This window comes from Lactuca saligna, chromosome 9, assembly GCF_052625555.1.
Source record: "Lactuca saligna cultivar CGN05327 chromosome 9, ASM5262555v1, whole genome shotgun sequence".
NCBI classification, from domain to species: Eukaryota; Viridiplantae; Streptophyta; class Magnoliopsida; order Asterales; family Asteraceae; genus Lactuca; species Lactuca saligna.
In genome coordinates this window covers 131,951,626-132,023,714 of record NC_136425.1, presented here as the reverse complement: position 1 = coordinate 132,023,714, position 72,089 = coordinate 131,951,626, and the positions used below count along the sequence as shown (strand labels likewise).

The 72,089-nt window shown below is 37.1% G+C and overlaps 1 non-coding gene across 1 annotated transcript; it reads left to right on the top strand.

Moving 5' to 3' along the window:
* The first annotated feature begins 66,516 nt into the window (after positions 1–66,516).
* Positions 66,517–66,623, top strand: LOC145019020 (small nucleolar RNA R71). The gene has a single exon (XR_013667340.1). It is a non-coding gene; the product is annotated as a small nucleolar RNA R71 (small nucleolar RNA).
* The last annotated feature ends 5,466 nt before the right edge of the window (positions 66,624–72,089 follow it).

Here is a 72,089-nt window from a genome sequence, read left to right as displayed (position 1 = left end):
TGAAGATGGATTCACCTTTTATTTATAAAGGGCTGGAGGAAGATTCACATCTTGAATTTCTTGATGTTCATGTCGTGAGTTATCTTGGGCTACAAGTTTGAGCTAGGTGTTGATACGTGGCAATCACACATTGGGTGGAAATCAACCTATTTTAAAAAATTCATAACATTCTTATATGACCTCCATTTTCGACGTTCTTTATTCCCACGCATAGGTAAAAATAAGATCTACAACTTTCATTTTGACTCCATCGGCTAATTCTCGACTGATCTTAAATTTAATAGTAAGCGGAGATTATACTGTTAAATGTCCGCGTAATTTTCATAACATCTACATCCGGACTCTGTTTTTGTCTCTCTTTTTGCCATTGAGTTCCTATTAATGATATGTTCAACTCTCATTTAGGTCGCATAGGCCAAAAATTGCTCAATCTAAAATTCGAGTTTCGGGTCGTGCACTTCTATGCCAAATCTTAGAAAATTCATAACTTCCTCATACGAAGTCAGATTTGGGCGTTCTTTTTTTGTATGTTCTCAGTTTAACGTATTATACAAATTTTGTTTAGATTTATAAGGCTGAAAAATCCCCCATCGTAAATTCACTATTTACGTCTCCTGGTGTCGTGCCGGTTTTGCCAAAAAACTTCGACGGGTCATAACTTCTTCGTTATAACTCGGATTTTGGCATTCTTTATATGTAAGGAACCCTTGTTACATATACTACCACTTGGAAAATATTAATACTTCTAAATAATCTTCCATAAAAAACTCATTTTTGATGCTTATTGTCTCTGAATTGACTAGCCCGGATCTACGGACGTTACAGTAGGCCTCATTCACGAAGCTGGTCTATAATGGGGGGGTATAAGGTTACTGCCTATAAAATGGCAGTTTAATGGGTGTCAACTCTCACCCACCACTTCCTTGACTGGTGGAGGGTCGTTAGCCGAACGAGTTTGACAGGACATTTAAATTCTCATTAAAAGTATAATGAAATACTAAGTAACTAAACACTTATAAATTCCCAATCTTAGTTACTTTGGAAAATATGAATTTGGTGCTAATCCATGAAATTGAACTTTGCACCTTGTTAAGTCGTTAGTGGAGTGTGTGTGGTTAATCGGCACACACTAATGTGGGACTAAAAGTGCATGGAAAAGGGTAGTTTGATGTTAATTATAAGTTAATGAAGCGTGTGTGGTTAACCGGCACATTAATTAGGTGGTTGTAACATTGAGTGTGCCAAGTTAATTTGCATGGTTATTCACGCCTTGTTTGTGATCCTCGACATCCCAATCACAAACTTGAAAGGCACAATCGAGATTTAAACATGCCATTGAAAAGTTCAATGAATCTCAAAGGATCTAGGAATTTCAATCCATTTAAAACTTAATAATCAATTTCGTTTTTCATGGTGGAAATTGGTAAATCGTCATTTACCTACCTTCAAATATTTTACATTCGGATTATGACATCACTCTTCCGAATTATAAATATTGTGTTGGGTCCTAGCCTTAGTATCTCATTTGGGTGTTATATTAAGGACTTAAATAAACTAACTTGAATTTCTCCCATTGTAGATGTCTAGTTTCAAGCAACTGTGGTCTTCCTAAATCTTTTTGAATAAGCTTTCTACTTGAAGATGATATTCCATAATTGGATCATGGAAGTAGAAATCATACTTCACTTCCTCCACCTCCTCCAATTATTCTCTTTAACCCACAATTTCGAAGACTTGAAAAGTTCAAGATCACTCAAGCCTTATTGGATAGCAAACACTAGGATGGAAAGTCTGTGTATGCACATGTCTTGGATATGAAGGCACACATTGACATGCTGAGAATGTTGGGTGACGTGTTCCCAAGGAAGCTGGCTATTGATTGGGTTCTTCAGTCACTTACCAAGTCATATAGTGAGTTTGTTATAGACTACTATGTGACAAATCACGACATGAACCTTATTGATCTTAATTATTTGCTGATTGTTGATGAATCAACAATGATTTGGCGCAATGGTCAAGCAAATTTGACTGGAAGATCTACCTCTCAAGTTAACATGGGAAATGACATGGATATCCCAGAAATGATTCCTTCTCCTAAAGGAAATGAAATGGCCATGATCAAAAGTTTTAATCATAAGGAAAAAGCCAAATCTAAGATTGTTCCATATGTCGTTCCCAATGAGCCTATTTGTTTCTATTTTCAAGGAAAAGGACATTGGAATCGAAATTGCCCTGACTACCTGAGAACTTTAGTCAGATTGTATGGTTTTGCTTCAGCTAAGTCCACTATCTAACTCTATTAAGTTCCTAATTGTTAATTCTTAATACATGATGCGACACGGTTGCATTTTGATGTTTTGTAGGATCATGCTAAAGGAAGGAAGATTAAAGGAAGAGTATGCTGAATCTGATTGCAAAGATGGATTTCAATCACATGGTTCGACGATCGGATTTTTGAGCTGCTGCTTAAGAGTTATGATAGATTGCTTAGAAATTTGTAATAACATAGTTTTAAATGTAATTGCATTATAAGGAAAAGTTTTTCCGCATTTTATAAATAAATAAAATTTTGTTTTTATTTTATTATATCTCCTTGCAATGGAATTTTTGAAATATTGATGTTTGTATGTTTCTATGTTAGTAATATGAATTTGATTCTTTCATTTGTGATAGTGTCGAGAATTTGCCAAATAAGGAATGATTTTCATCACCTGATGTGACAACCGTCAAATTTCGATCAAGTCAAAGTCAACTAAAGTCAGCAAGTCAAACCGTTTGACTCAATTAGCCCATGAGTACTAAAATTCACACTATGAAACTTCTACATAACTTCTATTCTAATGAGAGGTCATAAAGCAAAAAGTGCGAACATCTAGATCTCCTTAACCTAAAACGGTAGTACGTGGCGAGCCAAACCGATAAAACAATGTTGCATACTCATCGGGAGTGTGTAAGATCCTTAAACAAGGCTTAACAGAGTTTACAAACCATGCATTACGATGCCGGACACTCACAACTATCCCACATGGAACCTCTCTCAATCGTTTTCACTCTATCTCTCTCTATGTCAAACCTCTCCCAAATCTCTCCAAGTATGTGAAATCTCTCTCAAATATCTCTCTGTATTAGAAATCTCTCCAAGAATGTCAAATCTCTTCCAAATCTCTCCAAGTATGTGAAATCTTTCTCAAATATCTCTCTGTATGAGAAATATCTCCAAGAATGTCAAATCTCTCCCAAATCTCTCCAAGTATGTGAAAACTCTCGCAAATATCTCTTTGTATGAGAAATCTCTCCAAGAATGTCAAATCTCTCCCAAATCTCTCCAAGTGTGAGAAATCTCTCCCAAATCTCTCTCAAAAGTTTCCCGTAACTTTTTGGAATCATTCGGGTCATTCCGACCTTTAACCGGGTCAAAAACGGCTCAAAACGGGGCGAAAACGAGAAAAATAAGCTTTAGGAACCAAACCCAAGAAGAGAGGCCTCTTAGGCGAGGACCGAGCCTCTGTTGGCTAAGACACCAAGGACCGAGCCTCTGTTGGCTCAGACGTGAGGACCGAGCCTCTGTTGGCTAAGACACGCGAGGACCGAGCCTCTGTTGGCTAAGACACACGAGGACCGAACCTCTGTTGGCTAAGACACCGAAGACCGAGCCTCTGTTGGCTAAGACATGAGGACCGAGCCTCTGTTGGCTAAAACACGTGAGGACCGAGCCTCTGTTGGCTAATGCACGCGAGGACCGAGCCTCGGTCTCTGTCGCTTCTCACTCTCTGTTCGCTTCCTCTATTCGCTTTTCACTCTGCTTCTTCTCTCCTCTCTGTCTCTTCGCTCCCCTCTGTTCTCTCCTCCCCCCCTCTCGGTTCCTTCCCTCTCTCTTCTCTCCTCTCGGTTTCTACCCTCCCTCCTCTCGGTTTCAGCATCAGAAGGCCGAACCTCGGCCAGAACTCGGAAATTTGTTACTTTTAGCCCATTTTTGATATTTTTAACATTTTAAGCCCGTTTTTCGTGATTTTAAAGCGGGATTTTCTCCAGAAATTGTATTTTAACATAATAAACTCTAAATATTCATAATTTAAACATATTTTGATGAAAATCATTACCTAAATAATAAAAATCAAGTGGGTGAATTATTAAAGGTGGAGTGTTGACTTTGCCTTATCCAATGTCACAAGCAACCACCCCACACCCACTCTTTGACCAACCATTCCTCCCCACCTTACCTAGGTACTTCAATGTCCCTCACACTCAATTTACACTCATTCCCACGTTTTTAGAGCTGGAACAAACATCCTCTCTCCTCATTTCTCTCATTTGCCCTCATTTCACTAAGTATCAAACACCACTTTTCTCTCAAACTTTGCCCACTCCAATTTCGAGATTCAAGGCTGATTTTCAAGTGTTCTTCCACTCTTAGTAAGTATAATTCATCCTCCTTATGATTATTTCACTTCATTCTACTCAAATCATGAATATCTTACACAAACTCCATCATATTAGCGTTAGAGCTTCAAATCTTCAAGTGATTCTTCAAGTGTTCTTGGGTTGAACACTTCTCTTCTTCAACACTTATCTACTGAAATCACTCAAGGTGAGTTCATACCCCTACATTTTAATGTTTTCTCAAGTTTTCAGGGGGGGGGGGGGGGGAATACAAGTTAAAACACTAAGAACATGACTAAAATTTTCTAACAGCCTTCATCAGAAAAGTTCAACTCCATTCACGGACTGTTTTGGGCATCTTAAACATTTTTGTTTTCAAAACTGTACAAGGTGCAAATAGTTCAAGTTTTAACTTTAAAATGACTACTTGCACATCTCCATACGATTTTTCTACAATTTATGGTGATTTTTACAAAACTGCCTATCATTTCAAACAACAATCCGGACCAGTCTGTGATTATGGACTTTTTCACCCAAGTTGGAGGTCATTAAAAATCGTGATAAAAATTATGAGTAAACTAGACACATTTTGTGAACTCTCAGAGTTTACGGATCTAGTTTTCGACTTCGTTTGATTTTTCTATGATTTTTCCAAAACAGGGCAGAATGGCTAAATTTAGCCAACAGCATGTAAATATCATAACACTTTGTAATATGTTCAGCAAAGTGTATAATCATAAGTTCTAATTATTGAATGTGTTTCTTTGTTAGTTTTTCATCATGAACTGAAACTAAGTCATTCATAATAAATATTATTCATTCATTTTAGAACACGTATATTAAACTATAAAAAGGATAGTTTGATAAATTCATAACACTAATACATTTTCATAAAAGAGTTCATACATATTACATACATTTTAGATAAACTATAATAGGTATAGTTTATGATACATCACTCAAGACACTCGTACAAGAAGGGTACATTCATACAAGAAATATTTATATTCACACACATTTCACGTAAACTTGTTAACCTATATTGTGAGACTCTCTCTCTCTCTCTCTCTCTCTCTCTCCCCGTACGTCCGAGTGCGGGATATAATTCCTGGTAGTTATAATCAGAATCTCCTTGAGGGAGAACGTGATACTTGTATATAGATCTATATTGGGTTTGACACCCCACACCTTGCTGCTAGCTACAGTTGGACCTGCAGGTCTACGGGTGACAAATGTCATTTTATTTTTCGCGACACCTGAGAACGTCGTGGCAGGTTCACATAGTCATAGTATGATTATAGCGACTCACATAGGGATATAACAATCCATAAGTTTACGGGATTTTATTTTTAAAAACCTAAATGAGTTTTATGTCGATTTAAAATCACTTTTTATCTCTATGAGTACAGATATTACTGTACACTTTTGGTTTGGTAGTTACGACTACACATCATTTGAAACCACATTTATACTTTTAAGTATGGTCAATACTTGTATTCTCGGTCCTCTAATTTAGGACTACATATATATAAAGTATTAACGAACATGAGAACATACAGAAATTTCATTTAATTCAAACGCGTCCATGTCCATTTAAGTACATAACATTTTCTATTAATAAGAAAGGTTACTTATACATTTTGGTCTTCAGTCATAAGACTACATTACGCAGATTTTAAAGAAAATATCGGATTTTCTGGTTACATATTCTAACGCTTTTACAAGGAAAACGATTTACTTTTCCAACGAAATCTCTTATGAACTCACCAACCTTTGTGTTGACACTTTTCAAAACTACTTGTATTCTCAGGAATTCAGTGAAAACAGGAAATCAACAACGTTTTGAGGATGGGACGATAAATCGTCAAACAGTTCATTTTGTATTATAATGTAATTGATGTGAATCATTTAAACATGTGCTTTGATGTAACGTTTTCAATTATATTGGTGTTGGTTGTATTTACTTTGAGCACTATTATACTCATTGTTGTGATACTCTACATGAAGTCCTCCACCCCCGGACGTTTCCGCCATCCTTGGTTTGGGGGTGTGACAGATTGGTATCAGAGCATTGTTTATAGTGAACTCAGTATGTCAAACCACATAAGATATACAAACTATAAATGCATTGGGACTAAGTCTCTGATTTAAAGTTTCAAAACAACTATACTTTTAGAAATAAATAGTTTCTTATTAAAGGTATACATGCATACATACATATTAAGGTCAGCACCACTCTAGAATAAAAGAAAAGTAATGATTGTTGAATATCACAGGTAAGCTCGGGGATGTATGGTCAGTCTTGGGAGTGGCATAGCCTGATCAACTATGTTGGTCCGAGGAGTGATTAGCACATGCCCAAGAATAGTTGTGATATGGCAACAAGTCTAAAAACTTACCAACACTACCACAATGAGAACATAAGAATAGAACATGAGTTTAAAATACTATAGGAGTATTTTGTAATATCATAACTTATATGAAAACTAAATAGATCCTTAATAATAGGTCTATAGTCCCTAAGTGGATACTTAAGGTTATATATAACTTAGAAATTATAGACTTAGAATTTGTGGTCATTACTTTACTTCCTTTTCCTTGTTTGGATGTGGACCTAGAGTGGGATCACTTATTCAAAGGTCTATCGTATCTTGTTATATGTAATTAGTATGCACTATGTCATTATAGAAGTAACTAATAAGGATTACCCCCTAGAAGTAATTGAGAATAGGGTTAGACGCATAGTACTTATCTCCTCCACTTCTATTCTCGCAAATACGGCGTAACAAAATCCTACTTACCGGACGACCCTTACTTTCCTAATCCGAACTCGAGGAATGGTGAATGATTATGAGAAGAATCATAAGCAGGACCGGAGGTAATCAATCCTCCATGCATAGCAAGGGTTCCGCGAACCGTTTCGACTATATCGAACCTGTACCCCTTTGGACAATCGTGATCGAGGGTTGAATGTCGACAACAATGAAAACAACTGCCATATGGAGACCAACGAGGGTGCTATGACCTCAACCACGGGGGACTGAAGGACAGAGCCCTCCCGACAAAGACCCGGCGGATCGCGATCATCGTGGATCAAAACAGGAAGACTACAATCTGAGTTCAGAAAACTGCGCGCTACTATAGACCCCACCATCTCATGTACCAGTGACTCAGAATTATACTACTATTCCCGAGACCAACTCTCTTTTTAGGACCTTATCGCCACTCGTGAAGAGGAAAGAGAGTAACAGGGTAGGACACACAACATTCAAAGAAAGGATGATTGTAGCCAAGCGTTGATTGGCAAAGCTACAAAAATTGCATTGACCTTGCCTCAGGCATCACAAGGGATGGATCATCGTAAGTAGAGTTCATGCCGCTCACCAGACCTCGTAAATTAGCTTCATAAGTATGCGCTGATGCTACTCTACTGTAAGTAAAGTCACGACACTACAAATTAAGTGGTCATACTAATCGAGAAATCTATCTACTATCAGAGCCCGCCCATGCACAAATGTGAAGTAGACCTGCATCGAGGTCAAAATTTTCACTGAAACCATGATTTCTAGAGTCATATTAACAAGATGGGCTTAGGATGTACCTAACAGACTCGAAGGACTATCTAGCCTTAATTATATAACTAAGCATACATCAATAGGTCGTGATAAGGACTTAGCTTGGGTCAAGTATAAGGTTTCACTTGGATACAGAGCTACTAAAATACATGAGTTTATTATACAAAGAATCTCGTTATAAATTGTTTCCAGAACACCCTAAACGACCGAACTTTGATACAAATCGATATGAGATAAACTTAGTTAGAAAACTCGCGACATATATCCATCCTAGAAACTCATTATCGTCTCACCTTTAAGCATTTGTTGAGAAGTTTCTTCTTCATAGACCTATGGGTGCGATCATACCAGCACTAATGCACCGGATCCCATCAAAATTCCTCAGCCAAGTGTGTTCGGACAAACATGATTCTAAGAGGAGTAAAGCTTAACGTCCGTATGAAACCCACTCCTACCTACTGCCATAACTCCATCTCGGGAGCGTTAGCAGAAACACTAAGGATAGTACAGTAATGTGCAAAAATTTATATGCGTAAATATAAATTGTAAGGATGCACTTAATACAATCATTTCCACTAACGAAGTCGTTTTTCGTCATGAAACAGAGCTATGTCTTCACCAAGAGGCAACAAACCAACTAGCAAGGCGCCAACACTTCAGATAGACGCTGCTACTTTTCAAGTTGCAGTCACGGCAGTCGTGGCAGCCGTCATGGTGCATTTCAATACTAACAACATCAACAAGGGTGGAAGCGATACTAACAATACAAATTGTGGTAACAATTAGGGACACCAATGGGTACCTACCAACAAAAATACCTCGGGCCACGAACCTACGAACAAGAAGAGAAAGTTTTGGGACATGAAAGAGCGCCACCAATCTAAGGGATACACTAAAAGACAACAACCTAGGGCCGCCCCTACCATTACAACAGCAGCCATGAAAAATGCCTCGACACTAGCCTTGGGGTCTGCCACCCAAATGCCTGCCAGACCATAAGAGGGATCACTCCCAAAGTGCAACAAATGTGGCTTTCATCACCATGGGGCTTGCCGGGAGATGCACTGTAAAAACTGCAACAGGAAAGGGCATACCGTTCGTTTCTGTAGGGCCCCGACCCATCACCTCCCTTCAATCACCTGCACCAAGGTAGGCCCAGTATGCTACCTATGCGGTGAAACGAGACACTTCAAGAGAGAATGTCCAACTGAGAAGAATGACGAAGGAACAGGAGGAATGTGATGAACACACCAACAAGAGCAGCAAGGGAACCATGTTAGGACTTTTGTAATGTTCCCAACGACAATACGTTTAAGTACTATATGTTTGTAATGAATTTGGTACGCTTACTAAAGTAACCTCCCTTCTAAAAAGTAGCTAAAATAATTTCTCTCTCATACAAATCAAACCAAAGACAGTCATATGTGACCTTAGGAGCATTACTTGTAAGTTGTGATGACTTTGTCCATACATCGGGGTTAATTTAAAAATCAAAATACTTAAGTCTTGAAATAGATAATTCCATCCTGACTCCGATTCCATATCTAGTATTAGGGGTTGAATGGGGTCACCCACTCGACAAATTTCACGATGTCAATTTACATACGACAAATCATATGCCGCTCGATCGTAAGGAGACCTGTCAGGAATCATGATATCAAGCATCATTACTGGCTATCGAAAACACACCCACTACCAGTGTTAGACACTGTGGTATGAATCATCTACAATAATCATAACATCAAACAAAACAGAACACACAGAAAAGAAATACAGGACACTCTATCACTCTATTGATCTCTTCCTTTGAATACAACTTATCTCATGTTATCTAAAAAGATAGTGTTGTCGTATTCCAATTTTGATTGATATTGCCCTCGTCTTCCTGATTAAACGACTACAAAAGGGCCTTTCGCCTAACCCCTGAATATCGAAGCTATCGTCTCTCATAAACACCCAACACGGACCTTTGGGTCATCTCTCGCTGTGGAACTCCAAAACACGAACTAGAGGAGTGTCATACTTCTCGAAGCCTTATCACATGTATATACGGGAGACCTTCGGGAATGTCGCGCATGTAGCAGACAAAATTCAAGCATAGAAGCTTGGGACAGATAGAGTACGAGTCCTGCCATGAGCTTCAGGCTATGGTTGCCCAGAAGGACGAGTAAATGTCCTACCATTCAAAAAGTCATAGACGCGTGAACCAAACCCACATACTTCCTACCCAGCTACAAGAGTTTTCAGGGAAAACCTGTCGAACTACTCAACAATGAAATTGAAGAACCAAGTTTCTCACCCTGAAAAGCCCTCGTCTTATTCTTCAAATTAGAAAGACAAATTGCTCACAATTCCATCGATTTCAGAGGCCCCGACAACATCTCTAATAGAAACCTTTACTATCTGCCTCGCATTGACGAATAGGCCGACCAACCTCAAGAAACGAGGTACCCTTCAGGAATTGGACCTAAGATCTGAATATCACCAATCACGAGTATTGAAGAAGGATATCCGAGAACAATCCTCCAATTTCGATGCAGACGCTGAAAGTTCGTAGTGATAACCCTCGGATAGGACCAAACCACTCGTTGGAGTCATGAACGTAATAAATAGGATATACCCTTCTTGCTAGGATCAGTTCATCATCGTCATTACAAATGACTTACTTATCTACCCTCGTAGTAAGAAGGAAACCAAGGAGAACAGCTACAACAAACCACGAAAGCATTACGATCAGAGAAGTATTACCCGAAGTTCTCTAGATACGAGTTTTGGAATTGAGGAGTTCAATTCGCAAGACACATTGTTACCAAGGTGGAAATTCATAATGACCCTTTCAATTGATCAAAACCGTTGAGAAACAGTCAGCACCGAAGGCGTTAGCAGAAATACGCCAAAATTTTGGGTCTCGCTGATCTACCGTCTTAGTTCCTTTGGAACTTCTCGAAAAATACGGACCCCCTCCCAACTTTGACCCTAAAGGGAGCAACCCTTGACAGGAAGAGAAGCAAGAGGAAGAAACCTTTAGAACGCCGGTATAACCGACCAAATTCCTCTAGAAACACTCACTCTGGGAAGGCTTAGTACGCTTCGGAAAGCATGGAAAGCCAATATCCCAAATAATTGTGTCTTCCGAAATTCTTGTCAGAATCAGCCATGTAACTCACTACTTCAATCTACTCCTGCGAGCTTGGTAAAGTACACCCTACCCAACACATCCCTAAATTTACAGGAAGTATCTATCCAACGAGACTCTTAAAATTCCCCTCGACGAGATCAAGTTCCACAAGAGCCTCACCTTCTTAGAAGAACCATGGTGACCATGGACCGAGGTCAAGCGGATGAAACAACGCCACTTCCCATTAGTGAAAGTTCGTTGGAATACTAACCAAGGACCTAGAGTCACATGGGAGCGCGTGAGTCAGTCGATTAGGAAGTATCCTCACTTCTCGGCTTGACTATTCATGCCTACTCCTTGCCTAAATTCAAATTTCGGGACGAAATTCCCTCTAACGGGGGGATGATTTGACAACCGTCAAATTTCGATCAAGTCAAAGTCAACTAAAGTCAGCAAGTCAAACCGTTTGACTCAATTTGCCCATGAGTACTAAAATTCACACTATGAAACTTCTACATAACTTCTATTCTAATGAGAGGTCATAAAGCAAAAAGTGCGAACATCTAGATCTCCTTAACCTAAAACGGTAGTACATGGCGAGCCAAACCGATAAAACAATGTTGCATACTCATCGGGAGTGTGTAAGATCCTTAAACAAGGCTTAACAGAGTTTACAAACCATGCATTGCAATGCCGGACACTCACAACTATCCCACATGGAAGCTCTCTCAATCGTTTTCACTCTATCTCTCTCTATGTCAAACCTCTCCCAAATCTCTCCAAGTATGCGAAATCTCTCTCAAATATCTCTCTGTATTAGAAATCTCTCCAAGAATGTCAAATCTCTTCCAAATCTCTCCAAGTATGTGAAATCTCTCTCAAATATCTCTCTGTATGAGAAATCTCTCCAAGAATGTCAAATCTCTCCCAAATCTCTCCAAGTATGTGAAAACTCTCGCAAATATCTCTTTGTATGAGAAATCTCTCCAAGAATGTCAAATCTCTCCCAAATCTCTCCAAGTGTGAGAAATCTCTCCCAAATCTCTCTCAAAAGTTTCCCGTAACTTTTTGGAATCATTCGGGTCATTCCGACCCTTAACCGGGTCAAAAACGGCTCAAAACGGGGCGAAAACGAGAAAAATAGGCTTTAGGAACCGAACCCAAGAAGAGAGGCCTCTTAGGCGAGGACCGAGCCTCTGTTGGCTAAGACACCGAGGACCGAGCCTCTGTTGGCTAAGACGTGAGGACCGAGCCTCTGTTGGCTAAGACACGCGAGGACCGAGCCTCTGTTGGCTAAGACACCGAGGACCGAGCCTCTATTGGCTAAGACGCGAGGACCGAGCCTCTGTTGGCTAAAACACGCAAGGACCGAGCCTCTGTTGGCTAATGCACGCGAGGACCGAGCCTCGGTCTCTGTCGCTTCTCACTCTCTGTTCGCTTTCTCTGTTCGCTTCTCACTCTGCTTCTTCTCTCCTCTCTGTCTCTTCGCGCCCCTCTGTTCTCTCCTCCCCCCTCTCGGTTCCTTCCCTCTCTCTTCTCTCCTCTCGGTTTCTACCCTCCCTCCTCTCGGTTTCAGCATCAGAAGGCCGAACCTCGGCCAGAACTCGGAAATTTGTCACTTTTAGCCCATTTTTGATATTTTTAACATTTTAAGCCCGTTTTTCGTGATTTTAAAGCGGGATTTTCTCCAGAAATTATATTTTAACATAATAAACTCTAAATATTCATAATTTAAACATATTTTGATGAAAATCATTACCTAAATAATAAAAATCAAGTGGGTGAATTATTAAAGGTGGAGTGTTGACTTTGCCTTATCCAATGTCACAAGCAACCACCCCACACCCACTCTTTGACTAACCACACCTCCCCACCTTACCTAGGTACTTCAATGTCCCTCACACTCAATTTACACTCATTCCCACGTTTTTAGAGCTGGAACAAACATCCTCTCTCCTCATTTCTCTCATTTACCCTCATTTCACTAAGTATCAAACACCACTTTTCTCTCAAACTTTGCCCACTCCAATTTCGAGATTCAAGGCTGATTTTCAAGTGTTCTTCCACTCTTAGTAAGTATAATTCATCCTCCTTATGATTATTTCACTTAATTCTACTCAAATCATGAATATCTTACACAAACTCCATCATATTAGCGTTAGAGCTTCAAATCTTCAAGTGATTCTTCAAGTGTTCTTGGGTTGAACACTTATCTACTGAAATCACTCAAGGTGAGTTCATACCCCTACATTTTCATGTTTTCTCAAGTTTTCAGGGGGGGGGGGGGAATACAAGTTAAAACACTAAGAACATGACTAAATTTTTCTAACAGCCTTCATCAGAAAAGTTCAACTCCATTCACGGACTGTTTTGGGCATCTTAAACATTTTTGTTTTCAAAACTGTACAAGGTGCAAATAGTTCAAGTTTTTAGCTTTAAAATTACTACTTGCACATCTCCATACGATTTTTCTACAATTTATGGTGATTTTTACAAAACTGCCTATCATTTCAAACAACAATCCGGATCAGTCTGTGATTATGGACTTTTTCACCCAAGTTGGATGTCATTAAAAATCGTGATAAAAATTATGAGTAAATTAGACACATTTTTTGAACTCTCAGAATTTACGGATCTAGTTTTCGATTTCGTATGATTTTTCTATGATTTTTCCAAAACAGGGCAGAATGGCTAAATTTAGCCAACAGCATGTAAATATCATAACACTTTGTAATATGTTCAGCAAAGTGTATAATCATAAGTTCTAATTATTGAATGTGTTTCTTTGTTAGTTTTTCATCATGAACTGAAACTAAGTCATTCATAATAAATATTATTCATTCATTTTAGAACACGTATATTAAACTATAAAAAGGATAGTTTGATAAATTCATAACACTAATACATTTTCATAAAAGAGTTCATACATATTACATACATTTTAGGTAAACTATAATAAATATAGTTTATGATACATCACTCAAGACACTCGTACAAGAAGGGTACATTCATACAAGAAATATTTATATTCACACACATTTCACGTAAACTTGTTAACCTATATTGTGAGACTCTCTCTCTCTCTCTCTCTCTCTCTCTCTCTCTCTCTCTCTCCCCGTACGTCCGAGTGCGGGATATAATTCCTGGTAGTTATAATCAGAATCTCCTTGAGGGAGAACGTGATACTTGTATATAGATCTATATTGGGTTTGACACCCCACACCTTGCTGCTAGCTACAGTTGGACCTGCAGGTCTACGGGTGACAAATGTCATTTTATTTTTCGCGACACCTGAGAACGTCGTGGCAGGTTCACATAGTCATAGTATGATTATAGCGACTCACATAGGGATATAACAATCCATAAGTTTACGGGATTTTATTTTTAAAAACCTAAATGAGTTTTATGTCGATTTAAAATCACTTTTTATCTCTATGAGTACAGATATTACTGTACACTTTTGGTTTGGTAGTTACGACTACACATCATTTGAAACCACATTTATACTTTTAAGTATGGTCAATACTTGTTATTCTCGGTCCTCTAATTTAGGACTACATATATATAAAGTATTAATGAACATCAGAACATACAAAAATTTCGTTTAATTCAAACGCGTCCATGTCCATTTAAGTACATAACATTTCCTATTAATAAGAAAGGTTACTTATACATTTTGGTCTTCAGTCATAAGACTACATTACGCAGATTTTAAAGAAAATATCGGATTTTCTGGTTACATATTCTAACGCTTTTACAAGGAAAACGATTTACTTTTCCAACGAAATCTCTTATGAACTCACCAACCTTTGTGTTGACACTTTTCAAAACTACTTGTATTCTCAGGAATTCAGTGAAAACAGGAAATCAACAACGTTTTGAGGATGGGACGATAAATCGTCAAACAGTTCATTTTGTATTATAATGTAATTGATGTGAATCATGTAAACATGTGCTTTGATGTAACGTTTTCAATTATATTGGTGTTGGTTGTATTTACTTTGAGCACTATTATACTCATTGTTGTGATACTCTACATGAAGTCCTCCACCCCCGGACGTTTCCGCCATCCTTGGTTTGGGGGTGTGACACCTAAGTTTCAGTTGGATAAAAACTTGGAATCATGCAAACTGTATTGTATGATGAATGAGAATTTTCATATCTGGTAAATTAAGACTAATTCCTTGTTCACATGTATATGTGATTCAAGTGAAGGACTAGGGGATTGGGTACACTGGGTGTGCGCTGGTCAGGTCCACCACAAAGAATGATAAGACTATTCGTCATGATTTCCTAAAGTTTAGTAAATATGGTTATGCTTACAAGTTTAAGTATAATTCTGAACATTAGAAAAGTATCAATGTATGGTAGAACGAATGAGAAGAATCAAATTAGGTAGAAAGATAAAAGTTTCTCCAATCTGAAACGATGGGAGAGTAGTATCGTGTTTTATGATGATCTTAATGATTATGGAAAACCATATCACAATTGATCGTCCAAGGATATCTTAGTGCATTTTTATGGCTAAGAAGAGGAATCATGAATTGTTGAAAGGGTTAAATCAAGAAGATGAGTCATACTTCGTTCCAAAAACAAGTCTTAGAGTCGTACTCCAAGATTGTGCCTTGAGTGACAATAATTAAGAAGGTTTGTAACACTCATCAAATGTAGAGTAAAATGTTTCTTACTCTAGTATATCTAAAATTGATAAGTTGTGTTGTTTTGGATAAAACAAAGACCAACTAAGACCAATTGTGTGAAGTGTTTATCTTGATAAGAAACCACACTAACTCTTGAATATTTGTTTCTAAAGGATGGTTCTTGACAAAGTGAATCTTATAGGTCAAGAGGTTAGTGGGAGCCTTAAAGATCTTGGAAAGTTTCAAGAACTAATCAAGAGTAAACCTATTGTTAAACACTAGCACATGACTTGAGGTTTGTAACCTACTGTGTTAACATATTCTTGTTTCTGTACCCATTCCAGTTAAAGTTGACTATCCATATGAGTTCTATTAGTTCTCAGCTGTTTGCATAATAACCTGGCAATAAATGGTAGGCCCTTGTGCTGCCAGGTGGCAAGAAATTAATATTGAACAAGTTTAGTCCATATGAGTTTGGATTTGTCACTAACCTTGTCTTGTGATCATGATTATGACAAATTCACATGGATAGGAACACATACACCATAAAAATATAAGTGTCATAAGGTTTCTCTCCAATTCATGAAAATTATTGTGAGGAAACACTTTCTCTAAGTAGAATTTAAGGAGATAGCAATTGTGTTATTTGCATTATCAAATTCGATTATGATTATGACATCCCTCTTCATAATTTGAATTGTGAGAAACAGAAAAGGTCTAAACATTTGAGACTTATTTCTATAAGTTCTAAAATTGTTTAGACACACATGTGAGTTATCTAAGGAAAGGTGTATGATTTTGAGAAACCTAGATAAAGTCTTATCAAAGCATCTCTTATCGGAAATATGAACTTTGGTAAGACAGTCAATAAGTATTGATTTGTAGAAGTCCATTTGATTTCTGGGTACATGTTAGAGCTTGTGGGAGCATAAGTATGCTAATAAGAATATAATTATTATGCTAGTGGGAGCATAATTATTATAAGTATTTTGAGTTAGCAATGTTAATTATAGAAAACAAAAATTTCAATATGCAAAGATGCAGGGTTTGAAAATTTGTTTTGCTATAATTAAAGGAGAGGAATTCATACTTCATTTCAAAATCTAAAAGCTTAGATTGAGTTTTTAATCAAATTTAATCAAATATATATATGAATGTTTTTGTTGGAATGGTTCAACATACGAAAATTCTATATATGGAAGTGTTAATTGCGTTCTCAAATTTGGATTTTGATTACGGCATCCATCTTCATAATTCGAATTTTGAGAACATGGAAAATAGACACATTATAGCAAAAGACTGATCAAGTATCATGTCTTTATGTTAGACATTATGAATCATGTCCCATATGCTTTGAGTATATGATCGATTGCATATGCTATAATATTATCATGTTCTAATTTTCGAAATGCCTAGGACATTAAGAGGGAAAAAGGAATAGAACTGGATATGGACAAAGTGGTTAAGCAACTGTTAATGACAATTTAAGGTTCGCCAAGGATTGGTCACATAAGGACAGTTGGAAGTATAGTATTGGATGAACTATATTGACATCATTATGAATAGACATGAATCTATTAATAATGAGTTGTCATATGGCAAATATGGAATATTTCCATATTGGGAGTTGAAGAATAGATGAGAAAGTTAGAAACTTTTATGCAAAAAGGATGTTCAAAGGAATGTACTTTGAATTTGAGACTTCATTTCCATGGAATTGTCTTGTAACAATCTCCATAGGAATATTTGAGACTTCATTTCCATGGAATTGTCTTGTAACAATGTACCTAGACATTACAAAAGAATCATTGCATGACAGTTTAGAATCTATCACTTTCTAGTAGTGACAAGAATTTTGAAATCTTACACGTGCAATAAGGATGTGGAATTGTGAATTGGGCATCATTGAAATGTTTTCAATCGATCTATTTCACAAAGTTAGGACCATAGAAAAACATATTGTGCATGCTTGGAGCATGGGACAACTATTGTTTAAATTCAAGTATTAAGTTGATTATTCGAAGCATTATAGAATGAATAATGAGTAATAAATATGGGACTTTAAAGTTTTGGGGCCATATAGGATTAGTATTATTCTTGCGTTTCACTTTGCATGTTTTGGCTTACCGAATAACTAGGTTATTCAAACCATCTATAGTCGATCATACTTTGGATGTAGGTATTAAGGCAAGACGAATGGGTCTGTAGAGGTGTTTTAGTCATAGCACAAATTTGCTACAGTGTTCATGAGTGCTCCTGGAATAAGATTCGAGTATTTGATTTAACCCACACTCATTTGAATCACTTCATGGATTTTATCACGAGTAATTGTGAGATGATAATATCTTATATTCTTTAAACGGAGACATGTGAGTTGTAGTTGCGAGTCGGTTGCACATTGACATATGTAAACGCACCCATAACTTGGTGTTATAAAACATATTGTTGTGTGTAATTTGATGAGTAAGTACAAGCAAGCATTTGGGTCGAAATTTATCCATTCTTTTTACCCCATGTGGATAAAAGCGATATCTGTGGGTCCCTCAATGATTTAGTGATGACACCCTAAGGGCTTGGCCAAGCGTGTACAGATTCGATTTGTTCAATTAGTCGGTCGTCATAAATAGGAAATCGGGAAACAATGGATGGATAGAGAGAATGATTATAATTTGTGTCTCATCCCATATGATATATAGAATGGAGGTATATACGATCCCTTATCAAATGGACGCGTCATTGACTAGGTCAAAGTTCGATAGCGGCTTTTAAGAGCTACGATTGCTAGTCGGGTTGTGGAGTCGTACTTGCAATAATAGTTATTAGACTTATCCAAGTTGGAGACTGTTGGATTAGGTGTGTAAGGTCGTAACTATCATTGGTATATACTTGACCTGAGAGTAGCATGGTTTATTTGGGTTGCATGACACCAGAAAAATTTGTAAGGATGGACTTTTGAGAAGAGGATATTCATGATTTATTAATATAATATAAGTTCTAATATATTAATATGAAATCATATTATTTAATTAGTACTGATTAAGAACTAATTTGGAATTAATTTTGTGATCAAAAGAGACTAATTAAATATAAGGGGTTGATTTGGTAAAATCATTGATTTTTATGGTGTGGGCCAATGATCCATGATTCCTTAGGTTAGGCTAAACCCATGTGACAACCCATGGATGATCCATGGAGGTTTAAACCCGTGGAGCCTAAGGTATATGGAAGGTCATGCACATTAGGGTTTACTGTTGGATAAGGTGTTTAAGTCCATAACTATTTCTGGTATGTACTTAACCCGACCCGACATGGTCCATTTGGGTCGCATGGCACCATGCAATTGGATAGACTAAATGAGAGAAATAACACCTGTGGTTATTAATATATTATAAGTTCTAATATATTAATAATATTATTTAATTAGTTTGATCATGAATTAATTTAGAATTAATTAAGTGATCAAAAGATAACTAATTAAGCATATGGGTTGATTATGTAAATCATCCATATCTTGTATAGTGGGCTAAGAGGCTCCATGGATAATCAAGTTGGCTTGAACCCATTGGATGCTCTATGGAGGCTCCATGGGAGTTACAAATCCATGGGTCATAAAAATGAAGAGTCTTCATTTTTAATACTCTATTAACTCATAAGTTACAAGAAATAAAAAGTTTTGATAGTTTACAAAACTTGCCCTCAAGTTTTGGAACAAGTAAAGTCTTGGTTAAAACTTTAGTTCCAACCCTTAGAATTTTAAAAAGTTAAAATTCAACCATTATACTTATAATATTATAAGTTAATAATAATATATATATGTATAAGATCAAAGTCGTCTTACCTCTAGTACGCCTCATTCACGAAGCCAGTCTATAAGGTGGGTATAAGGTTGTTGCCTATAAAATGGCAACTTAGTGGGCGTCCACTCTCACCCACCGCTTGCTTGATTGGTGGAGGGTCGTTTAGTCGAACCGGTAGGACAATGACTTAAAAATTCTCATTAAAAGTATAATGATTATTATAAAGTAACTAAATATTTTATAAATTCCCAATCTTAGTTACTTTTGGAAAAATGTGAATAAGGTTCTAATCCATGAAATTACACTTTGCACCTTGTTTAAGTCATTGGTGGAGCGTGTGTGGTTTACCGGCACAATAACTTGGACTTAACAAGGAAGGAAAAGGGTGACTTAAGGTTTTTCATTAGGTCGGAAGGAGCGCGTGTGGTTTACCGACACTACGATTAAGTGAAAAACATTAAGGGTACCAAGTAATTTGCATGGTTACTTCACACCTTGTTTGGTGATCCTCGGTATCCCAGTCACAAAACATGAAGGGCACACTCGAGATTGAAACATGGCATTGAAGAGTTCAATGAATCTCAAAGAATCTAGGAATTTCTAAAAGCCAAATAAAACCTAATAATTTATGTTTCGTTTTCATGGTGGAAATTGGTGAATCGTCATTCACATACCTTTCAAATATGTTATCACTTGGATTACGGAATCCATCTTCTAGGTTATAATATATTGTGATTGGATCCTAGCCTTAATATTACATTTGGGCATTTTATTAAGGACTATCCTTATATCTAAACTAAACTTACTTTCTTCCTTTCAGATGTATTCCAGCAATGCTACTCCTGGCTCAAACCCTACTGGCTCCTCTCTCATGAACCTTTGTAGGCGAGTCATCTTTGATGGATCCAACTTTACTGACTGGATCAGAAACATCAGGATGGTCACTCGTTACGAGAACAAGGAATATGTTCTTGACAAGGAGCTCAAGGTGCCTAAGCCAACTGCTACTCCTGAGGAGCTCGCTGAATATGAGGTTCATGAAAGATATGCTACCAAAGTGGCATGCATCATGATGGCCACCATAACAACCGAGCTCCAAAAGTCATATGAGGACTACTATCCTTTTGAGATGCACCAGGATTTGATGGACCGCTACCATCAGAGTGCTCGTCAAGACCGATATGAAATCATTTCCTCTATGATCATAACCCGAATAAAAGATGGTGAACCCAACACGAGCCACATGAAGAAAATGCAAAGGTATGTGGATCGATTGATGAAGTTGAATGTGAACTTCCTTGAGGAGTTAGCAATAGATATTATTTTGCAATCCTTACCTTCGTGTTATGATCAATTCTGCATGATATACCACATGAATAAGGAGAAAGTTACACTTAGCAAACTTCAGGGACTCCTAAAGACCACATAATCAGGTCTTAAATGTAAGTAAGTTGTGACCACTCCTACTTCTACTCCAAACTCAGCACTTGTCCTGGTAATCAGGAAAGGTAGAGGGAAGAAGAGAAAGAACCCTTCAAAGGGTACCAAGGGTAAGACCCTTGATGGCTCCTATTGTAGTGGAACCAAGAAAGGTTCCGTTACACCTTCTTTTGATCGCAAAGAGGCTGAATGCTTCTATTGCCACGAAAAGGCGCACTGGAAGCGTAACTGTCCAAAGTACCAACAAGATTTGAAGGATGGGAAAGTTAAACCCAACCATGCAGGTATTTACACTATCTCATCTAATAATTCACTCTATTCTAACTCTTGGGTCCTTGATACCGGTTGCGGTATTCATATTTGTTCTGAATTGCAGGGACTAAGAAGAAGTGAGAATGTGGAGCATGGAAAGATGAACTTGATTATGGGGAATAGGAAAGATTCACCTGTCACCAATATTGGAGTTTATACTTTGTTGCTTAGTAGTGGATTTACTTTAGATTTGAATAAATGTTGTTATTCGCCAGAAATGGCAAGAAATGTTATTTCCTTTCATGCTTTGTATAGATAAGGTTTTACATTTTCTTTTGATAATGAAATTGGTGGAATAAATGCTTTCTTTAATAATGTGTTTTATTTTAAAGCATTAGCTTGTGATGGTGTGTATGAAGCTGTGTCTGTTCTAGATAATTTAGGAAATAATGTGTTGTGTATTGATTCTACTAACGATAATAACTTGGATAAAGCATCATTATGGCATTGTCATCTTGGACATATAATCAAGAAACGCATAGGCCAACTCCAAAAGGATGGAGTTTTGGAATCATTTGACCTAAAGTCAGATGATAGTTGTGAATCATGCTTACTTGGAAAAATGACAAAGTCACCCTTCACTGGTTCTTGTGAGAGGGGCTAAGGTTTGTTGGATCTTGTACACATAGATGTATGTGGACCCTTCAGAACTGCCATAAGGGATACTAATCGTTATTATGTGACTTTTACAGATGATTATAGTAGATATGGATATGTCTACTTAATCAAGCATAAGTCAGAGACTTTTGAAAGGTTTAAAGAGTTAAAGCTGGAAGTCGAGAATCAATTGGGCAGGAATGTTAAGATGCTTCGAACCGATTGTGGTGGTGAGTATCTTAGTACTAAGTTCCTCGACTATCTAAGGGAATGTGGGGTTGTCTCACAATTGACACCTCCTAGGACACCACCGTTGAATGGTGGAGCCGAGAGGCATAATCGAACCTTGTTGGACATGGTTCGTTCCATGATGATTCGAGCTATGCTACCAATCTCATTTTGGGGGTATGCCTTAGAGACTGCCACCCATATCCTTAATCCGGTCCCTACAAAGAAGGTTGCCAAAACACCTCACAAGATGTGGACTGTAAAAGTTCCTAGTCTAGCCCACATCAAGGTTTGTGGTTGCGAGCCTTTCGTGAGACGCGAGACTCATGACAAGCTCGAACCTCGATGTGAAAGGTGTATTTTCATCGGCTACCCACAAAAATCCTTTGGCTACCTCTTCTACAGACCTAGTGAGAATGTGGTCTTTGTATCAAGGAGGTATGTCTTTCGAGAGAGAAAGAGTTCATAAGCCAAGGAGACAGTGGGAGGCTAATTGACCTTGAAGAACTTCAAGAGTCAAGTGGTGAAGGAACTTCAAACCCTAGCAGTCAACTTGAGGAGGAACCTCCTGTTGATCCAATTATACCTCCAGTTGTACCTCTGAGGCATTCCACAAGGTTTAGGAATGAACCTGAGCATTACTATGGTTTCCATATTACTGCGGAAGGTGAGACACTTATCAATTATGGGACACTGGTAAGTCTGGATGAACCTAACAGCTATGCGGAAGCCATGGCAGGCCCCGAGTCTGCTAAATGTAAAGAGGCAATGGATAGCAAGATACAATCCATGTATGACAATTAGGTCTAGGACTCAGTTGACAATGTGCCAGGTTGTAAGATAGTTTGGTGCAAATGGATCTTCAAGAAGAAGACTGACATGGATGGTAATGTACACACTTATAAGGCACGACTGGTTGCAAAGGGCTTTTCTCAGACTCCAGGAGTTGATTATGATGAGACCTTTTCACCAGTATCCAAGATTAAGTCTATTAGGGTGTTGTTAGCCATAACTGCATTTCATGACTATGAAATATGGCAAATGGATGTCAAAACCTCTTTTATTAATGGAAAGGTGGCTGAGGATGTTTACATGAATCAGCGAGAGGGTTTTGTCAGCACAGAGTACCCTAATAGAATGTGCAAGCTTGAGAAATCCAACTATGGATTAAAGAAAGCACCTCGCAGATGGAATCTTTGCTTTGATGAGAAGGTTAAAGAGTTTGGTTTTTCTAGGAGTGAAGATGAATCTTGTGTATATGTCAAGGCTAGTGGGAGTATAGTTAGCTTTTTGGTGTTGTATGTGGATGACATACTACTTATAGGAAATGACATCCCAACTCTGCAGGAAGTTAAGTACTGGCTTGGGAAGTGTTTTGCTATGAATGAACTAGGAGAAGCTGCCAATATTCTAAAAATAAGGATCTTGAGAGACCGGAGTAAAAGACTAATTGGACTTAGTCAGAGTACCTACTTGGGTAAGGTGCTGAAGTGATTCAGCATGCAAGATTCCATGAAAGGAGAGTTACCCATCCAGAGTAACACTAGACTGAGTAAGACTCAGAGCCCGAGTACTGAGGATGAGATAGCAGAAATGAGTTGGGTGCCTTATGCTTCGGCAGTAGGCTCGATCATGTATGCTATGACGTGTAGTCGTCCTGATGTAGCCTTTTCTTTAAGCATGGTTAGCAGGTATCTTGGGAATCCTGGTAAGGCTCACTGGACAGCGGTAAAGAACATTCTCAAGTACCTGCAGAGGACTAAGGACTGGGTCCTTACCCTTGGTGGGAGTGATGACTTGAGAGTTGTGGGGTATAGTGATGCTAGCTTCCAGACTGATAAGGATAATCTCCGCTCTCAGTCGGGCTGGGTCTTTACCTTAAACGGAGGAGCAATCTCTTGGAAAATTTCCAAGCAGGAGATAATGGTTGATTCAACTTGCAAATCAGAGTATATAGTGGCAAGCGAGGCAACAAAAGAGGCTATGTGGCTAAAGAATTTCATTGGAGACCTTGGAGTTGTACCTGCTATATCGAAGCCCATAGAGATTTTCTGTGATAGTGAAAGTGCAGTTGCCTTACCAAAGGAACCAAGGGATCATGGGAGATCCAGACAGATTGACAGAAAATATCATTTCATCAGACATCGAATAGAAGAAGGACTCCTCGTGTCAAAGAGGGTATCATCGGATGAGAACCCGACAGATCCCCTCACAAAGGGACTAGGTAGGGTTAAGCATCTTCAGCATGATAGGAGCATAGGGTTGAAGGATGATATTAGTCTTAGTAGTTAGATAATTTTGAAATTTGTAAAATGTAATTGACATTTGATGATGAATAAAAGGTGTGTTTATTTATGAGTAAAGTGTTGCTATCCCTTGTCAATCGTTTACTATAATTTTTTTTTGCATGTTTTGACTTCCAGAATATTTATGTTTTTTTACATATTATTCAAATTATCCACAGTCAGTCATATGTTGGAAGTAGATATGAAGTAAGATTGTCATGAGTTGGTTGTAGAGCTCTAAGATGTTGGACATGGCCTCAACACTCATGAGTGCTCATAAGTTATGAGTATTGGATTCAACCCACACTCGCTGGTATAACTTTATGGAATTTATCTCGAGTGATTGCGAGACGAAAATATCATATAAGTCTTCAAACCTAGAGATATGACTTGTTAACTATGAGTTAGTTATGCATTGATCATGCAAAAATGCATTGGTAACTCGATGTTATAAAATGTGCGTTTGTGTGTAATTTAACAAGTAGTAGAACAAGCATATGAGTCGAAGTTTATCTGTTCCTTCTGGATTAGAAGCTGATATCTGGGCCCCTCGATGACTTTGTTTTGACATGTGTACCGGGCTCGGTCAGAATTGAGTTGATGTGTTCAATTAAGTTCTTTGTCAAACAAATCGGAAATCGGGAAACAAACTGCTAGACAATAAGTAAGACATTGTTCCATGTATTTGTCCGGCTGATATCTAGAACAAAGGATTATATGATCCCTTATCTAAAATGGTGTACCATCATCTTCTCAGCTCCGAGAAACCTTGAAAAGAGCTACGATTGTTGATCTGTTCCTGTAGTATTATAGTTATAGTTATTAGACTTATCCAAGTGGGAGACTGCTGGATAAGGTGTCTAAGTCCATAACTATTTCTGGTATGTGCTTGACCCGACCCGGCATGGTCTATTTTGGTTTCATGGCACCATGCAATTGGATAGACTAAATGAGAGAAATAACACCTGTGGTTATTAATATATTATAAGTTCTAATATATTAATAATATTATTTAATTAGTTTGATCATGAATTATTTTAAAATTAATTAAGTGATCAAAAGATAACTAATTAAACATATGGGTTGATTATGTAAATCATCCATATGTTGTATAGTGGGCTAAGAGGCTCCATGGATAATCAAGTTGGGTTGAATCCATTGGATGCTCCATGGAGGCTCCATGGGAGTTAGAAACCCATGGGTCATGGAAAGGAAGAGTCATGACACATTAGGGTTTACATGGTATAACCCTAGATGTGTCAACACTATATAAAATTCATGTTGCTCCCAAAATCAGCTATGCATGCATACTTGAGGGCTAGAGCCGATTTTTAGAGTGTTATACTTTCTCTCCAAGTTTACTCCATAGCATTTGGTGTTGTGTGAAGCATTTGAGGCATCACACTTGGGGTGCTAGGCTCACAAGGTTTCAAGGATCAAAATCAACAACAAGGTATGTAGTTCTATCTTTTATTCAAGTTAAAATTGTTCCCCATGTATGCTAGATAGGATCATAACCTTGGAAATCAACTTTGCATGATAATTAGACAAACATAGATCCAAGGTTATTAGGGTTGCATGTACCCTTAGGAAGTGTTTGAATGCTTAAAACCCATCATATACATGGTGTAACCCTAGTTTTGCCACACTATATAAGAAACCCATTAACACCTAAAATTGGCACCCTAGTGTTCTTGGAAGAGCCATAGCCATTTTTCTGAGTGCAAGTATTGTTTTTAAACTCCTTCCATTGTTGGTGGTGTTGAGTGATTCCATTTGAGGTGCAACACTTGGGGCACTAAGTTCTTAAAGGCCAAACTCAAGAAAACTACAAGCTACACCAAAGAGGTAATTCTATAACTCATTTCTATGTTGTTATGTCAATTGCATGCTAGTTGTAGGCTTAATGCTTTGGAGACAATATTGCATGTATAATTAGAGAAAACATAGATCCAAACCATTTAGGGTTGTATGTGTACCATAGGATGTTATAGTATACTAAAACCCATCACATTTAACCAGAGGAAGTAATTCCGGTTGAACCAGTTGACAATACATTACCTCTTCGTCATTCTAGTAGAGTTATCATGCCACCTCAGTTTTATGGTTTCCATATAACTGCAGAAGGTGATACGAGATCAAGTCCATGTATGAAAATCAAATTTGGAATTTGCTTGATTAAGAACATGGTCGAAATATAGTAGGTTGTAAATGGATCTTCAAGAAGAAGATCGACATGGATGGGAATGTCATACACTTAAGGCACGACTGACTGCGAATCAGAGTACATAACAGCAAGTGAAGCATCAAAGGAAGCAGCTTGGTTGAGGAACTTTATCGAAGATCTTGGAGTAGTTCCAGCCGTTCAAGAACCAACGGAACTTTTTTGTAATAATGAAGGAGCGGTTGCTTTGACTAAAGAACTGAGAGACCATGAAAAGTCAAGAAATATTGATAAAAAGTACCATAATATTAGACATAGAGTTAAAGAAGGTCATCTCATAGTGAAGAGAGTTTCATCGGAACATAATCCTACAAATCCAATCACAAAGGCTCTGAGTAGGATTAAGCATAATCAGCATGCTTGGAGCATTGGTTTAAGAGATGATATTAGTTTTAGTACTTAGATGATTAGTTTGAAACATGTAACATACTAAATGTAATTGACATTGGTGATTAAATAATAGAGATTTTTTCTACGTTTGTTTACTGCCTTATTAATTATTTATTCTTGTTTTTTGTTTAGCATGTTTTACATCCTGAATAATTTAATTATTCAAATTTCACAATCGCTCATACTTGGGGAATTAAGTAGTGAATTAAGACTATCTTGAATTTGATTGTAGATTCTCTAAGGGAGTTAGACATGGCAATTGTATGGCTATAACGTTCATGAGTAGTAAGAAATGGAGATTTAAGTATTGGATAAACCTACACTCGGGGAATTACTTCATGGATTATATCATGAGTAATTATGAGATGATAATATCCTATATTCTTGAAACGGAGATATATGAGATGTAATTTACAAGTCGGCTGTGCATTGATGTTGAAAAATGCATCAGTAACATGATGTTATAAAACGCAATGTCATGTATGATTTGGTGATTAAAACATACATGCATATAAGTCAAAGTTTATCTGTTCTTTTTTTTTTCCTAACAAGAATAGCGATATCTTTTGGCCACTCAGTGATTTGGTGTTGACTTATAGTGTTGGGTCAGTCATGACTCAACTGATGTGTTCAATTTGAAGTCTTATGTCATCATCAAAAATCAGAAATCGGGACATAAAACTTGGACATTGAGATTGATTACAACCTATGTCTCATGTTCGGACGATATGCAAAAGAACGGAGGAATATTGGATCACTTATCCAAGGAGCAATATCTATTTAGTTTAGAGTTCGGCAGTAGCTATGGAAGCACTCTTTGCTATCTAATTACAAGTTATACTGATAATTGAAGTTATAGACTTATCCAGGTGGTGGACTGTTGGATTAAATGTATAAACCAATAACTAAATTAGTGTATACTTGAATTATTAACATAGTCCTTTTGGATTTCCCTCAAACCTAGTAATTGATTAGGATGACTTTTAGAGAGAGAGAGACTAATTTATTGATTTATTATATGATTAATAAATAGTAATAAATGAATTTATTATTATATTATGAAAATAATGTATTAATTAGAAATAGTAAAACTTAATTAAGAATTAATTCGAAATTAATTAGAATTTATTTTGGGATTAATTTGATTAATTAAAAGTGCAAGGGTTAAAGTGCAATTGTTCAATAGTTGAACAAGAGAGGTTCCAAAACCTCCCAAGAAAGGGGTGGACGGTTTTTAAGGTATTCCAGGTATCTGGAATATTCCTTGCAAATAAATAGTAAACTGGATAATTACTAATTTGAATTAATATTATTTATTCATTTAACGGTTATCTAGGGTTTGGTATGAAACATCCCTCTCTTATCTTTCAAGTCTCCTAGTTGCTAGGGTTTGGTATGAAACATCAAAGGCACGAGATTTTTGGTGCTTGCTTCTAAAATCTTTGAAGAAGGGTTTCTGATTTGTTTGCTATAACAAATCAAAAGGTATGTAATCTTCCTTTATGAATTTTGATTTCATTAGGGTCTTTTTGTAGTTTAATAGTTCATAGTATAGCCTTTATGTGAAAGACATAGATACCTTTAGGTTGCATGTGCCCTAATCATTCAATTGTTAAATGTTTTTCCACTTACAACAATGTTGTTGTAACCTGCGTTTTCATCAGTTCATAGCATCAGACTTCAAGGACAAAGTCTGATTCAAGTGGGGGAGAATTCTAATAGCATAAATTCCAAGTCTTAACATTTTGACCCTTATCATGAGAATTATTTTCAAAGCTAGTTACATGTGGCATTTAAGTGAAAACCAGAACTCAATCACGTACATTGGGTGTATGCTTGGTATGCTAGGAATACATGGAAGAGACTCCAACCCTAGTTTTTAGGGTGTGGACCCAGTATGTAGTACGTAGTGCAATCCAACCAGGAAGTTGTGGGACAAAGTAATCCAACCGGGAGGTTTTGGACCCAATATGTAGTATGTAGGGCAATCCAACCGGGAGGCTGTGAGCCAAGTATTCCATCTGAGAGGTTGTGGGTCAGGGTAATTCAATTGGGAGGTTGCGGACCCAAGTATTTAGTATGTAGGGAAATCTAACCAGAAGGTTGTGGGCCAAGGTAATCCAACCGAGAGGTTGTAGACCCAAGGGTATTCCATTTTGATGATTGATTGGACCCAACATGCGTGATTGTATATGTTATATGTTGTGAGGTGGTACTTTGGGAAAACTCACTAAGCTTGGACTTAAAGTTTCAGGTTACTGTTTTAGGTACTTCAGATGATTGTGGCAAGGTGGAAGCGTGATCATGCACATCATCTTGGATTTTCATGAGATTATGATTTTGGGCTACTCTTATTCATGTTTATGACTTGTGGAAACTATGTTTTGTAAACACTTATGGTTTTGGATTGGTTTTAAAAATGAAAATTTTTACCCAGACTTTTGGAATGTTACATTGTTAAAAGGAAAAATAGGACTTTGAAAGAAACGGTTAACTTCATGTTGTCCTATTCAGGTTTGAGTGAAGGTTTATGGGTGAGGCTATGTTTACAACATGTTATATTTTGAATAGAACTACAAACTAAAGGAGTAGAATACTCCTTATTACCTTTGGTGTAAAAAGGTACCAAATTTGAGTTACCTCAAAGGTTGGAGTTATAAAGAAGTTATAAGGATCACTGAACCCAAAAAGATAATATTGGGTGAACATTCTAAAGCTTATAGATTCTATGTTTTAGAATCTAATGACCATGTGTCTGTGAACACTATTATAAAGTATCGAGATGATATCTTTGATGAAGAGAAATTTACATATATTCTGAGATAAAGGGACATGATTCAACAATCTTTCAGCAATAGTACAACTCATGCTAAAGATGTTTCTGGTGGTACAAGTTTTGTGCCAGAACATAGAAGAAGTACTAGAGCTAGAAAAGCTAAATCTTTTGGATTTGGTTTTCAACAATATTTGATTGAAGGAGTAAGGGATGAGACTATGTCTTTACATCGATATTGTCTTAATATTAAGGAGGATCCAAAGACTTTCAGTGAAGCTATGGCTTCTACGGATGTTCATTTCTGGAAAGAAGCAATTCAGGATGAGATTTATTTTATTATGCATAACAATACATAGGTATTGTTTGATTTACCTCTTGGTTGCAAGGGATTAGGATGTAAGTGGATCCTAAAATGAAAGATGAAGGTAGATGGCCCAACTGATAAGTATATAGCCATATTGGTTATCCAAGGCTCTAGGGAAAATGAAGGCATTGATTTATTTGATACTTATGCTCCTGTTGCCAACATTTCCATTGTCAGCTTAATGTTTGCTCTTACAACTATACATAATCTTGTGATTCACCAAGTGAATGTGAAAAATACATTCTTGAATGGGGAATTTGATGAGGAAATTTATATAAAACAACCTGAAGGGTATTTGATGCCAGAAAATAAACACAAAGTGTGCAAGTTAGAGAAATAATTATATGGTTTGAAACAAGCACCAAAACAATGGCATAAAATTTTTGATAATGTTGTTTTGTCTAATGGTTATATATTAAACCAAGCTGCCAGGTGTGTATATAGCAAATTTAATACTTCTGGTAAAGGAGTTAAGATTTGTTTATATATGAAAGATATGGGATTTCAATTTCTCAATCTTATTACATTGACAAGGTTTTGAAAAATTGAACTTTGACAATTGTTCACATGTTAGCATTCATATAGATCCTAGTCTTAAGCTTCATCAAAATAAAGGATATCTGGTGTCTCAACTTGAATACTCAAGGGCTATTAGTTGTCTGATGTATGTCATGATTAGTACTAGGCCTAACATAGCATATTCTATGGGAAGGCTTCGTAGATATACTAGTAATCCTAGTTCACATCATTGGCAAGTTGTAGGTATAGTATTTAAGTACTTGAAAGGGATCATGAGTTATGGTTTAACTTATATTGGATATCCTTATGTTTTGGAAGGTTATTATGATGCCAGTTGGATTAAGAACTTAGAGGATCACTCATCTAGAAGTGGTTGGGTGTTTCGTCTTGGAGGAGGAGCCATTTCTTGGGAATCTAAGAAACATACATGTATTACCAATTCAACCATGGAGTCTAAGTTTTTAGCATTATCTGCTACTGCTAAAGAAGCTCGGTGGCTAAGGAATTTGATTTATAAAATTCCATAATGGCCCACATTGATATCTACCATTTCTATCAGATGTGATATTGTAACACCTATATTTTTGGTTAAGCATTATTATAATGATGTAATAATTAGGGTCAACCATTGTAACATATTTTGAAATAATGAAAAAGAATTATTTGAGTATTATGTGATTTAAGTGCAATATACACACTTATAACGATATAATAAAATAATAATAAAAATATGCGTCAAAAATTGAATTAAAATTAGATCCGATATCTTTAAAGGATGTTGAAGTAGTCGTAACAAGGATTCCGGAGATATAAAGAACGCTGAAATCTGACTTATAACGAGAAATCTAAATGAAATTCATAGTATACGTTAAAACTAGAACGTACTAAAAAGAATATCAAAATCTGACTTCGTTAGAGGAAGTTATGATTTTTCTAAGATTTAGCGTAGTAGTATATAGCCTGGAAATTGAATTTTAGACCGATCGATTTTTAGCCAACACAATCTAAATGAGAATTGAAGATCTTGTTAATAGGAGCTCAACGACATAAAGACAGTTGAAAACGGACGTCGGATGACAAAGTTATGAATTTTTAATAGACTTTAACTCTCTAAGCCTGTTAAAATATAACTTTAAAAATAAAGTAAAATTTAGCCGACCGAGTTTAAACGAAAGTTGTAGATCACGTCGCTACCTAGGAGTGGGTATAAATAACTTCAAAAACGGAGCTCGTATGCGAAAGTTATGGATTTTAGAATATAATTAATATTTGGGCTAAACCAGCGAGTGACACATGACACGATCTGAGCCACTGCTTCCTCCCCACGGGTTGCCACCAGTTGGTGACATATGGCAACATGATGCCCATAGTAATTCTGGAGTACACCCATCATACAGTCTTTTCACAGCCTGTAAATAGAAGGCGCAAATCACTCTTTTCTCCACATCTCTTCAACCCATTCCTTCTCAGATGTCCCCAAACCCTATAAGCCTTTCCGTAGCACCTGCTAGGTGTTAGAAGCGAGTCCTGGAGTCCCAAGGCCCCTAGAAAAAGAGCTTTTGGCTCATAAATTCTACCCACGCAAAGCCCGGTTCCTCACTAAGCCCACTTGTTAGTGAGTTATGCTTACCCTACTTTAAGTATAACTTATGTTTAAGTTCATTATGATTATTATGAACCTATAAACAAGATTTATCTGTGATTCAAATTCATTATATTGATTGATCTACTTACGGGAGAGTTGTTTAGAATGGTCACGTTGGCTTTTTTTTTTTATCGATTTCAGAAAGGCTATACGTCGAAATGGTCCCGCTTCTCAACTGTCTTGTCTTGCTGATCCTTACTTGATAGATAATGAAAGAAGACTCTAAGTTAATGATGAATCTTGACTAATAAATAGTTACAATAAGTAATAACTAAAACTTAGTAAGAATGATATTAGGTTTCGTCAAAGGAAAAGACAATTGCTAGAAGCGAAGTGCTGCCCAAATTTCAAATCGTCACTTTAACAAGTGAATGCATAGTTACTTTCATCTTACGTATAGATATGAAGTATTTAATAAAAATTACTTGCTATATGTGCCTATTGTTCATGTTCCTAATATGTATGCTAAATGAATAATTTATACATGTTTTACTCGATTTAAGTTGTATATGTATTTATACCTATAATTATGTTGGTTAAAGATGGGTAGATGATATAGATGATGAAAGATGAAATAAATAATGAGAGGCCTCGATGTTGAAATCTAACCCAGTAATCTAGCAGAATATAGATGATGACCACTGACTATTTTAGACAGTCTAGTGGAACGCTGATAGGCTCATAACCTATAGGGGTTTGTGAACGACATATTCACCAAGTGTACTCCATCCCCCTCATGGTTGCCTTACTGACATATATTCTGGAGGAATCCTCTAAGCAGTATTGTCTTCCTGATGATTATCCTTAGGATAGGTCCCCTTAATTAGAGGCTTTAGGGACTGAAAGTAAGGATAATAGGAGCATGTAATCGGGTTGAATGATTTGATGAAATTAAATAACTTAGTTATTGTGGGTTAAAAACCTAATGTGCTCACTAGGCTCCTAAGTCTGGCCTAATCAGTTTATTTTATTACAGGCAATGGAAAAAGACCACAGGTGTGATAATCAGATGAGAGATCTATAGATTATAGGCCGTTAGAATAATAGATGTTTGTAAGGCATGTACTATTTCTCTTTATGCTTATGTATTGTATTAACGATGACATCCCATCATTTTTAATATAATGAAAATACATTTCTTCGGAAATGATTTGATGATATACTTATCATATTTTTGGGAACAAATTCCACAATATTATTCTTAGAAAGGATACTCTGATTTTAAATAAAGCATAGACAAATCGGTCTTTTATGGCCGTGAAATTCGGCATGTCGCAGTTGGTATCAGAGAATTTGTATAAGCGAAGTAGGAATTTGTAGAACTTCTAGACTTAAACTTAGAATGATAAGAGATAATGTGAGGTGAGTGTCTACTATATTTTAGACACGAGCACTAGCTTATTTTAGGAAAGATGCCTAAATTGCTTTTATGTGCTAAATGATTTATGTATAGCTATAAAATGCCTCATGATGCTATTATTTGATCAGATCTATCGTCTATTGCCGACCGAATCTGGAAACTTTATGTGTTCAAATTTTTAAATGTCTAATTACGGTATTAGAATAGGTATATAACTTTTGGAGTGACACGGAGGATTAAACGTCTATCATAATTAAGGATCTAAATTCCTCAACTTTGGTGTATAGATTGACATGGAGAGAACCCAAATCAGAGTCAGAAAATCTAATGGAAACCGCCAACCTGAGCCACAAGTGATTGTGTGTGCACCAGAGGTAGCAGCTGTACCCGAGCCAATCACAATGGCAGAAGTACAAGTAATGATACAAATAATGTTGGATCTTCAGATGGAAGAAACAAGGCGTCTACTTCAATAGAATAGGGATGAACCTACTGTACCTATTATGCAACCTGAACTAAATGACGAACAGCCAGAAGAAGGAAATTATAGTAGAACTGTCTGTCAAGGTAAGCCACAGGTGGTTAGAAGACATCAACCCAATGGACGAAATGATGGACGTGGGTGCAAGTACAAGGATTTCATGGCATCTAAGCCACCAAGTTTTTCTAGAAGCCTAACACCGGTGGAATTCATGGATTGGATCTCCGAGATGGAGATGATGTTTGAAAGTTATGATTGCAGCAACCGACAAAAGACCGCTTTTGCGGTTACACAGTTGAAGACTGCGTATTATGTCACACCCCCAAACCAGAACGGCGAAATCGTTCGAAGGCGGATGACTTCATGTAGTATCAGAACAGTTGAGTAAATAGTAAAGAAAGCAAACATAACCTTCATAAATATAATTTAAAAGTTAAATTGTGGATTGTATTACATGTTTCAAAAGAAATTACATTATGATGATATAATAAGTTTGAAATTGACGCCTTAGCATCCCTTCTCCAAAAGCTGTTGTTTACTTGTATTACTGAATCCCTGAGAAATACAAGTAGTTTTGAAAAAGTGTCAACAATTAAGTTGGTGAGTTGATAAGCGTTTTTCTATAAGAATTGTATGCCTTTTTGTATAAAGTAACTGACTTTGTATCTAGAAATTCCAATATTTTCCATAAATGAATAGTAGTTTTAAAAGCTCCCAAAAACCGAAATGCATAAGTACTTTCCATATCTAAAATAGTGTAAGTAGATTTATCTATGTATATATAATCACTCAGGCGTTTGTTAGCCCGGTAAATCAGATGTTTTAATACTACATGTGAGTTTTATAACCGTACTATTGACCTACACTGCCTGTCACAACATTCTTCAGGCATTGGAATGATATGACGTTTGTCACCCTAGACCTGCCGGTCCAACTGTAGCTAACAGTTTAGGTGCGAGATTATCAATCTCATATAGATCTATACACAAGTATCACGCTCTCCCTACAGGAGATTATGGTTTATAACACAGGACTTGAAATGCGTACTTGAAAGTACGTGAAGTAAATGTCTCACAAAAGTTAGTATCAAATAGATTTACGTATGAAAGGTTCATTTTTCTTGTAAATGTAAGTATTTCCTTTCCATAGTGTTTATAGATTGTAAAATATCATGAATATCTCGTAAACTATATGTATTATAGTTTTTCAAAAGTGTGTTTCATTTAAATGATAAACCTTAGTGTATTACCAACTTTTCATGTAATGTATAACCTTTGTAATAATGTTATTTTACTTATTTAACATTTATATACAAATGTAGATAAATCATTAGAAACTGTTTGTAACGATTTGCATTTTAACATAAGTTTTTCTTGTGTTTCACTTGTATATTTCCCACTAAAATATAGTAAAAATGTGAAATATAGGGGTATGAACTCACTTGGTAAGTGTGTGATGCTTTGATGAAAACGAGATTTTTCTCGGGCAACACTTCGACCGGAAAGTGGAAAATTTCTCAGAAGTTTCGAAACTTCGTCGTAGCTTGGATACGTAACCGGGGTGTTAGGATAGTTTCGGGAGGCTCGAGAGTGAGAAAATATGGAAGAAATGTTGTGAATTAGTAAAAGAAGTCGGAAGCCTCGCACCCTTTATATAGGGGTGGAACTGGCCCTAGTACGCTGGGCGTACGTCATGCATGACGCCATCTTCGGACTCCGGACTTCGAATGGGACAGGCTAGAGGGTAGTGGGGGACGTGGTCGATCCGAGGCCCTACATTGAGTACGCTAGGCATACTATCATACGCCGGGCGTACTCCCCCTCGGTTTGTGTGTCCCGAACTTCTATAATCTGTAACTTTCACATACTAGCTTTGTTTTTGACGTTCTTTATATCCCCGCGTAGGTGAGATTATACTCTACAACTTTCGTTTAGATTCCGTCGGCTGGTTTCAAATTTAATTTTGTTATTATATTTTTAGTAGGCCGGGATAGGAAAAGACCGTTAAAAGATTCATAACTTCTTCATCCGATGTTCATTTTCGTCTGTCTTTTTACCGTTGTACTACTATTGTCGAGATCTTCAATTCTTGTTTAGGTTGTGTCGGCTAAATATTGCTCAATCTCTATTTTGACTTTTTAGCTGTCTACCGCTACTCTGAAACTTAGAAAAATAATATCTTTCTCATACGAAGTCAGATTTGGATGTTCTTTTTATGTACGTTCACGGTTTGATGATATCTACGACATTCATTTGGATACCTAAGGCTAAAAAGTATTTTATTGATATTTCGTGTTTTACGCTTAACAGTGTTTTACCGGTTTTGTTCCGGATTTTCGGTTGGTCATAACTTCTTCGTTATAACTCGAATTTTTGTGTTCTTTAAATTTTTTAAAAACCTTGTTATGATATCTATTACTTTATGTATCTCAATAGAGGCTTTTGAACATTTCATTTATGATGCTATTTTTATTTATTTATTTATTCAAAAATAGATTCCAATACTTGAATTAGGTCATTACATTGACTTGAAATATCAGGTTGTCACATCATCCTCATGTTAGAGAGAATTTCGTCCTGAAATTTATTCTAAGATAAGTATTTATGGACTAGGGAAAAGATGTGGGTATTTTTGTTTTATTGGATCTTCGTGCTCCCAGGTGTATTCATGCCCTCGCTTTGCATTCCAGCAAACCTTCACAATGGGTATGCGACTTTGTTTAGTTCTTTTAATTTCCCTATCCATGATTTCTACGGGTTCTTCTACGAAGTGGAGACTCTTGTTGATTTTGATTTCATCCATCGGACAAACACTTCTTTATGTTTGACACATGAAAGGTAGGGTGTACGTTATTGAGGTCTTGCGGTAATCAAAGCTTATATGCTACCGGGCCAATCCTGGCAAGGATCTCGAATGGTTCTATATTAATTGGATTTAGTTTCCCACGTTTTCCAAAACGTATTAACCCCTTCCAGGGTGAGACCTTCAATAGTACCCGGTCCCCAACCTGAAATTCCAAGGGCTTCCTTCTTTTGTCCGCATATCTCTTTTGGATATCTCTTTAAGCTTTTAGTCGTTCCCAGATTTGGATAATTCTCTCGGTCGTTTCTCTTATGATTTTCGGGCCTGTAAGAGTGTTGCCAGGTATTTGTCCCCTAGCTAGTTGCGTGTCACCCACTTCAGCCCAACACATAGGTGATCTGCACTTGCGGCCGTAGAGAGCTTCGAATGGAGCCACCTTGATGCTAGTGTGATAGCTATTGTTGTACTAGAACTCAACTAGTGGTAAATGGGTATCCCATGCCTTATCAAAATCAATAACACAATCTCTTAGCATATCTTCCAGGGTTTGAATGGTCCTCTCACTCTGTCCGTCGGTTTGTGGGTGGTAAGCGGTACTCATGTCTAGTCTCGTTCCTCAATATTTTTGTAGTGATCGCCAGAACTATGAGGTGAATCTACTATCTCTATTAGAGATAATTGATATTGGCACACCATGTACTCACAAAATCTCTCTGATGTATGTTCGAGCTAGTTTCTCCATCTTGTTAGTTTCCTTTATTGGTAGGAAGTGCGCGGATTTAGTTAATCTGTCGACGATCACCCACATGGTGCCACCGGCTGTTTTGGGTAACTTGGTTATGAAATCAATGGTTATCTTGCCCCGCTTCTACTCGGGTATTTCAGGTTATTGTAACAATCCCGAGGACTTTTGGTACTCTACTTTGACTTTGGCGCAAGTCAGACACTTGCCTACATAGGCAACAATTTCGGCTTTCATGTTCGGCCACCAATACAATTTCTTGAGATCTAAATACATCTTGTCTGAACCGAGATGCATGGAGTATCGAGTCTTATGAGCCTCATTCATGAAAACGTCTCTGTCACAACAAGAAATTTTGTGCCTTGTAACTACAACACTTAAGTAAGAATTTTGAATCAAAAACTTAAGAGCACGCATTATGCTTACTTTATGATAGCAAAATCTCAATCAAATACACCATACAAGCATTACAAATAGTCAACAAGTAATTGGAAACCCTAGAAGTTCTTGTTTAGGTCCATTTTTGGACTAGGACTTTCTTATTGGGCCTAATGGACCAATAAGCTTCCAATTTGACTATCTCAGGCTTATTTCACACCCCGCTAAAGCGGAAACGCAAGGTATGACAGCGATAACGGTTTCAATGCAAAAGATAAAGATACATCACCATAGCAGTATTTAAAAGTTTACAACCCATAGCTTCAAAAGAAACAAAATACAAGTTTTTCAAAATAACATTGTTCAAAATATAGCTTCATAATAGCTTCAACACGATGCAGCATGCTCTATGATGATGAATCTTTACATCCACTTACTAATTACTTCCTGAAAAAGCATGTAAAACGAGCGTCAACTATGAAAATAGTTGGTGAGTATCACAAGTTTATAAAAATGGAGCGTACAATAAGGCTTTTCGTAAATACAAGTACATTGCTTCAATGATAAACAAGTTGATTGCTATTAATGAATACAAGTTTATTGCTATAATGAGAAACGAGTTTGTATGTGTATGAGCAAACAATGAGTCTCAACCAAACCTATGACTGAAGCCCTATCGAGATCTATGCTTATCGTTCCATAGATGAATATGGTATCATGCACTCCAGCGATTCGGGCGAGTGAGGAGTTGTCAATTCCTAATAGCGCTATCCATAACGACCATTGGCTCAAAGAGTTAATGGTTAGAGATAAGGGAAGGGCCTTAGTACGATAAGTTCTCATGTTCCGTGTTGCATAGACATACATAAAGAAACATAACAATACAATAGCAATCATGTTTGATACAATTCAATTTAAATACAACATGCAAACAGTAGTTTTTCTGGACATGCTTTTCCACCCCAAAACATAAAAACCGAAAATAGGGGAGTGCGTGAATACTCACGATGTTTTGTGTAGACACAAGCGGTACTTCAGGATGCACCAACGTCTTACTACCGGGATCCTACGACATCAAACACACGCACTAATGAGTTTCCATGTCGATATCTAATGCTAATATACTAAACTCTACATATAGGGAAATGCCAATTTATGTTTTAGTATTGGATTTTATATCAATTAGTTACACTTTTTCTGAAGTAATGAAATTCTATATATCGGGCGATTAATTACAACCTTGGAATATAAACTTTCCAAATTTTTAAGTCCTTATTACAACATAAATTCACGAAAATAGCATTCGAGGGATAAAAATTCTCAAACTTTTTATTTAACTGTTATTACACAATACTAAGTTGGGAAAATTATAAAAATGGATTTCCAAGCTGTTTAATTATATTTTATGATTTTTGAGCATTTATTTCAATAAAAATTGAAATAAATAGAAAACAGTTTCCAAAATTACCCAAACTTTTTATTTAATTGTTATTATACATAAATAGGCTGAGAAAAATATAAAAGATATTTTTCAATAGGTATTTCTATTTTTCCTTGCTTTATTCCTTTAAATAGTCATTAATTAAAGAAATAATATTAAACAATTAAAATAAATCACCATAAATTTTTGTAACATCATTTACAGTATAAATATCCTGGGAAAAATATCAAAAGTGGTTTTCATAATGTATAAACTGGTTTTGGGTATTTATGTATATTTAAGTGTATTTTAGTGCAATTAGCTTTAGAAAATAAGAGAAAAATAGTTTACAGTAGAGAAAAATATTCAAAATTTTTATGTAACCTCCTACTCTATAATATTATATCCTGGTAAATTTTCATAAATTTTGGATAATCAGAACTATTTCTCCCATTTTTAGACCATTATAATTACCAAAAATTGGGAAAAATAGTAAAACATGATGGAAAATCTTGAAATTGTTTTCTGGAGTCACCCATCACAGGTAAGGTATGCGAAAATTGTTAGATACAATTTTCACATCCTATAAAGTGGTTTTGTAATTTATCATGTCCTAAATAAAAGAAAATTAGAAATCATATGAAACAGTAACAAAAATTGCTGAAATTTGGTGAGGGGTCATTATTCATCATAAGGATCATCCATGAATTTATTTAGGATTTATTGACCTCTGGAAGTATTTTATATGATTTATGCCCTTGGTTTTAGCAATAATTCTAATAAATCAAAGAAATAACAAAAGCTCTTGAAATTTTCCAGATTATCTCATGCATGCAAGGGCTTTCAAAGGGAAAAATGTAAAAAAATTTATTCAGAAGGGAAATGAGGGTAATGATTTCAAACAATTTAAGAAAAGTTGCATGCAATAATGCATGAAGTGTAAATGTGGCTGAAGTTCATGAATTTGTGTAGCCCATTCAGTGAGGTTTTAAGCCACGAAATTTCAACCATTGTTCACTAGATATGTTAAGTTTCTAAGGTATTTCTCCTCAGATTTATGGTTGGGTTTAAGGCTATTGTTTAAGCAAGATAAAAATAGTGATCACAGAAAAAGAGCTGTATGCGCAACCTTTTTGTAAAATCTGCTAAAAATCGGACATTTAATATTTTATAGTGAGACCAGTTGGGTTTGAAAGTTAACTCGTGGAACTAACCAATACAAAAATAATATCATGATTTGGTTAAGAAATGACTGAGTTATGACTGTTCAAAGTCGAACAAAGTAATCTGGCAGATTGCATGTTTGCTTGTGTGCATTATTAGGGTATTTCAACAAGAACATCATGCATATCTTTGGTAAGGCCCGATTTCTAACACATGCATGGAATGAATGAGCATCCAAGATGTACTAGAAATGGTTTAAATGCTTTTGTTCATGCATGAACACAAAAGAAATGGAGAAGAACATGAAATATTAGGTTTTGATGTCACATGATCATATGTGCATCTTTTCCACTCCTTGCATGGGTTTGATCCCGGATTTTCACCATATCTAACACATGCATTGTGTTATGGTGAGAATCTACAAACCACAAGGGGAGAATAAAGATTTCTAGCCATGGAAAGGCATAGAATCCGAAAAAGTAGAGAAGACTAAGAAGAAAAAGAGGTTTAACCATGAAACTATGGATGAAGATGTTGTTGTTTAACCTTGGTTTTGACCTTGAGAGAAGTAAGAACACTTCAAGGGCTTCACAATCTCGAAATTTTGCAGAGAAATGAGAGGATTTTCATGAGTTTAGAGAGAGGGAAGAAGAGAGTGAAGTGTGTGAAGAGAGTGAAGTGAGAGAGTGAAGAGGGAAGAGGTGGAGTAAGGGTTTAAGCTTAATGATTGTGTTTTGGGGAAGAGAGAGGGCATGGGGAGAGGTGATGGCCGGTTTTTTGCATGCATTTTGGCCTCCTCTCTCCTAAATTTTAAACTTTATAAACTTCCCTCCTATATTTTATATAAAAACATTCATTTTTATAAAATGTTTATTAAGCAATTTGATTTATTTAAAAATCTTGTTTTCAACAAATAATTTATGATTAATACTTGTAATTTATATTTCTAGTTCATTGGTATAATCCATAATTTGATTAATAAAATTTGATATTAGGAAGTTTATAGCCAAATTTTTATAAAGTTTTTAAGCTTTATAATTTATAACTTTGGATTTTTGGCTCTTTAGGGTTTTTGGAATATTGTTTGATATTCAACAACATGTTGAAGTATAATTAGAATGTTTTAATTTATTTTTAGAGTTTTATACCCTATTTCAATTATAACAAAGCTTGAAGCTTTATTCTAATTATAGTATTGGCATTTCCTATTGTAGCTAAGCAACTTACTAGAATTGTAAGTATCAAGTATATTAGTCCTAGACCTTAGTTGGATCCTAGTTTATGCAAGATTTTTGACCTAATTTATACTACTAGGTCATGGCATGTTGTGCATGAATGGTTATTATAAAGATGCATGAGTCCAAGAATGACCTGAATTGGCAGTTGTCACAGCTTAGAACCCTTAAATGGGCTCTAATTGGACCCACTTCCATGTATTTCAACATTTTGGGCCATATTGGGCCTAGAATGAAATAAATCAAATATTATGAACTATTTTGGACCATAATTAACCTAATCTAGCCTAATAAAGCATAAAAATCACATTTATATTTTTATAGGGCCAACAATCATTCAACGTAACTATAATATGGGCTTAAGGGCAAAAAGCCCAAAAATCTCCTCCTTCCCCTCTCCATACTCGGTCCAAGCCCACAAAGAAGAAGGGTTGACTTTGTTGGGTTGCCACCTCACTTTTGCACCAAGGATTTCCATGCAACACACATACTTCCATGCAACTATCTTGTCAAACCTCTCTCTTCTTGATCTCGGCCAATTTCAAGCACATAAACACACACACACACACATTTCACTCATTTTTTCTATCAAGAAACTCTCTCATTTCTCCTCCAAAATTTCGAGATCTAAGGAGCTTTCAAAAAGATATTTCCACAAATTCTTCACCTAAGGTAAGATTAAGTTTGGATATATGATTTAGGTACTTTGTTTTATCAAAAATCTCCTTTTAATACATGTAAAAATCTTAATCACTCTCCTAGAAACTCTCTAAGTTCGAGATCTTCCAAGGCGAGGTACTAAGGCCAAATTTTCTTCTCACTTCTTCTAAAAGCCGAAACCACACCCAAAGGTGAGCTTCATACCCCCTATTTTTCGGTTTTATAAGTTTTATGGGAGGGGGGGGGAATACAAGCAAATGTGTAGATCTATGAGTATATGTATGCTTTGTGTGATTTCTATGTGTATGTATATGTTCTTATGTGATTGTGGTGTTGGATCTAGTCAAAAATTCCTTAAAACCGAGAATTACATTAGGTTGTATGAAACTAGTATAAATTATATTATTACATACAAATCATTTCTAGAAAAATAACTAAGTTGGTTAATATGAACATCTTTGGGCTAAAAACCCATTTTTGGTCTGAAAATGTTAAAAATATAAAATTAAAGGGCCCAAAATGATAAAATACAAATTTTGATGGTTGAAATGAGTCAAAACAGTTTCAACAATGTATTTCCTGGAAATATACCCTTTTGAAGGATTAAAATGTGAAATTTTAAGCTTAATGGGCCAAAAGTGAACTTTTCGGCCCAATAAAGCCCAAATTGCAAGATTTTCAAATTAGAGGGGCTGAAACTGTAATTTTCTGTAAAACAGGGGACTACTAGTGCTCCAATTCCATTTCAAGGGTTAAAAATACTTTCCATATTTAAAAGGGACCAAAGATGCAAAAATTTTCTATTTTGGGCCAAAAGTGTAAAAATTGCGAAAATAGAGGTTTCAGCCGAGAAAACTTCATTTTGGAGGGACTAAAACTATTTTTCAAATAAATTTGAGCTGAAAAATACCTTTTCAACACGTTTTGATACTAAAGTGTCAAGAAAAATGGTTTAAGGATTAAAATAGAAATTCTTTTATACAAAGGGTAAAAATTGTAAATTTATTCAAAAGAAAGGGGCTGCGAAAAGAAAAAATCTAATGTTTTAAACAATAAATCCGTTATGATGAAATACTAGTACCACGACTACCGACGAAATATAATACACCTTCAACACCAAAAATCGTTATCAAACGAATTGATTCTGTCTCGAATCAATAACGAATCAGAAATTAATACACGACGATACATTAATACACACGCGAAAATTTTAGGAAGTCAATACACACATAGGAATTCACCAGACGTCGATACACCATCTCTGGGCTCGAAAGTTTAAAATCGTGCTTGTTGGGCATAGCTAGTCCAATGACGTGATCTTTAGGCCCGAAGGAAACTCGCTTACATGACATTGGGTCTTATATGACCTAATTCCGTGTAAAAGGACTTTCAATGGCTTTTGTGCTGTTGGGCCCCAAGGGTCCTTTGGTTCTGCTAGCAAAGCCGAGTATTCACAAATGCGAGTCGGGCCAAGGGCCCTTCGCATTCACGATAGCCTTGAACAACCTAGGGAAAAATCGGGGGGGGGGGGGGGGGGGGGGGCTTCGCACCCTCTTTTCCCCTCGGTTGTGGGGCTATGAGAAGTCGAGTGGTTGGATTAAGTGAATAATATAGACGACGCCTAAGGGATCGTTTGTATAGTTGTAAACTAGTCGTTTTCATTAATGCGTGTTTATAACAATTCACAATCCATAATTAATTCAACGTCACCTGGAATTATCGAATACACACGTCGCAACGGTATAACAAAATATAAAACGCGTAATTCAAAGTATTAGGAAAACATCGTGTTTTCCTAGGGTTTTCAATTCATACACCTACGAGATGCATACCAAGTCTAACAATTTTTTTTTTTTTACATTTATAGAAACAAACAAGCATACTTATGGATCTCCACACTTTTTATACGATACTCTTTTCAGAAAATATCAGATTTTCTGGTGGTTTTCAAAATAATACAAAACATTATATTTCAAACATTACTTATGAACTCACCAACATTTCATATGTTGACTTTTTTTCAAAATACTTGTATTCTCAGGTAACAGGTAAATCGAAGGGAAAAATGTACTCGGTGATGTCTTGTTGTTTGTTTAACTAGTATCGAACAATCTACTTTTGGGAATGTAATGTTTTGAAACAATGTACTAAATGTAAACACTACCAGTTGTACCATTTCAATGCATGGTGATGAATGGTGTTATGTTTCATGTATATTCACTGTGATCGTATTCAATTGAGTCACAACAGCCCTCGGACGTTTCCGCCGTCTAGTTCGGGGGTGTGACAGTCTCTGAATCCACCAAACTTCAGTGTCCAGATTCGATTCATGAAGTAATGAACTCCGGCACCCTTGACTTCAAGATCTTTATCCATTCTTCTTAAGGCTTTGTCAGCCACGTTTTCTGTTAACAAGGCTTCCATTTGAACTTCCTTGATTTGCGTGGAAAGTTTTGAATGGATCATTATGGTTAAGGACTTCACTCGGTGGCCCGAGTACTCCTTTCGACTGAGAGCATCAACTACTACATTAGCTTTTCCGGGATGATAACGAATCTCGCATTCGTAATCGCTCAGTAGTTCTACCCATCGCCTTTGTCTCAATTTTATTTCCTTTTAGTTGAGTATGTGCTGAAGGCTCTTATGATTGGTGAGGATTGTGCATTTCGTGCCGTAGAGATAGTGCCTCCAGATCTTTAGGGCGAAAACGACTGTTCCCAGTACGAGGTCGTGGGTAGTGTAGTTGACTTAGTGCGTCAGGAGTTTTCTCGAGGGATATGCGAGGACATTTCCTCTTTGCATTAAAACACATCCCAGACCTTGGTTTAATGCGTCGCAGTGGACCAAAAAGTCTTTTGTTCCTTCGGGAAGGGATAATGTAGGTGCATTGCATTGGGCTTGTTTCAGTGTTTGGAACGCATCGTCTTGCTTTTCTCCCCAGTTGTAGGTTACACCCTTCTAATTCAGGGCGGAAATTGGTTTGATAATCTTTGAGAAGTTTTTGTATGAATCTACGGTAATAGCCAGTAAGGCCTAAAAACTGTCGGATTTCTATTGGAGTTCATGGAGCTGCCCAATTCTCGATTGCCTTGATTTTGGAAGGGTCCACGTGTATCCCTTCTTTTCTGACCACGTGACCAAGGAAATCTACTTTCCGAACCCAAAATTCGCACTTTGAGAATTTTGCGTATAACTTCTCTGTCCTTAATGTTTCCAAGACCTACCGGAGGTGTTAACTATGCTCTTCTTTACCCCTGAATAGATCAGTATATCATCTATGAACACGATCACAAATTTGTCCAGGTAAGAACGACATACCCTGTTCATTAAGTCCATGACCACTTCCGGTACATTGGTTAATCCAAAGGGCATCACTACAAACTTATAGTGACCATAACGAGTTCAGAATACTGTCTTAAGAACATCTCCTTCCAAGAAATTAGCATAAACATATAAACTAATACAAATCTTGAAATTATGACAATTATCTTTTAATTGGATGAGAATCATCATTACCATAACAACAGAATCAAATTTTATGAACAAAAACATTTTGTGGTAATGATTCTAATCCAAAACAGGCCAAAAAACTTGAAATTTTGCTGTCAGGGGCTCCAACTCGCCGAGTGCAAGAACCAACTCGACGAGTTGGATGAGTTTACACATGGACTCGTCGAGTCCCCTGTCCAGACAGCAAAAAAATTGATTTTTTCTGCTATTTTCAATAATTTGTACCAAGTATAATTGAAAACAAGCCTAGGGTCTGATACCAGTGATGGGGTTTTAGTATACTACAACATCCTATGATGCACATACAACCCTAAATACCTTGGATCTATGTTTTCACTAATTATACATGCAAATGGTTTCCAAGGCATTAACTTATAACTAGCACGCAATTTTACATAATTAATACAAAAATTAAAATACTAGTTAGAGTAACATACCTTTTATATGGCTTGAAGCCTTGATGTATTTGGTGTTGCTAGAAAAACTTTGGCCTTTAAGAACTTAGTGCCCCAAGTGTTGCACCTCAAATGGAATCATAGCTCACCTACGACAAATGATGACACTTGAGAGAGAATCCTACACACAAAAACCATCCATATCCTCCAAGAATACATTAGTGGTGATTTTGGCAATGAAGTAACATATTTATATGTGGAATTCCAAAGGTCATGGGTATAACCCAAATGCATACCCATGGGTGTTATGATCCATGTTTCATGTGGCCCAACTCTTTATGTGTCCATACATAAACTTGGTCCAACAAGGATCAAATGCCCAACACATATAAATATAACTAATTACCATAATTAATCCCCATAGATTTAATTAGTCTCTTTTGATCACTAAACTATTTCTAAATTAATTCTCGATCAATACTATTAAAACATATGATTTCATATTAATATATTAGAACTTATAATATATTAATAAATCATATATAACCTTCTATCAAGAGTCCATCCTAACAAATTATCCTGGTGTTATGCAACCCAAATGGACCATGCTACTCTCGGGTCGAGTACATACGAATAATATTTATGGGCTTAGACATCTAATCCAATAGTCTCCACTTGGATAAGTCTAAAATTATTATTGCAAATATGACTCCAAGATCCTGACTAGCAATCGTAGCTCTTAAAAGCTGTTGTCGAACTCTGACCTAGTTAATGGCGTGTCCATTAGATAAGGGATCATATATTCCTCCATTCTAGATACCATATGGACTGAGACATGGATTATAAACATTCTCTTTGTCCATTTGTTGTTTCCCAATTTCTGGTTTGTGACGACCGACTAATTGAACAAATCAAATCAGTCCAGGTCCGACTGAGCACTTACATTTGTCATCACTAAATCATCGAGGGGCCCACAAATATCTCTTTTATCCCTCCAAGGGTAAAAGGAATGGATAAACTTCTACCTAAATGTTCTCTTGTACTTACTCATCAAATCACACACAACGATATGTTTTATGACAACCAAGTTATTGGTTGCGTTTACATATATCAATGTGAAACCGACACACAACTACAACTCACACGTCTGCGTTTGAAGAATATAAGATATTATTATCTCATGATCAATCATGATAAAATCCATGAATTGAGTTAAATGAGTGTGGGTTTAATCCAATACTCGAATCGCATTCTTGGAGCACTCATAAACGTTGCAGCTATGTCTAGGCCACCTAGACAAACTACAGACCCATTCATGACAGTCTTGATTCATACCTACTTCCAATGTATGATTGGCTGTGGAGAGTTTGAATAACCTAGTTACTCGGGAATTCAAAACATGCAAAGTGAAACATAAGAATAATCATATCCAATATGGTCTCGGAACTTATGAATATAAACAAAACACCTTTCTAATAATCAACCTAATACTTGAATTAAAACAATAGTCAAGCCATGCTCTAAGCATGCACTCTATGTTTTTCCAAACAATAGTTATGCCATACTCCAAGTATACACACTATGTTTGTCTATTATCCTTACTTTGTGAAATAGACCAATTGAACATTATTCCAATGATGATCATTACACAATTTTAGTGTGCCAGTTACCCACACATGCTCCACCAACAACTTGGTAAGGTACAAAGTGCAATTTCATGGGTTAGCACCAAATTCACATTTTCCTAAATAACTAAGATTGGGAATTTATAAGTGTTTAGTTACTTGGTAAGGTACAAAGTGCAATTTCATGGCACAACCCTAAATACCTTGGATCTATGTTTTCACTAATTATACATGCAAATGGTTTCCAAGGCATTAACTTATAACTAGCACGCAATTTTACATAATTAATACAAAAATTAAAATACTAGTTAGAGTAACATACCATTTATGTGGCTTGAAGTCTTGATGTATTTGTTGTTGCTAGAAAGACTTTGGCCTTTAAGAGCTTAGTTCCCCAAGTGTTGCACCTCAAATGGAATGATAGCTCACCTAGGACAAATGATGACACTTGAGAGAGAATCCTACACACCAAAACCATCCATATCCTCTAAGAATACATTAGTGGTGATTTTGGCTATGAAGTAACATATTTATATGTGGAATTCCAAAGGTCATGGGTATAACCCAAATCCATACCTATGGGTGTTATGATCCATGGTTCATGTGGCCCAACTCTGTATGTGTCCATACATAAACTTGGTCAAACATGGATCATAAGCGCAACACATATAAATATAACTAATTACCATAATTAGTACCTATATATTTATTTAGTCTCTTTTTATCACTAAAATAATTCCAAATTAATTCTCGATCAATACTAAATAAAACATATGATTTCATATTAATATATTAGAGCTTATAATATATTAATAAATCATGTATAACCTTCTCTCAAGAGTCCATCCTAACACATTGTCCTGTTGTTATGCAATCCAAATGGACCATGCTACTCTCGGGTCGAGTACATACCAATAATAGTTATGGGCTTAGATATCTAATCCAACAGTGTGAGGCATCGAATCTTTCTTTACCTGATGGAGTTGAAGACTTTGCAGCCTATAGCGATGCATCTGGAATTAGGTTAGGTTGTGTTCTAACCTAGAGAGATAAAATGATAGCATATGCATCTCGACAATTGAAAGAGCACGAGAAGAACTACCCCACTCATGATCTGGAGTTGGCAACGAGAGTATTTGCATTAAAGATATGGAGGCATTATCTTTATGGTACAAAGTGCAAACTCTTCACTGATCATAAAAGTCTCCAGTATCTCTTTGATCAAAAGAAATTGAATGTGAGACAACAACATTGGCTAGATTGCTCAAGGATTACAACTATGAGATACTTTATCACCTTGTTAAAGAAAATGTCATAGCTGGCGCTCTAAATCGAAAATTAAATTGGGAAAGAAAAAGGCCAAGAGAGTAAAGAATGGAAGTTGTGTTGACGATTGTGGAAATTATTAAGAGAGCACAGGAAGAATCTTTGGAGAAAACGAATGAAAGGAAGAACGTTTAGGCAAAATGTTGGTATTCGGTACAAATAGTCAATGATTGAAGGTATTCAAAGATAGGATTTGGGTGCTTAAGTTGGGAGGAATAAGAGATCTTCTGGTAGAAGAAGATCACAAGAACATGTACGCGATTCATCCTGACAACAGTAAGATGTATCGGGATCTGAAAGCTTACTATTGGTGGCCGATGATGAAAATCGATGTTGCAAAGTATGTGGCAGAGTGTGTTACATGTGCGAGAGTTAAAGCACAGCATCAGAAACTGTATGAGAGTTTAGAACCTTTACCAATACCCATAGGTAAATGGGAAGAGATCACCATGGATTTTGTGACTAAAGTACCTAGGACGAAAATGGTCACGACATGATTTGGGTAGTCGTGGATCGGTTCACAAAGAGCGTACACTTCATAGTGGCCAATGACATATGGTATATGGATAAGATTGCAAATGCTTACATGAAAAAGATAGTAAGACTTCACAATGTTCCTTTAACTATTGTATCAGATTGTCACAGTCATTTCAAATCAAGATTTTGGAAGAGTCTATAAGAGGAAATGGGTACGAAGTTGTGTTTAAGTACATCCTACTATCCGCAGACTGATGGTCAGAGCGAAAGGACAATTCAAACGCTGGAAGGTATGTGAAGAGCATGTACCCAAGAATTTCAAGGTAATTTGGATGAGCATTTACCCCTGGTAGAGTATTCCTACAACGATAGTTACCATTTGAACATTAATATGGCACCTTATAAAGCCTTATACGGACAGAAGTTGGGTATGCCATCTTATTTTCTTGAGGTGGAAGTAAAGCAGTTTATGGGTGTCACGCCCCAAAACCAATAACGGCGGAAACGTTCTGGGGCGGAGGACGTCATGTAAAGTATCACAACAATGCAAAGTAGTAAACAAGCAAAAACATCATCCATTGCATTAATAGTATAATTTTAAATACATGTGTGTTATTTCATAAAATAAAACAAACCAATGAATAATCAAAATAAAAGACGAGTCTTGACTGCTCCGTCTTCACAAAACCTGGTCGTCGTACATGTCTATTTGTGACCTGAGAATACAAGTTATTTTGAAAGAGAGTATCAGCATAAACCTGGTGAATTCATAAGTATTTTGGTGTCATTGATTTGTAAAAACTTGTAATGAAAGACTTGTATGTGTTTTGAGGAAAAACTTTTATAACTATGAAAACCCTAGAAAATCCCATATTTCCTAATAGTATAAAATGTAGTCTTCTACCAAGACTCGACTGTTTTGAAGGTTTGAACCTCTACATCAGTGAAGGTTTTTCCCTTGTACAACTATTATTATTCATATCTAATCTACCTCATCGATTATGTGAATGTGACACAAAATAAAGGTAATAAGGAAAATAATATAATAACTGAAATTGTATCCTTTTGCACTAGGATATTCATGGCGTGGTAACTCGCCGAACAGTACAACCGCAGACATCTGTCGATGTGCATTTTCCCTACTGTAGCTAACAACCTTGGGTGTAGAATGGTCAGTCCTGTATCGTATGTAATATTATCTATGTAATAGTATCTATGTAATCGTATCATTGTAATTGTATCTCTTGTAATTGTATGTAATAGTATCTCTTTATATAGTATGTAATGTATTAGTATTTCTGTAATTGTATATCTTCATATAGTATGTAATGTATTAGTATATACTCAAGAATGAACTGACTCTTGTGTGATTCTTTGTACTTGGAATAGTAAGTAGTGTCTCCTAACTATACCTATTATAGTTACTAGTAATGTACGTGTATAACCGAAAGTATGCCTTTGCTACCCAAAGGTATTGAATTGACTAATGGAACTTTTATGTCTATATATGTATACATAATATATATACTAATATTTAGACGACATTCAGACAAATAACCGATACCCTAAAGCCACATCCAAACAAGGAAAATGAATTAAAGCGAGCTAGCAGTCCTAAGTCCTTTAAACATTTCTTATATAACTAATGTGCACAAAAGTACCCACTAATTTTAATATTTATAACCTAACAAACTAAGACTAACTATGCACTTATAGGCAGCGTACCTAGTCAGATTACAGTATAGCTTAGGTAAGTCGGGTGTCGATCACAGGGAACGGTGTTACTAATTAACCTAATTACTAATAAATTAACCTAATTTATTAACAAATTTAATAAGGGGGTTTTATCTGATTTTGCATGATCAAATGAACTTAATCAAATTAATAAAAAACACACTCTTGCTTAGTTGAATCCACTTCTTCGTTATGGCTAGCTAATGATTATGGGTTATTAAGTTGGGTTTTAGTTATATTAGTAATTTAGTTATATCTTACCAATAAGTAACTAATTCATGTTAAACCATGTATGTTCACACATAATTAAACACAGAACTAATTATGAATGTAAATATGCTATGTAAGATTTGTTGTATAAACGCAATTATGGTCACAATTTACGTTCTCTAGCACAACTAAGATTTATTTAGCCTAATTACTAACTAAGATTGGTCAATCCTAGCTCTAACAATTTAATGTTCACTAAATTATTAGGTAAACAAGTTCATGTAGTTTCATAGTCACTAAGCTACACAGAACATGCAATCTAGCAATTAGATAAGCAAATAATAACATGCTAGGTTATACAAATCAAACACAAACAACTCTTACCAACTCAAATTAATCCATAAACATATAACTATTCATAAGTTCAAAGCTTCATCTAGCTAAGAAAAAGTAGCTAGATTTAGCTGCTCATCATAGTAATTAAACTAGCACAGCTAAAACTAATGAAAAACATGTTTATAATCAACTAAATATAAAACTTTACTTTTTTTGGTGTTGAAATCCCTCTTCCAGGACCTTTCTTCTCTTCTGAAACGTCTCCTGGAACTCCTTTTCTTCTGCAAAAAGTCCCTTTATTCGTAATAATAGGAGAACTTATATAATCCTCAAAAACCTGCGCCACGCCGTGGCCATATGCGCCACATCGTGGGCTTCAAGTAAAACGTATCCTTCAAGGAAATCCTCTGCGTCGCGATGTTTATCTACTAGAACACCCGTGCCACGTCGTGGGATGCACCGCCACGTCGTGAATTAAGCTCTTATTATGAAATTATTATTTTCTTGTCTTCCAAGCCTCCCATGTTCCCCATTTTATCACCTCTGGTCCCTCTCTTCGAAAATCCTTTGTATTGACTGAAAATAACAATTTAAACTCATAAATATCACTATTCTGCACATATTATCAATTTATTAATAAAAATGTACTTAAATAATGCCTAAAAATAAGTATAAATATGGCAATATCAAAATACCCCACACTTAGGCTTTGCTTGCCCTCAAGCAAATTTACACTTAATTCTTAATTACTAACACTACACAGAACAATCCGACTCTGGTTCAGCCTTTATGCCAAGACCTCAACGCATGCATTTGTGTCTAAAATTTTCCTAAGTACCCCCCCATACTTTAAATACTCACAATCTTCATAAACACTTGCCCACTTTTTCCGAACAATGCTCATTTTATGCAACCCTCCGAATCCATCCTCAGAAAACCTCCTAACCTCAAGGTATTTTTAGTTGAGCAACCTAAGCATACATAATCTAGAATTACAATTTTCCGATACCACTATGGAGCTTTCTTTGAATTCTTCATTTCTCTGACATTTTGATCTTCGATTTCTTTGAATTCAACACCTTATTTGAATTGATTTCTGGTATCTTCAACTTTTTGGATTTCTTCAGAATTTTGATCTTTTGATCTTCACTTTATTTGCTCCAAAATTCTTCAAACTTTTTCGTAATTCTCTCTCTTTTTTTTTAACATGTACCTCTCTTTTTTCTCTCAAAACCTACATGCTTAAGCAGAGGCGCTCAACCTCAACCTTTATTGGTTAATGATAATAATTTTTCTGGATACATTTCAGGTTTAGGCTACTAAACATATTGCATCCTTCAAACCGAGCGGGATTATGTTTTTGTTCCATGATTTCAATAAAATAAGGGAAGCCACAAATGCACTATAACGTATATTGGCTTAACTAAACATTTGAACTTTCATCGGATCATCTCACATAATACTAGCAATTTTAAAAATTTCCTAGCAATTTACTTTTTCTACCCCTACCCCACACTTATTTCATACAATGCCCTCATTGTATGTATAAAAACAAATCAAAATTAAAGAAAAGGGAGAAAAAGGAATAGAATCCCCTGGAAAAGCGGCATGAGCATCTCGAAAAGTGTGGAAAACGCGGAATTGGACTTCCAAAAATAGAAACTCGGTGTAGAACTGGTAGGATATGTAAATAAACCACGAACAGGACTCGAACTTCAATTCGTCAAAGTGGGTATTTGTAATGAAAAATATGGCAATGATAAACTGGATCACGTCGTGGTATATATCTGGACACGTCGTGATACGGGTGTAAACTGCGAACACCAAAATGCTGAACTACTACAAACTGCAAGCGTGCCACGACGTGGCATAAGGAATCCACGTCGTGGAACTGAGCATCAGTAGAAAATGACTTATTGGCGTTATTTACTCTAGCAGCTTTGACCAATGGCTAACTGGTGTCCAACACTTCTATGCAAGTATATGTCCCAACTAGAACCTCTCTCCTAATATACCCCATACTTATCTTGAATTGTGGCCTCGGACTCACAACTCTAAGCTTCCTTGACTAGACAAACACGACTCGAAAGATAACCGGCTATGCTCCTTAGAATTCCAACGCTAATCTGAAAAGTTAGAACAACCCAAAAGAAACAAAAAGTAACATCATAGTTTTAATAAGGTTTTACATTACACACCAAAGTCAAACTAAAAAAATAAAATAAAATAAAATAAAATCAATCATCATCTTGATCTTGTGCTCCACTTGGCCCTGCCTCATCATTTTGCGGACGCCATAACTCCTCCCATGTCGGAAAATAGGGATACTGCGGTGGCATAGCAGGTGGTCGGGTCACACCCAAATGTGAATAAATACCCTCGGTAAGCTGGGTATGGTAAATGGCATGACCCCGCAGATTATCCAAATATGTTCCCACCCGACTCTGAAAAGGGTCGGTGGGCACTCCCTGCACATACTGCGAAGCAGCACGCTCTCGCTCGACCTCGCCTCTAGCCCGCACATTTCGACGCCTCGGCCTAACGGGTGGTTGCTGTCCCGGCTGCCCCTCCTCTTCCTCGTCATCTATTGGTGGTATCATAAAACGACCCCCGATATTCACCACTGCTCGCATCACACCCAAGACTTGAATGGTCAAGTTGGTATCCGGGAATCGAGTAAGATTCCTCACAAAGTCATGGGTCAAAATCTGATATGACCTAGCCAGGCGAGTAACCAAATTCCCCCCAGTAATCGGGCTCCCAGGCCTAGAATTGGCCGCTTTCTTCCCCATAAACCTTGCCAACATATAAGGCAAATCACAGCAAACCCCCGGGGTAATAAGAGTCCATAAATAAAATAGATTCTGGATGGGGACCTTGTCATCATGATGCTTGTGATTGATTGAAAACGTGATGAGGCGGTGCAAAAATCGGAAAACAGGATTCCGAATTTGTGACTCACTCGAGTCACGAGTGTTGTATTCATGGTTAGAAATGCCCCGCCAAAACTGCACATCCAAGGTACCCGGAGTAAAATTCCGCACACATCTAAGCAAGAAAGGGATAAAAAACGGAGATTGCGTCTCCACTTCCGTATAGAGCCCCATACGCCAAGCAAATTCCCGAAGGCTACACTCACGATATACACCACCCAAACGAAAAACAAGTGCTCTATTGTAGGTGGCATCAAGGGTGCGTTCTTCGAAACATACGGTAGAGAAAAATTCTACCGATAATTCCCGGTACACGGGTTCTTGAATGGTGAATAAATTCCTCCACCCGTGACAAGTAAATGAAAATTGATCTCCAACATAAGTCTTTGACCAATAACGTCCCAGCTCCGCTACCATGCCCACTCTACCTAGCCATCCCCAATCAATAATCGGGGCTATTGCAAACTCCCTATTATATAACCATCCAAGCCGATTCTCGTAGGTTGTTAGCAACGGACGGGGAATGTTTTGAGGAAACTGGTATAAATGATGTATGCTTGCGACATCTATCGGGTCTTCTTCCTGCGGAACAGCTCGTCGTGGTCCCATTTCTGCAATCAGAACAAACCAAAACAGCAAACAACCAACACATTAAACAGTTTAAATAGTTTGACAGAAGTCACGATGTGGCCAGGCTGCGCCACGTCGTGGGTCGCATCGTTCACAGCGTGTTGCTCGATCTAATTGCATGCGATTTCTACTAAAATCAATGGTTGGGGTTTGTTCCTATGACCATTAAAGGTATACTTAATCTAAAATCAACCATTAGATTCAACCAATTTCGTGAATCATACAAACCCTAACCATGAAAACTTGAAATTAGAAGAATTACTACAAAATAATAAAGAAATCACGTACCAAATAGATTAATTGGCAAGATCTTGCAAGGAAATTAGAAGTAGAAACAAAATTAGCTGTGGGGTTACAATGTTTCCGTTCGTGCGGCAGCCTCACAAGTGGGAATGAGAATTATCAGTCAAAGGGTTTTAAACAATTGGTCCCCCCCTGATTTTTAACGGCCACGACGTGGCGGGTGATGCCCACGTCGTGGACCTTAAATTGTTTTTTCTCAGTCGCGCATTCTCTTTTTCCCACGACGTGGTTGGGCTATGCCCACATCGTGGAGACTGCCAGATGCAAAAGTCTCAATAATGTTTATCATATTAATTAATTATTTTGCATATCAATCGTTATTTAAAGTTCCCTATAGCTAATTTTCTACTAGTTACCGAGTTTTTTTTTTTTTTTTTTTTTTTTTTTTTTTTTTTTTTAGATGATGAATCGATGTCTTTCCTACTTAAAAGGAAAGAAAATTTTAAAAAGAAAATGCAAACCAAACTCGGGTTGCCTCCCGAGAAGCGCTTCTTTTTCTTGGAGTCTTGAGCTGGACTCCGTGCCTTCTACGTTGAATCTTCGGAAGAGTCCTCCACCAAGATCTTTTGTTCCTTGAACCGCCTTTTGTAAGCTTGAACTCTCCTTTTATACGCCTTCTTTGAATTCTCCTTTTTAGCTTTTCCCTTTTCTTCAAGCTTGCGTTTTGTGCCCGTGGTTTCCTCCTTGTACTTTATGTCATTCTCTTCTGCTTTCACCACCGGCTTTGTTACTCTTGAAGTGACCTCCTCTTCATCACTTGTTATTTCCTCATCCTCTTTGCTTACCCAAGAAGGCGGGCTCTTGTAGGCTATGACTTCAATCCAATATGGAACAGATGCCTTTGGTTTTGTCATTTTGACTTGATGAACTACTTTTATCTCTTCTTCCATAAGCTTTTCCAGTTCTTCTAGTTCATTCTCTTCATTAATTGTGAACACCTCTTCTTTATTTTCTTGAAAGTCATCCTTTATCCCAAAGACTTCTTGTTCATCTCCAACCCTCAAAGTTAGCTTCGACTCGCGGATATCAACAAGGGCACCAGCAGTGTTGAGCAATGGCCGTCCTAGGATTATCGGAACATCTGGATCTTCTTTCATGTCCATGACTACAAAGTCTATTGGAAAAATAAATTTTCCAATTCTCACCAAAATATCCTCCACTATTCCTCGGGGTTGTGTCACCGAACGGTTCGCCATGTGAATCTTCATTTTTGTAGCCTTCATCTTCTGAATCTCCAATTTTTGATAAAATGAAAAAGGCATTAGATTAATGCTAGCCCCAGAATCGGCTAAAGCATTAACCTTCATTTTATTCCCAAACTCGCATGGAAGAGTGAGGCGTCCAGGATCCCCCATCTTTTCTGGTGTTTCTCCCAAAACAACTTTTGAAGTTTGTTCACTCAGAATCACTGTAGACTGCTTCTTTAATTGCCTTCACGTATCTATCAAGTCTTGCAGTAATTTCTGGTTTTCGGAAGCTTTGGATAAGGATTCAACAAAGGGAGTATTAATTGGGATCCCTTTCACATGCTTCACAAACTCTAAATGTTCCTTCTCCAGTCGACTAAGTGCTGCGCGGGTGGGAAATGGCATAGGTGGATGATAAGCTGGAATAGGCGCAAAGGGTTTTTGCTCAGACTTGCGCCACGTCGTGGCGAGAGGAGTGTCACGTCGTGGGTCGCTTGGTTCAGCACTTTCTCCATTGTCGATCCTTAATTTCTTGGGCTGCTGCGGTTCTTCTTCCAACGCCTCCAGGAACTCAGATATTGTATCTTCTTCAGTATTGATGGCCATTACGTGAGATTGGGCTTGTACTTCGGGACTCTTCGGGGAAAATTTTTCATGAACTAAAGTTGCTAGTTAACCAAATTGTACTTCAAGGTTATGGATGGAGGCTTGTTGGTTCTTGATCAATGTTTGTTGTTCCATGATAGCGGAATCCGTGGCCTCGTATCGCTTTTCCGATGCTTCCATAAAGTTCATTAAAATGGTCTCTAGGTCGGGTTTCTTCTCGGCTGGTGGCTGCTCCTTTTGATATAGGCCTTGACCTGTCTGCCTATACTTCTCTTCTTTTTGCTTCCTATATTCTGATGGGTTTTGAGCATTCTAACACTTCCTAAGTGTACATGCAACCCTAATAACCTTGGATCTATGTTTGTCTAATTATCATGCAAAGTTGAATTCCAAGGTTATATTCCTATCTAGCATACATGGGGAACAATTTTAACTTAAAGTATAGATAGAATAACTTACCTTGTTGTTGTTTGTGTTCCTTGAAACCTTGTGAGCCTAGCACCCCAAGTGTGATGCCTCAAATGCTTCACACAACACCAAATGCTCTTGGAAGAACTTATGAGAGAAAACACACTTCTCAAAAATCGGCCAAGCCCTCTTGTTTCTTAGTGTGTAGCCGATTTTAGGTGGAGAACATGTTTCTTATATAGTGTTGACACATCTAGGGTTAAACCCTAATGTGTCATGACTCTTCATTTCCATGACCCATGGGTTTGTAACTCCCATGGAGCATCCATGGAGCATCCTATGGGTGGAACCCAACTTGATAATCCATGGAGCCTCTTAGCCCACTATACAAGATATGAATGATTTACATAATCAACCCATATATTTAATTAGTTATCTTTTGATCACATAATTAATTCTAAATTAATTCTTGATCAAACTAATCAAATAATATTATTAATATATTAGAACTTATGATATATTAATAATCTCCAAGTGTTATTTCTCCCATTTAGTCTATCCAATTGCACGGTGCCATGCAACCCAAATGGACCATGCCGGGTCGGGTCAAGTACATACCAGAAATAGTTATGGACTTAGACACCTTATCCAACAGTCTCCCACTTGGATAAGTCTAATAACTATTACTGCAAGTATGACTTCAGGAACCGATCGGCAATCGTAGCTCTTTACAAGGTTTCTCGGAACTGAGAAGATGATGGTACACCATTTAAGATAAGTGATCATATAATCCTCTATTCTAGATATCAGTCGGACAAATACACGGAACAATGTCTTACTTATTGTCCAAAAGTTTGTTTCCCGATTTCCGATTTGTTTGACAAAGAACTTCATTGAACACATCAATTTAGTTCTGATCGGGCCCGGTACATAGGTCAAAACAAAGTCATCGAGGGGCCCAGATATCAGCTTCTAATCCAAGAAGGAACAGATAAACTTCGATTCATATGTTTGTTCTACCACTCATTGAATTACACACAAGAGCGTGATTTATAACATCGAGTTACCAATGCGTTTTTCGTACAATCAATGCATAACCAACTTGTAAGTAACAAATCATATCTCTAGGCTTGTAGACTTATACGATATTACCGTCTCACGATCACTCGAGATAGAATTCCTTGAAGTGATTCCAGTGAGCGTGGGTTGAGTCCAATGCTCAGAACGTTTGAGCACTCATGATTGCTGTAGCCTTATCCAAGACCTCTACAACCAAACATGACAGTCTTGATTCATATCTACTTCCGACATATGACCGACTGTGGAGGTTTGAATAATATGTTATACCAAACAAAAATTATTCTGGAAGTCAAAACATGCAAAAGAAATATAGTAAATGATTGACAAGAGATAGCAACACTTTACTCATAAATAAAACACTTTTATTCATCATCAGATGTCAATTACACTTTACAAATTTCGAGGTTATCTAACTACTAAATCTAATATCATCCTTCAGCCCTATGCTCCGAGCATGCTGGAGATGCTTAACCCGAGTCAATCCCTTCGTGAGGGGATCTGCTAGATTCTCATCTGATGATACCCTCTTTGCCACGAGGAGTCCTTCTTCGATCCGATGTCTGATGAAATGGTATTTTCTGTCGATGTTTCTGGATCTCCTGTGATCCCTTGGTTCCTTGGCTAAGGCAACAACACTTTCACTATCACAGAAAATTTCCATTGGCTCTTTAATAGCTGGTACAACTCCAAGGTCTCCAATGAAGTTCCTCAGCCATAACGCCTCCTTTGCCGCCTCGCTAGCTGCAATATACTCTGATTCACAAGTAGAATCTGCCACTGTCTCTTGCTTGGAACTCTTCCAAGAAATTGCTCCTCCATTTAGGGTAAAGACCCAGCCCGACTGAGAGCGGAAATTATCCCTATCAGTCTGGAAGCTAGCATCACTATACCCTACAACTCTCAAGTCATCACTCCCACCGAGGGTAAGGACCCAGTCCTTAGTCCTTCGTAGGTACTTGAGAATATTCTTTACCGCAGTCCAGTATGCCTTGCCAGGGTTCCCCTGAAACCTGCTAACCATGCTCAGGGCAAAAGCTACATCAGGTCGGGTACACGTCATAGCATACATGATCGATCCTACAGCCGAAGCATAAGGTACTCGACTCATTTGTGCTATCTCAGCCTCAGTGCTAGGGCTTTGTGTCTTACTCAGTTTGGCGTTACTCTGGATGGGCAACTCTCCTTTCTTGGAGTCTTGCATTCTGAATCTCTTCAGCACCTTATCCAAGTAGGTACTTTGACTAAGTCCAATTAGTCTTTTACTCCGATCTCTCAAGATCCTTATCCCTAAAATATAGGCAGCTTCACCAAGATCCTTCATAGCGAAACACTTTCCAAGCCAGGACTTTACTTCCTGCAGGGTTGGAATGTCGTTTCCTATGAGTAGTATGTCATCCACATACAATACCAAGAAGCTAACTATACTCCCACTAGCCTTGACATACACACAAGATTCATCTTCACTCCTAGAAAAGCCAAATTCCTTGACCTTTTCATCAAAGCAAAGATTCAATCTGCGAGGTGCTTGCTTTAACCCATAAATGGATTTCTCAAGCTTACACACTTTATTGGGGTACTTGTTGCTGACAAAACCCTCTGGCTGACTCATGTAAACATCTTCAGCCAACTTTCCATTAAGGAAAGCGGTTTTGACATCCATTTGCCAAATTTCATAGTCATGAAATGCGGCTATGGCTAACAGAACCCGAATAGACTTAATCTTGGCTACCGGAGAAAAGGTCTCATCATAATCCACTCCAGGAATTTGAGAAAAGCCCTTTGCAACCAGTCTAGCCTTATAAGTGTGTACTTTACCATCCATGTCGGTCTTCTTCTTGAAGACCCATTTGCACCCCACTGTCTTACGACCTGGTACATTTTCAACCAAGTTCCAAACTTGATTGTCATGCATGGATTGTATCTCGCTATCCATAGCCTCTTTCCATTTAGCAGACTCGGGGCCTGCCATGGCTTCCTCGTAGCTGTTAGGGTCATCTTGACTTACTAGTGTTCCATCACTAATAAGTGTCTCACCTTCTGCAGTAATATGGAATCCATAGTAATGCTTAGGTGCACTCCTAACTCTCGTGGAACGCCTCAGAGGTACAAATTCGTCAATTGGCTCAACAGGAGTTTCCTCCTCAAGTTGAGGGCTAGAGTTTGAAGTTCCATCACCACTTGACTCTTGAATTTCTTCAAGATCAATTTGCCTCCCACTGTCTCCTTGGCTTATAAACTCTCTTTCTCGAAAGACTCCTCTTCTTGCTACAAAGACCACATTGTCACTAGGTCTGTAGAAGAGGTAACCAAAGGATTGCTGTGGGTAGCCGATGAAAATACACCTCTCGCTTCGAGGTTCGAGCTTATCATGAGTCTCGCGTCTCACGAAATCCTCGCAACCCCAAATCTTGATGTGTTCTAGTTTAGGTACTTTACCAGTCCACATCTCGTGAGGGTTTTTGGCAACTTTCTTTGTAGGGACTAGATTAAGGATATGGGCGGCAGTCTCTAAGGCATACCCCCAGAATGAGATTGGTAGCGAAGCTCGACTCATCATGGAACGAACCATGTCCAACAAGGTTCGATTACGCCTCTCAGCCACACCATTCAACTGCGGTGTCCTGGGAGGTGTCAATTGTGAGACAATCCCACATTCCCTTAGATAGTCGAGGAACTCTGAACTAAGATACTCACCACCCCGATCGGATCGAAGCATCTTAATGTTCCTGCCCAATTGATTCTCGACTTCCTGTTTAAATTCCTTAAACTTCTCGAAAGTCTCTGACTTATGCTTGATTAAGTAGACATATCCATATCTACTGTAATCATCAGTAAAAGTCAAATAATAACGATTAGCATCCCTTGTGGCATGTTTGAATGGTCCACACACATCCGTGTGTATAAGGTCCAACAAACCTTCACCCCTTTCACACGAGCCTGTGAAGGGTGACTTTGTCATTTTTCCAAGTAAGCATGATTCGCAACTATCATTTGACTTTATGTCAAACGACTCCAAGACTCCATCCTTTTAGAGTTGGTCTATGCGTTTCTTGCGCATATGTCCAAGACGACAATGCCATACTGATGCTTTATCCAGGTTATTATTATTAGTAGAATCAATACACAAAACATTATTTCCTAAGTTATCTACAACAGACACAGCTTCATACACACCATCACAAGGTAATGCTTTAAAATAAAGAACATTATTAAAGAAAGCATCAATAGAACCAACTTCATTATTAAACGAAAAGGTAAACCCTTGTTTGTACAAAGCATGAAAGGAAATAATATTTCTTGCCATTCCTGGCGAGTAACAACACTTATTCAAATCTAAACTAAACCCACTACTTAGCGATAAAGTATAAACTCCAATCTTGGTGACAGGTGAAGCTTTCCTGTTCCCCATGATCAAGTTTATTCTTCCTTGCTTCACATCCTCACTTCTTTTTAGTCCCTGCAAGTCACAACAAATATGAATACCACAACCGGTATCAAGGACCCAAGATTTCGAATGGGGTGAGTTATTAGAAATGATAGTGTAAATACCTGCATGGTTGGGTTTGACTTTCCCATCCTTCACATCCTGCTGGTACTTTGGGCAGTTTCGCTTCCAATGAGCTTTTTCATGGCAATAGAAGCATTCAGCCTCTTTTGGGTTAGAAGAAGGAGTAATGAAACCTTTCTTGGTTCCACTTGAAGAAGAACCATCAAGGGTCCGAGCCTTGGTACCCTTCGAAGATCTCTTTCTCTTCCTCCCTCGACTTTTCCCGATTGCCAAAACCGGAGTTGAGTTTGGAGTAGGAGTGATAGCAACTGACTTCCCCTTAAGACCTGTTTCTGCAGTCTTGAGAAGTCCCTGAAGTTTGCTGAGAGTGACCTCTTCCTTATTCATGTGATATGTCATGCGGAATTGATCATAGCACGATGGTAAGGAGCGCAAAATTATATCTATTGCTAGCTCCTCAGGGAGGTTCACATTAAGTTTCAGCAATCGATCCACATACCTTTGCATTTTCTACATGTGGCTCGTGATGGAATCCCCGTCCTTCATCATGGTTGTTATCATGGAGCAGATAATTTCGTACCTTTCTTGTCGTGCACTTTGATGGTATCTTTCCATCAAATCTTGGTGCATTTCATAAGGGTAGAAATCCTCATAGGACTTTTGGAGTTCTGCTGTCATTGTGGCCATCATGATGCATGCTACTTTCATAGCATCCCTTTCATGTGCCTGAAAGTCAGCAATCTCCTAAGGAGTTGCAGTGGTCTCATCAATCTCCTTAAGCTCCTTGTCAAGGACATATTCTTTGTCCTCGTAGCGGGTAATCATCCTGATGTTTCTGATCCATTCATTGAAGTTGGATCCATCAAAGGTGACTTTCCCACACAAACTCATAAGAGTAAAGGAGCCATTAGGATTCGAGCCAGAAGCATTATTTGAAGACATCTGAAAGAGGAGAACAAGTTTAGTATAGATTTAAGAGAGTCCTTAATAAAACACCCAAATGTAATATTAAGGCTAGGATCCAATCACAATATAATATAACTTAGAAGAGGTATGCCGTAATCTAAGCTATACCATATTTGAAAGGTAGGTGAATGACGATTCACCAATTTGCACCATGAAAACCGAAATATTAGATATTAGGTTTTATTGGTTTTTATAAATTCCTAGATTCTTTGAGATTCAATGAACTTTTCAAAGGCATGTTTCAATCTCGAGAGTGCCCTCCAAGTTTTGTGACTGGGATACCGAGGATCACAAAACGAGGTGTGAAGTAACCATGCAAATCACTTGGTACCCTTAAAGTTTATCACTCAATCGATGTGCCGGTAAACCACACACGCTCCACCGATACTATAATAAACCTTAAGTCACCCTTTACCTACCTTGTTAAGTACAAGTTAGTATGCCGGTTAACCACACACGCTCCACCAACGACTTAGACAAAGTGTAAAGTGTAATTTCATGGATTAGCACCTTATTCACATTTTCCTAAAGTAACTAAGATTGAGAATTTAATAAAACATTTAGTTACTTTACAATATACATCATACTTTGAATGAGAGTTTATAAGTCCTTGACTTACCCGTTCGGCTAACGACCCTCCACCAGTCAAGCAAGCGGTGGGTGAGAGTAGACACCAATTAAGTCACCATTTTATAGGCAACAACCTTATACCCACCTTATAGACCGGCTTCGTGAATGAGGCGTACTAGCGGTAAGACGACATTATTCTTATATATATATATATATATATATATATATATATATATATATATATATATATATATATAATTATTAAATCATCATAATATAAGTATAAGGGTTGAATTTTAACTTTTAAAATTCTAGGGGTTGGAACTTAAAGTTTTAACTTAACTTTACTTGTTCCAAAACTTGAGGGAAAGTTTTGTAACTTTCAAAACTTTTCATTTCTTGTAACTTATGAGTTTAATAGAGTAATAAAATGAAGACTCTTCATTTTTCTAACTCTTGTGTTTGTTTTAATGGTTTTAATTCAAGTGTGACTCTTGGTTTTCCATAACTTGAGGACAAGTTATGGACTCCATTAAAACACATTATGATCAAGAATTAATCTACCACATAGGTTACAAATAATTCCTATGATCATCTAAAACATCATAAGAACAAGAACATGAATATGAACTTATTCATAAATTAAAAATTACACTTAAAACTTTGTAATTTTGATAACTAGTTGTTGTAAATGAATTATCAAAGACATTACACCATCTAAAACAAGTTTTTCAAGTACCAAAAAGTTTAGGGTAATGTTTCTAATTCATTTCCAGCAACTAAATCGAAATTCTGCAATCAGTCGACCCTACTCGCCGAGTGCATGAACTTACTCGCCGAGTTGGTTGAAGATACATATGAACTCGACGAGTCCCTCTTATGGACTCGACGAGTCCATTCGTAGACAGCAAGATTTTTGACTTTTTTCAACTTTTAAGCACAAATAAAAAACAAACAAGCCTAGGCTCTGATACCACTGATGGGTTTTGAGCATTCTAACACTTCCTAAGTGTACATGCAACCTTAATAACCTTGGATCTATGTTTGTCTAATTATCATGCAAAGTTGAATTCCAAGGTTATATTCCTATCTAGCATACATGGGGAACAATTTTAACTTAAAGTATAGATAGAATAACTTACCTTGTTGTTGTTTGTGTTCCTTCAAATCTTGTGAGCCTAGCACCCCAAGTGTGATGCCTCAAATGCTTCACACAACACCAAATGCTCTTGGAAGAACTTATGAGAGAACACACACTTCTCAAAAATCGGCCAAGCCCTCTTGTTTCTTAGTGTGTAGCCGATTTTAGGTGGAGAACATGTTTCTTATATAGTGTTGACACATCTAGGGTTAAACCCTAATGTGTCATGACTCTTCATTTCCATGACCCATGGGTTTGTAACTCCCATGGAGCATCCATGGAGCATCCTATGGGTGGAACCCAACTTGATAATCCATGGAGCCTCTTAGCCCACTATACAAGATATGGATGATTTACATAATCAACCCATATATTTAATTAGTTATCTTTTGATCACATAATTAATTCTAAATTAATTCTTGATCAAACTAATCAAATAATATTATTAATATATTAGAACTTATGATATATTAATAATCTCCAAGTGTTATTTCTCTCATTTAGTCTATCCAATTGCACGGTGCCATGCAACCCAAATGGACCATGCCGGGTCGGGTCAAGTACATACCAGAAATAGTTATGGACTTAGACACCTTATCCAACATATTCTTCATATGGCAGCCACTCCTTCTTCGGTTTCCTCCAGTCCTCTTCAAACTTATCCCTATTAGAGTAGCACACTTGAGCTTTTCTGTTCCCAAATTCATCCACGTTGCAGTCCTTGGTCAAGTGTGGACCATTGCATCGCTCGCACCCCACTCTTATAGCGTGTATCGACTGGTCCATTTGTGTTATCCTGCGATCCATGTTATTCAGCATGGCCATGACAGCTGCAATTTCTTCAGTTTGGGCTCCTCCACCGCCTTTGCTTCCATCCTGCCTCGGGTTATGGTATTCGCGGGAGTGTTTCGTGAATTCTTCAATTAGCTCCTTGACCTCCCTTGGATTTTTCCTTGTCAACGGTCCTTGAGAATCAAGGAGTTGTCTTGTCATCACATTGACCTCATCATAAAATATTGACATCTCTTGCTGCACATTTAGGTCATGTTGCGGGCAGTTTCTGAGTAAGCCCTTGTAACGCTCCCACGCTTCGTACAGTGACTCCCCCGGCTGTTGCTCAAAGTTGGCTATTGCCTTCTTGATTTTGGCTATCTTGGATGGCGGGCAAAACTGGTCTAGGAATTGCTCACGCATTTGATCCCAAGTGGTGATTGTACCCGGTGGGAGTGCTTTTAACCATTCTTTAGCAGTTCCTTTGAAAGTAACGGGCAGCATCCTAAGCAGGACGGTGTTCCTGTTGACATTTGGTACATTGAAGTAATTAGCAATGTCATTGACTTCATCTAGATGCTTAAAAGCATCCTCATGGTCTTTCCCAAAAAATGGGATGTCCTTCAGCGCAGTCAATATGTGTCCCTTCAGCTCGAATGTGGCATTGGCAGGTATTGCGGGTTGGACTAATCCGGGACCCACATCTTCTTGGATCCGCTTCTTGTAAGCTCCCATGGACATTTCTTCAATATTTGCCATCTCGTTCCTTGGCTCGTTCTCGGGTTTACTCGTGTGTTCTTCAAATTCTGGCTCGGTGTCGCTTTCGTACTCGGTTTGCACGGGTGAATGATCCAAATACTCAAGATTGCTCTCGTGCTTCGTTGAGGAACTTGACTCTCCTGTCTTCTTTCCTGACTTCCTAGAGAAGGTTGACTTCAATTCTTGCAAGGGCGTCTTTTTCTTGTGAATTGCAGACTCGAGATCTTCTAGTGGTGGCACCAATGGTGTGTTTGAGCCTCTGGTCATTAACTCCTGCAACTTGCTAAACTAAAACGTAAAACTGGACTAAAATAAGAAAAACTAAAAATGAACTCTCAGATTTCACGTCGTGAGTATACTAAATCTCACGTCGTGAACTCTACGACAAACAAAACAATAATTAAACTAAGATAAGCTAGCAAAATAGATAACCAATTAAGCTTTCTGCAGATTTTATTCCTAAATAAAAAAAACGATTAATCTAATGCAACTAAATAAGCTAATAATCTGCACCGTTCCCCGGTAACGGCGCCAAAAACTTGATGTGCACAAAAGTACCCACTGATTTTAATATTTATAACCTAACAAACTAAGACTAACTATGCACTTATAGGCAGTGTACCTAGTCAGATTATAGTATACCTTAGGTAAGTCGGGTGTCGATCACAGGGAACGGTGTTACTAATTAACCTAATTACTAATAAATTAACCTAATTTATTAACAAATTTAATAAGGGGGTTTTATCTGATTTTGCAAGATCAAATGAACTTAATCAAATTAATAAAAAACACACTCTTGCTTAGTTGAATCCACTTCTTCCTTATGGCTAGCTAATGATTATGGGTTATTAAGTTGGGTTTTAGTTATATTAGTAATTTAGTTCTATCTTACCAATAAGTAACTAATTCATGTTAAACCATGTATGTTCACACATAATTAAACACAGAACTAATTATGAATGTAAATATGCTATGTAAGATTTGTTGTATAAACGCAATTATGGTCACAATTTACGTTCTCTAGCACAGCTAAGATTTATTTAGCCTAATTACTAACTAAGATTGGTCAATCCTAGCTCTAACAATTTAATGTTCACTAAATTATTAGGTAAACAAGTTCATGTAGTTTCATAGTCACTAAGCTACACAGAACATGCAATCTAGCAATTAGATAAGCAAATAATAACATGCTAGGTTATACAAATCAAACACAAACAACTCTTACCAACTCAAATTAATCCATAAACATATAACTATTCATAAGTTCAAAGCTTCATCTAGCTAAGCAAAAGTAGCTAGATTTAGCTGCTCATCATAGTAATTAAACTAGCACAGCTAAAACTAATGAAAAACATGTTTATAATCAACTAAATATAAAACTTTACTTCTTTTGGTGTTGAAATCCCTCTTCCAGGACCTTTCTTCTCTTCTGAAACGTCTCCTGGAACTCCTTTTCTTCTACAAAAAGTCCCTTTATTCGTAATAATAGGAGAACTTATATAATCCTCAAAAACCTGCGCCACGTCGTGGCCATATGCGCCACGTCGTGGGCTTCAAGTAAAACGTATCCTTCAAGGAAATCCTCCGAGTCGCGATGTTTATCTACTGGAACACCCGTGCCACGTCGTGGGATGCACCGCCACGTCGTGAATTAAGCTCTTATTATGAAATTATTATTTTCTTGTCTTCCAAGCCTCCCATGTTCCCCATTTTGTCACCTCTGGTCCCTCTCTTCGAAAATCCTTTGTATTGACTAAAAATAACAATTTAAACTCATAAATATCACTATTCTGCACATATTATCAATTTATTAATAAAAATGTACTTAAATACTGCCTAAAAATACGTATAAATATGGCAATATCAATAACCATACATGTATAGGCATGCAATTGACAATATAAAAGTATAAAAGAAGTTTTGTAAAACCTTTGAAAAGTTTAGTAAATAAGAATTTATGACTTGATGTCGGTTTATAAAATGATTTGAAAACAGTTTGTTTGATAAGAACAGTTTAAAGTATAAGAAATCCTTTGTTTGAAACACAATTGTAACAGAGTTTGAAAGGAAAGTTACAGTATGTAAGATAGTTTGATGAAGAGTTTAACATGTAAAAACGTTTTGGTAAGTCATTTGGAAGTAGTATACTGAGTAAACAGCTAAAAGTGTAGTAAATCCATTTGTATGCTAGTTATTAATCACATGCCATTGATATAATAACTATGATATTCAACTTGCATTCACCCCCATAAAAGCATTTATAAACATTTAAAAACATTTAAAAGGTTAATTAAGGGGTATGAACTCACCTAAAGTGAGTGGATCGTACGGAAGTGTCGGACAAGTGCTAGGTGTCAAGTGAAGACTTGAACACACACAATGATCCTAATAACACATAAAGACATATGTATGTATACAATTAGTGATTATAACACTAATTAGACAAGTATAAACATCCTAATGTGTGGAAAACACTTTGGTCAAAGTGTTAGGAGGCCATTGGTTGCAACAAAGGAGTGCAGTGCATTGTTATTGAGTGTGTGGCCCATGGACCATACTTAATTGAGTTTACGGCTTAGGGGAGTTTACTCCTGGCCATAAACTCTCTAAAAGGTCTTATTTAGAGGCTTGAAGGTATGATATCTTAAGTGGTTAAGTGTTCCAAGGTTAAAAAAGAGGCTAGGTGAGTTTAAGGTCCAATAAATGACCTTAACTTGTGTTTACGGCCTGGGGACGACTTCCCCATGAGTTTACAGTCGTAAATTCAGTGGTATGAAGTAACATTTTGATGTTTCAGGTTCCTAGTTTAATGGTGGTTAGTTCTAGGCTAAGTTCTGGAAGTAAGGAAGGAAGAGAGGGCATCATTGCACCCTTATAGGGAGTTTATGGCCTTGGGAGATCTTTGGCCGTAAACTCTTATTCAACCCTATATTCTTGATGTTTCTAAGGCCTAAACATGTTAAACCTAGTACATAATAAGTTAGAACAAGATTACTAGCGATCTAGGAGCTTGAATGGTCGGTTTTGGCCAAGAACACGAGTGTGTGTTCTTGGTGTTCTTGGTGAAACTTGAAGATCTACACAAATAGAATGATTTCACGGATGAAATCATGTAAGATCACTAGATCAAGTAAGACATCAACTAATTAGGTCAAGAAACTTACTAGTTTTGAAGATCGGGGATGAAGATTGGGATGATAGTTGAGAGGATTTGGAAGAGAATCAGCCAAGGAAAGGAAAGGAATGAACAAATGGCCTTCACTTGATCATATAAGGAAAGTTTATGGACCACATGGAGTTTACGGCCGTAAACTCCATTGTGGTGGCCGTGAACTCATGGTCAATGTGTTTTAGGATTGTTCTTTGTACTATAGCTTCAGCAGATAAACCCCGACACTTATCCCTTAGGTGTACAAGGCTCAGAACGATCAAACAGACTCCAAATTGTGCTAAATGATAGCAGGAATGAGTTTGACTTTCAATGAAGTGTTTGACTGAACAGGATAGAAAATTTTGGTTTGTCACAATGGGTAATGAAATAGTCCATAAGAATGTTAAAAAGCTAAAAGTGATTAGAGAAAGGATGTTTGCAGCTCAGGATCGCCAAAAGAGCTATGCTGACAAGAAGCGACAACCAATGATATTTGAAAATGGAGATTCAGTGTTGTTTAAAGTCTCGTTGTGGAAGGGACTTATAAGATTTGGAAAGAAAGGAAAGTTGAGTCCAAGATTTATTAGGCCATTCAAGGTTCTTCATAGGATTGGGAACCAAGCTTACAAGATGAAATTGCTAGAGAAATGTGATGATATTCATAACACTTTCCATGTGTGTTATCTGAGGAAGTTTATGGGAGAAGTTCCTAATATAATTCCACTTTCAGAGTTAAGGATGGATGAAGATAAGAGGTTAATTGAAGAGCCTGAAGCGCTTATTGACCGTAGTAAGAGGAAATTACGATGTAAGATCGTAAAATTAGTGCTTCTGCGATGGAAACATTTGAATGGGTCGAACCTCACCTGCGAGATAGAGAGTGACATGATGAGTTGCTATCCACATCTATTTGCTGACGTATGATTCTAGGATGGAATCATCCAAAGGAGGAGAGAATTGTAACGCCTGCGTTTCTGGCTAAGCATTATTATAATTATGTAATAGTTAGGGTCAACAATTGTAACCTATTTTGAAGTATTGAAGATGAATTATTTGATTATTATATGATTTATGTGATTTAAGTGAAATATACGTACTTAAAACAACATAATAAAACAATAATAAAAATATACGTCAAAATTGGAATGAACATTAGAGTCGATATCTTTAAAGTAGATGAAATAATTGTAACAAAAATTTCAGAGATATAAAAATGCTAAAATCAAACTTATAACAAACAAGTTATGACACATCGAAGTTTCGCGACTAAACCCGCACAGCGCCACATATTGTAGAAGGTGAATTTTTAATAAACTACTTTTTAGTCTAGAAATCTAAATGAAAGTCGTAGTATACGTTAAATCGAGAACGTACATAAAAAGAACATCCAAATATGACATTGTTAGAAGAAGTTATGATTTTTCTATGATTTAGAGTAGCAATAAACAAGTTGGAAATAGAATTTTAGACCGATTGATTTTTAGCCGACACAATCTTAATGAGAGTTGAAGATCTCATCAGTAGGAGCTCAATGATAAAAAGACAGTCGAAAATGGACATCAGATGACAAAGTTATGAAATTTTTAGAAGACTTTAACTGTCTAAGCTTGTTAAAATATAACTTTAAAAATAAAGTCAAAATTACCCGACATATTTCAAATGAATTTTGTATATCACGTCGCTACCTCGCGTAGATATAAAGAATGTAAAAAACGGAGCTCGTATGCAAAAATTAAGGATTTTAGAAGATAATTAATTTTTGTGATAAACCAGCGACTGAAACGTGGCATGATCTGAGCCACTGCTTCCTCTCCACAACTTCCCACTAGATGGTGATATGTGGCAACATTACGCCCAACGTAATGTTGGAGTATGCCCAGTGTACGACCTCTTCATAGTCTATAAATAGAAGGCTCAAATCACTCTTTTCT